Source organism: Vigna unguiculata, chromosome 4 (assembly GCF_037176805.1).
Source record: "Vigna unguiculata cultivar grain cowpea cultivar isolate G323 ecotype 2 chromosome 4, ASM3717680v1, whole genome shotgun sequence".
NCBI lineage: Eukaryota > Viridiplantae > Streptophyta > Magnoliopsida > Fabales > Fabaceae > Vigna > Vigna unguiculata.
The window spans coordinates 15,333,283-15,405,371 of NC_140795.1; the positions used below are offsets into that span (position 1 = coordinate 15,333,283).

General features: G+C 34.6%; 5 protein-coding genes and 1 pseudogene across 10 annotated transcripts; 3 read left to right on the forward strand and 3 right to left on the reverse strand.

Annotated features, from left to right (window-relative positions):
- Positions 1-22,774: 22,774 nt before the first annotated feature.
- On the reverse strand, positions 22,775-25,484 carry LOC146886848 (uncharacterized; annotated as a pseudogene).
- A 2,713-nt stretch (positions 25,485-28,197) lies between these two features.
- Positions 28,198-29,509, forward strand: LOC114182456 (myb-related protein 315-like). Its single transcript, XM_028069326.2, has 3 exons — positions 28,198-28,379; positions 28,496-28,625; positions 28,747-29,509. Exons 1-3 carry the CDS (start codon positions 28,247-28,249, stop codon positions 29,321-29,323), a joined length of 840 nt encoding a protein of 279 aa, XP_027925127.1. The 5' UTR covers positions 28,198-28,246; the 3' UTR covers positions 29,324-29,509.
- A 3,022-nt stretch (positions 29,510-32,531) lies between these two features.
- On the reverse strand, positions 32,532-36,076 carry EMB2217 (Pentatricopeptide repeat (PPR) superfamily protein). The gene is made up of 2 exons (XM_028069103.2): positions 33,430-36,076; positions 32,532-32,916 (listed from the first exon to the last, which is right to left on the reverse strand). The coding sequence occupies exon 1, from the start codon at positions 35,902-35,904 to the stop codon at positions 33,448-33,450; it is 2,457 nt and encodes an 818-aa protein (XP_027924904.1). The 5' UTR covers positions 35,905-36,076; the 3' UTR covers positions 32,532-32,916; positions 33,430-33,447.
- On the forward strand, positions 36,048-48,563 carry LOC114181811 (peptidyl serine alpha-galactosyltransferase). 4 transcript variants are annotated; one of them, XM_085672154.1, is made up of 9 exons: positions 36,048-36,062; positions 39,125-39,515; positions 40,634-40,804; positions 42,074-42,317; positions 42,479-42,679; positions 42,959-43,434; positions 43,692-43,856; positions 44,038-44,281; positions 47,423-48,563. In XM_085672154.1, the coding sequence occupies exons 2-9, from the start codon at positions 39,223-39,225 to the stop codon at positions 48,065-48,067; spliced, it is 2,439 nt and encodes an 812-aa protein (XP_085528280.1). In that variant the 5' UTR covers positions 36,048-36,062; positions 39,125-39,222; the 3' UTR covers positions 48,068-48,563. The 4 variants fall into 4 exon arrangements, with proteins under 4 accessions (XP_085528280.1, XP_027924181.2, XP_027924182.2 ...); XM_028068380.2 differs by lacking the exon at positions 36,048-36,062 and adding an exon at positions 38,767-38,930; XM_028068381.2 differs by lacking the exon at positions 36,048-36,062 and adding an exon at positions 38,774-38,911.
- Positions 48,564-55,722: 7,159 nt separating this feature from the next.
- On the forward strand, positions 55,723-59,621 carry LOC114181236 (TPX2 (targeting protein for Xklp2) protein family). 3 transcript variants are annotated; one of them, XM_028067631.2, is made up of 9 exons: positions 55,723-55,878; positions 56,253-56,807; positions 56,889-57,440; positions 57,569-57,621; positions 57,735-57,812; positions 57,951-58,026; positions 58,119-58,181; positions 58,285-58,398; positions 59,127-59,621. In XM_028067631.2, the coding sequence occupies exons 1-9, from the start codon at positions 55,807-55,809 to the stop codon at positions 59,373-59,375; spliced, it is 1,812 nt and encodes a 603-aa protein (XP_027923432.1). In that variant the 5' UTR covers positions 55,723-55,806; the 3' UTR covers positions 59,376-59,621. The 3 variants fall into 3 exon arrangements, with proteins under 3 accessions (XP_027923432.1, XP_027923433.1, XP_027923434.1); XM_028067632.2 differs by having other exon boundaries at positions 56,892-57,440; XM_028067633.2 differs by having other exon boundaries at positions 55,731-55,878; positions 56,215-56,807.
- Positions 59,622-60,017: 396 nt separating this feature from the next.
- Positions 60,018-65,496, reverse strand: LOC114182287 (protein FAR1-RELATED SEQUENCE 5-like). Its single transcript, XM_028069127.2, has 2 exons — positions 65,431-65,496; positions 60,018-62,712 (listed from the first exon to the last, which is right to left on the reverse strand). Exon 2 carries the CDS (start codon positions 62,706-62,708, stop codon positions 60,282-60,284), a length of 2,427 nt encoding a protein of 808 aa, XP_027924928.2. The 5' UTR covers positions 62,709-62,712; positions 65,431-65,496; the 3' UTR covers positions 60,018-60,281.
- Positions 65,497-72,089: the final 6,593 nt, after the last annotated feature.

A 72,089-nucleotide genomic window follows, 5' to 3' on the forward strand; every position in this document is an offset into this window, starting at 1 on the left:
ACGAGTGTGGCTGCTGGTGGTGGCTGACGGAGCTGCGCAGGTCGCGCAGGCGGTGTTGCGCGCGGCTGCCATGGCTGGAACAATGGCTGCTGCAGTTTCGTGAAGGTTGCGGGAAAGACAGAGGCGGCACGGTGGCGCGGTGGTGTTACGAACAGGTGCAAGTGCGTTCTGCGCGAGAAGATGGACGCGATGGTGGGGCGTCGCGGTGGCTGCGGAACGCGGGTGCTGTGACTGGTACGTCGCCGGTGACGCGAAAGAGGAAGATGGTGGTGGAAGCGCGAGGTTGCTGCTGTGCGCGAAGGTTGTTGCTGCCGCTGGTTTTGCTCCTGCATTTTCCGGCGTGGAGGTGGTGGCCGGCGAGGTTGGCGGCGGCGGCTGCCGTGGAGGGTGGAAGGAGAGGAGAAAATTAGGGTTAGGGTTTTGGGAGATGAAGATGATGACGTGGCATAATCTGATTGGTTAATTTGGTGAGTGGAGGATTATGACACGTGGCAGCTTATGGTTGGCTAATTTTAAAAGGTGAGGATTGCCACATGGCATGATCTGGTTGAGTGGAGTTTAAGTGGTAGGAGGGGTGCAACTTAGTGAAAACTGGGGGTGCAGAACAGGTTTTTGTGGTCCACTTGAGGGAGGAGTGTGCAAATAAAATCTGGGGGTGCATTTAGCTCCTGATTTATTCTTTTTCAGAATTTCTTGATTTTGGACTTATTTTGTAACTTTGAATATTTTAAAATCACACTATTAATTGACCAAAAATAAATTCCAGCTGCATCAACAAACGTTAGAATATCCAATAATATTTTATGCAACTAAAATCAATTTTTACGCCACTTTTACCAAACTTACTCAATAAATCCAATAATCACAAATCCTAATTAAATAAATCTTTAAGCACAGAAAATTCAATTAAATCCCCAAATTTAAATATTAAATGAGGGCAAAAATTTGAACTCATCACACACCCACACTTATCCTTTTGCACTCCTGGGCAAAATTTAACAATTTCAAAACTTTTTTCTGAGGTCTTTTATTCCATATTTTCAGTGGATTAAAGAAATGAATACCAATGGAAACAGATCAACCTTCTAGAAATCATGTTGTCACGCACAAACAAATGGATAATATTTTGTTTTTCACACATGAGTTAATCTTTTGAGTTTACAAGATAATCAAATATGAAAGAGAAACACTCAAGTCAATTGTATATTTTCTCACCAAGATTCGCTCAAGTGTTTTAGCTTGTGTTTTCACTCAAAATACCCATGCAAGTAAACACTCTCAATGCTTAGCAAGACTCTAATATTCACAGCTTTCAGAAAACATGCATTCAAAAATCATGAGGACTTTTCAAGGCTATAATGAGGCCAAGGCAAAGGTAGGAAAAACTTTAGGATTTGTGTGTTTTTGAAATAGTAAGGAAGAAAGAGTTATGGAGCATAGTTTCAAAAACAATCTTTACTTCTTCTTTTTTTTCTCTTTTATCCTTTGTTTCTCTTTTTCAGACAGCAATCATTTTTCATTTCAACACTCTGTCATCAACAATTATTTTCCTTTTTGCCATTTTTACAACTTTGTGGGGGAAATACTCACCCCCACACTTTATTCCTCAACCAATCTCAACATAATCCACTAGCTCCTTCTTTCTCCCTAAGGTAAGGAAAAACATGGTCTTTTTCTTTTTAAGGTTTAGCAATATGCTCAAAACAAGAAAAAAAAGTTTAAGCTCAAGGGGCTACCAATGGATCAATGTCATGGTTAGCTTATTTGGCCAAGTAGCTAAAAACAAGAAATGCCTCAGTCATATCAAATCATGCATGTTCACCTAAGATGCAAAACAACAGAATCAAGCTAAACATTTAAGTACCAACAAGACATGAGCAAATCACACAAGAAAAATAGGAATGGCACATGGTAGTTCATCCTTACAATAAAGCTCAAAACTCACAAGGTCAAAAACTCTTTCACAAAAGATTTATTCCAGAAACTCTCAAATCAACTCAATCAGTAAATCACAGAAACAATCCATTCATAGCACATGACTCTTATTTTCCCAGAATTATGATCGTTCCAATTAGTAAATCAAATCCAAAACTCCAATGTCAATATGTTTTATTGAAAACAAAAACCCTTTTTTTTTAAATAAAAACAAACAGAAAACAAAATTAGAAAAGGAAAAACAAAACAAATAGAAAACAAAAACAGAAAAGGGGGAAAATCTCCCCACACCCCCACACTTTATCCATGCATTGTCCTCAATGTATTCAATATGTATAAAATGCAAAGAAAAAGTATGAAGTGTACTGACCTCCTCAAGGTGGAAGGTATAAGGGAGAAGTCAAGTTCATCCCATCCATCGTCTTGTTCAGCATATCTTGATTTTCATTGAATATCCGAAGACGATGCCCATTAACTTTAAAAGTTCTTGCTGAAGATTCTTCCTTGATCTCCACTGCTCCATAAGGGAAGACTTCTGTAACAATGTATGGTCCTTCCCAAGTAGACCGCAACTTACCACTCATGTGACCAAGCTTGGATTTGTATAGTAACACCTTCTGGCCTACCTTGAAATCCTTTCTAGCCACAAGCTTTTGGTCATGGAACTTCTTGGTTTTCTCTTTGTAGAACTTTGAATTTTCATAGGCTGTAAGCCTAATCTCCTCTAGTTCTTGCAACTGAAGTTTTCGCTCATTTCCTGCTTCTTCCAAATCCAAGTTGCATGCTTTCACGGCCCAATAGGCCCGATGTTCAATCTCCACAGGTAGATGACAAGCCTTTCCAAAAACCACCCTGAAAGGTGACATACCTATAGGTGTTTTGTAGGCTGTCCTGTGTGCCCAAAGTGCTTCATCCAATCTTGTGGCCCAATCCTTTCGACTAGGCTTCACTACTTTCTCTAGTATCTTTTTAATCTCTCTGTTAGAGATCTCTGCTTGTCCATTGGTTTGGGGGTGATATGGTGTAGCAATGCGATGTGTCACCCCATACTTCTTCAACATGTTCTCAAGTAGCCTATTACAGAAATGAGTCCCCTGATCACTGATGATGGCTCGTGGTATCCCAAATCTGCAGAAAATGTTAGACCTGACAAAACTCATAACAACTCGAGAATCATTAGTCCTTGTAGCTATGGCTTCCACCCATTTGGAGACATAGTCTACAGCAAGCAAAATATAAGAAAACCCAAAAGAAGGAGGAAAAGGACCCATAAAATCAATACCCCAAATATCAAATACCTCACAATATAGCATGGGTTGTTGAGGCATTTCATCCCTTCTTGTAATGGATCTGGCTACCCTTTGGCACTGCTCACAATTTTCATATACCCTCTGTGCATCTTTAAAAATAGTAGGCCAATATAATCCACAATCCAACACCTTCCTACCTGTTCTTTGTGTGCCATAATGTCCACCAAAAGGAGACGAATGGCAGAACTCAAGCACATGAGGTATCTCGATATCTGGAACACACCTCCTTATGACTTGGTCACTACCAATGCGCCATAAGATTGGATCTTCCCAGATATAGTACTTTGCCTCACTTTTTAGCTTGATTCTTTCATATTTAGAGAAGGAAGGAGGAATAGCAGAAACAACCAAATAATTAACAATGTCAGCAAACCAAGGTTCAGGAAACATACCTTTCACAGCAGTCAATGCTAGGAGGACTTCATCAGGAAAGTCATCCTTAATAGGAATGTTATCTTCTCCATTTTCAATCCTGCTAAGATGATCAGCTACTAAGTTATGTGCTCCACTTCTGTCTAGAATCTCAATGTCAAACTCTTGGAGCAGTAGCATCCATCTGATCAACCTTGGTTTCGAATCTGCTTTCTTCAGAAGGAATTTTAATGTTGCATGATCAGTATAAACAATTACCTTGGAACCAAGTATATACGGTATGAATTTGTCCAAGGCAAACACAACAGCCAATAATTCCTTCTCAGTCGTGGTGTAGTTAGCCTGCACTGTGTCCAACGTTCTGGAAGCATAATATATCACATGTGATAGCTTCCCATCTTTTTGTGCAAGCACCGCTCCTACTGCAAAGTTTGATGCATCACACATCAACTCGAACGGTAATGTCCAGTCAGGTGGCTGGATGATAGGAGTGGTGGTAAGCGCCTTTTTCAATGTATCAAACGCATCTTTGCACCTCTCTCCAAAGTCAAATACTACATCCTTTTGCAACAAGTTGGAGAGAGGGTTGGCTATCTTGCTGAAGTCCTTGATAAACCTCCTGTAAAATCCTGCATGTCCAAGAAAAGATCGAACCTCTTTCACAGAAGAGGGGTAAGGCAATTGTGAAATAATATCAACTTTAGCAGGATCTACAGATATACCATTCTTGGAAACAACGTGACCTAAAACTATACCTTGTTCCACCATAAAATGACATTTTTCAAAATTTAGAACAAGGTTAGTTTCTTCACATCTCTCCAAGACTCTAGCAAGATTAGACAAGCAATGATCAAAAGGTGAACCATATACACTAAAATCATCCATAAAAACCTCAATACAATGCTCCAACAAATCTGTAAAAATACTCATCATACATCGCTGAAATGTTCCAGGAGCATTGCAAAGGCCAAATGGCATTTTCCTATAAGCATATGTACCGAATGGACAAGTAAAAGTAGTCTTATGTTGATCCTCTGGGGCAATACAAATCTGAAAATACCCAGAGAATCCATCAAGAAAACAGTAATGAGACTTACCTGCCAATCGATCTAACATCTGGTCCATGAATGGTAAAGGAAAGTGGTCCTTCCTGGTGGCCTGGTTTAGTCTTCTATAATCAATACAGACCCTCCAACTATTCTGAATACGAGTAGGAATCAACTCGTTCTTCTCATTCTTGACCACGGTGATCCCAGATTTCTTGGGGACCACATGTACAGGACTCACCCAAGTGCTGTCAGAAATGGGATATATAATACCTGCTTGTAGCAACTTGGTGACTTCTTTCTTCACAACCTCCATCAGCTGAGGATTCAGTCTCCTCTGAGGTTGCCTCACTGGCTTAGCATCCTCCTCCAAGAGTATTCTGTGCATGCAGAAAGAAGGACTAATACCAGGAATATCTGCCAAAGTCCAGCCTATTGCTCGCTTGTGATCTTTGATAACCTGCAATAGCTTTTGTTCCTGCTCGTCAGTAAGCAAGGCAGATATAATAACAGGGAGTTTCCCATCCCTCTCAAGATAAACATATTTCAAATGAGATGGTAAAGGTTTCAACTCCAAAGTGGGTGGCTGTTCCACAGATGGCAACATTTTATTGCCTAAGGTAATTTCAGCCACCTCAGCATCACACTTGGACGCCACAGAGGTATCAAATAGTGACACCGCGTCCTCAACATCACCTGTTTTATAATTTTCTCTTTCGTCTAAAATTGAGCCCGAAATATTCGAAAGAGAAAAATCCAAAGAAGAAGAAAAACCAGATAAACGTCCAAAAGTCCAAAAGCATAATTGTTCACTACATTACTCAATAAATCAATGCAAAACAAAGAATGGTCTTCAATTGGGTGCTTCATGGCTTCTAGCACATTGAACTGCACCTTCTCATCTCCTATCTCCATAGTCAAGGATCCTGCATGCACGTCTATCTTGGTACGTGTTGTCATCATGAATGGTCTTCCCAAGATGATTGTGGTTGAACTCATTCCTTCATCATCCTTCATGTCCAAGATATAGAAATCTGCAGGAAAAATTAATTTGTCCACACGGACAAGCAAATCTTCTAGCACACCTGCAGGGTTAACTGTGCTACGGTTGGCCAACTCAATGACCACACCAGTAGACTTAAGAGGTCCAAGATGAAGTGAAGTAAAAACAGATAAAGGCATTACATTAATGGAAGCTCCTAAATCTAACATAGCATTGTCAAACTTAGTACTTCCTATAATGCAGGGAACAGAAAACATACCTGGATCCTTACACTTTTGCGGCATTCTGACTGCAGGCTTCTTGATTAAGCTAGAGACGTTTCTTCCCATGTTCACTACCTCTTTGTCCATAATACGCCTTTTATGTGTACATAATTCTTTGAGAAACTTGGCGTATTTAGGAATTTGTCTCACAGCATCCAACAAAGGAATGTTTATCTCCACTTTCTTGAAAGTATTCAGGATTTCTTTGTCTAACTCCTCCATCTTTTTAGTTTTTGGTTTCAAACGGTTTGGATAGGGAGGAGGAGGAGAATAAGGAGAAGGATTTTCAGAGGAAGTATTAGGGGATACCAACCTGGAGTTATCACTGGGTGTAGGCATCCCAGATGTTGCTTGTGTTGCTTCATCTGATCTTCCTCTTTCATCATTAGGTACAACTTCATTGTCCTTATCTTCATCTTCTTGGGCATCCCCAAGGCCTTGTATTTGCTTACCCGATCTTAAAGTAATAGCACTTACATTTCTCGGGTTGATTACAGTTTGTGCAGGCAAATTGCTTGAGCCTTGTTGAGACTTCATCTGATTTAACTCATTTTCCATTTGTCCAATCTGATTTTGCAAATTCTGATTGGTTGCTTCCATTGTCTGTTTCAACTCATTGATTTGTCCCTTCATCATATCAGCCATCATTTTCATCATTGCTTCCATGTTTGAATCACCAGAGGTTGCAGTTGGTTGTGGTTGTTGTCTCTGTTGAGGTGGAACATAGACTTGTTGGTGTTGAGGCTGTTGATTTCCCCATTTCTGGCTGGGATATTCCTTCCAATCTGGGTTGTACTTGTTGGAGGACAAATCATGGTTGTATTGCTGCCGAGGTGGTCTATTATTGCCATAGATGTTTGCAGCATATGCCTGAGGTTGTTCATTGTCTAACGTCCCTGTCTCTTTCAACATAGAACAAGCCTCTGTAGGATGATTAGTAGAAGCACAAATTCCACATAAAGTAGAAGGGATAGGCTTTTTCTGTAAGTCTGTCAAGGTCCTTACCATGGCTGCCAAGTCATCCAACTTCCCTTCTAATTTCTTGTGATCTGCAACATATGAAGCTTCTACTCCATGGGTTCCCTTCAATAGAGTTATAGAATTACTCCTTGTGGAAAATTGTTGATGGTTTGACGCCATAGTTTCAATCAATTGTCTTGCATTTGTTGGCGTTTTGTCCACCAATGACCCTCCACTTGCAGCATCTATCATTTGTCTATCCATGATACTCAATCCCTCATAAAAGTATTGAATGAGGAGATGCTCGTTTATTTGGTGATGAGGACATGAAGCACATAACTTTTTGAATCTTTCCCAATACTCGTGAAGACTTTCTCTTTCTTGTTGCCTTATCCCATAAATATCTTTGCGAATAGCAGCAACTCTAGATGCTGGAAAAAACTTTTCCAGAAATAATCTTTTCAGAGTCTCCCAAGTATTGATGGATCCTGGCGGAAGGCAGTATAACCAATTCTTAGCGGCATCTTGCAATGAGAATGGAAAAGCCTTAAGCTTGATATGTTCCTCTGTCACTATTGTAGGTCTCATGGATGAACAAACAACATGAAATTCCTTCAAGTGATGGTATGGGTCTTCTTCTGCTAATCCATGGAATTTGGGTAAAAGATGGATTAACCCAGACTTAAGCTCACATTCTCCATCTGGATATTGGATGCACATGTTTTGTGTAATTGCTGCATCCGGTGAAGCCAATTCTCTTATTGTTCTTTCTTCCATTCTATCTTCTTGAATTTCTGGTTCAGGTGATGGATCAGAAGATATGTTAATCACCGGAGGTGATTCTAGTGGTACACTTTCAGTGGTAGGTTTAGATGATGATGGTGCTCCTTCAGTAGAACACCTGAGTTCAAGTCTCCTACGTGATTTACGCAAGTTCCTTTCAAGTTCTGAATCAAGTTGATAAAATTGACCCGGATTGGCCCGAGTCATGCACTATGCAAGTCCACCTGAAAGTGTTTCCCTGTGTGTTGTTTTTTTCTTCCTATTCTTGTTTTGGAGAAAGATTTCAAGAAAGAAATGAGTTAAGATGTCGTTGGGTCTACTCCCAGGAAAGAGAGGTGCGTCACACTGGACAACTTAAATACCAAGTCTTTCCTAGACAGAGTTTTCCAAACTAGTCTCAAAAAATTTCTTAAAAGAAATTCTCAATCAAAACAAAAATAGAACTTTGCTTGGAATATATTAACAAAAAACTAGATACTACAAAATAACAAACTATATCAAACGTATATGCGTAAAATAAATAAAAATAAATAAAAATAAAAAATAAAAATAAAATAAAATAAAATAAAATAAATAAATAAAAACAGAATCAAAATAAAAGAAATACTAACCGTACTCCCCGGCAACGGCGCCAAATTTGATATCGCTGTCGTTGACGCGATCAAATTACCACTACTTTAGCAACTTCAGTATTGCCAGTTTGTAGTGAAGAAAATAGTTAGGGTTAAGATAACCCTGAGTCGTCTCACAACGAATACGGAATTGATCTCAAATATTTAATTCTTAAAAATGCAATTAAAACTAGCAATTATAAAAAATAGGGGGTTTTGATATGCAAATAAGATGACACGGAAGATTGTAAACACAATAATAGTAAATAGGTCAATTCCACTGCTTTTTCTAAGTAAGATTCTTCATTGGTTATCTAGAGATTATTGTTAAATTAATTATTGTTGTTGATTTACAAATCAATCAATGTAAAGACTCAATTAATTTGTTGGCGTTCTCACTTTTAACCAAAGTACAGTCTCAATTAAAAGTTAGAACTTTTAGATTATCCATAGTAAATTCAATCAAAGTACAGTCTCAATTAATTTTACTATGCCTAATCATGTCTATTCCTTTGTTTCTTTACCAAATAGAAAACTTAATTAATCAAAGTAAAGTCTTGACTAATTTTAGTTAAAGTAATTACCTCTAATCAAATTAAAGTCTCAATTATTGGCAAAAACTTATTTAATCAAATGAAAGTTTCTAAACAAAATCAAAGTAAAGTCTCAATTTAATTTAAAAACCTTTTAACTCATGATTAGCATGCATGTAGATTCAAAATCATTATTTTCTATTCGATTAAGAAGCAAAGGACATAGATAAACAAAAACCACAACAATAATCAAAATAACAAACACATAAATTCATCTAACTTCAGAATCCATTTAAGAAATTACAGTGGAATCAACCCTTAAAGCTTAGCCCTCCATGGCTTTGATGAAATACATGATGATATGAAGGAAAGAAAATAAAAGAAAGAATGAGAGATGTGGTGGAGACGGTATCTGCCAAAACCAGAGAGTTCTAAGTGTCTAAGCTGTCAGCTGTAAATTGTCAGTCCCCCTGCTTCTGCTCCCTTAAGTCTCTTTATATAGGCTTCAACTGGACTTTGGGCTTTATCTGTTAGTTGCTAAATTCTTTCATTTTTATTTAATTAATTAGCAACTCAATTTCTGTCCAATTTCCAATTCTGCCCCTCTTATTTAAGCATTTTTACAAAATTGACCAGAATTTGACAAGAGTTTGACCAGTTTGACCAGAGTTTGACCAGAGTTTGACCAGTTGACTGCCTATCAGATGCTGACACGTGGCAGTGCAAATTCTCTCTCCATAATTAGGGTTTCACTCTCACACTCTTCTCCTTGGCTGCGCGGCTGACGGCGGCTGCTCCGGCTTCTTCTCCGGCGAGCGTGGCGCGACGCGGTGGTGACGGAACAGTGGCGGCACTGCTGCGTTTTTTTTTCTTCCTTCACGATCTGCAACAGTGCAGAGACGAGTGTGGCTGCTGGTGGTGGCTGACGGAGCTGCGCAGGTCGCGCTGGCGGTGTTGCGCGCGGCTGCCATGGCTGGAACAATGGCTGCTGCAGTTGCGTGAAGGTTGCGGGAAAGACAGAGGCGGCACGGTGGCGCGGTGGTGTTACGAACAGGTGCAAGTGCGTTCTGCGCGAGAAGATGGACGCGATGGTGGGGCGTCGCGGTGGCTGCGGAACGCGGGTGCTGTGACTGGTACGTCGCCGGTGACGCGAAAGAGGAAGATGGTGGTGGAAGCGCGAGGTTGCTGCTGTGCGCGAAGGTTGTTGCTGCCACTGGTTTTGCTTCTGCGTTTTCCGGCGTGGAGGTGGTGGCCGGCGAGGTTGGCGGCGGCGGCTGCCGTGGAGGGTGGAAGGAGAGGAGAAAATTAGGGTTAGGGTTTTGGGAGATGAAGATGATGACGTGGCAGAATCTGATTGGTTAATTTGGTGAGTGGAGGATTATGACACGTGGCAGCTTATGGTTGGCTAATTTTAAAAGGTGAGGATTGCCACATGGCATGATCTGGTTGAGTGGAGTTTAAGTGGTAGGAGGGGTGCAACTTAGTGAAAACTGGGGGTGCAGAACAGGTTTTTGTGGTCCACTTGAGGGAGGAGTGTGCAAATAAAATCTGGGGGTGCATTTAGCTCCTGATTTATTCTTTTTCAGAATTTCTTGATTTTGGACTTATTTTGTAACTTTGAATATTTTAAAATCACACTATTAATTGACCAAAAATAAATTCCAGCTGCATCAACAAACGTTAGAATATCCAATAATATTTTATTCAACTAAAATCAATTTTTACGCCACTTTTACCAAACTTACTCAATAAATCCAATAATCACAAATCTTAATTAAATCAATCTTTAAGCACAGAAAATTCAATTAAATCCCCAAATTTAAATATTAAATGAGGGCAAAAATTTGAACTCATCAAGGGCCCTGGCCTAGTGTTGAGCAGAAACTAGAGGAGTGTCGCAGAGGCGCGGCAAATGAAGAAGTCATATAGTCGGCCACAGACATATGGGGGTCACACTTGCTATCATTGTGGCGGACCTCATTTGAAGAGAAACTGCCCACAGTTGACTAGTGGAGTAGGGGGATCCGGTGATCGTCGCAAGTGCTTCATCTACGATAAACCGGGCCATTTTGCTAACAACTGCCCTGAGAAAAAGAGTCCTGGTGCGAAGAAACCAGCAGTAGCCTCGCCAGCAGAACGAGCACGAGCAGCTGGGCGAGGTTTTGCCATGACATCTACCGAGGCGACTCAGTCAGGTAATCTTATACTTGAGTCTTGTTTACTTATGGGGCATGAGGTATTAGTTTTATTTGATTCTGGCACAACCCATTCCTTTATTTCTAATGTATGTGTGGGATGATTGAGTCTGATGACACGTGACTTAGGGTGTGAGTTGCTTGTTTCAACTCCTTCCTCGGGACAGGTAGCTACCAGTTCAGTCTGTGTTGGGTGTTCAATGGTTGTGGCAGGTCACAGATACAAGGTGAACTTGGTGTGCTTGCCCTTGGAGGGACTGGACGTGATATTGGGAATGGACTGGTTGTCTATCAATCACATCCTAATTGATTGTGGACGGCGCAGTTTGGTATTCCCAGAGCATGAAGGGTTGGAATTAATATCATCTCGGGAAGCGGAGAAAGCATTACAAGATGGGGCTGTGTGTTTTATGGTGGTGGCCAAGTCAGAGAAGAAGAGTGCAGTGGAAGTGATTCAAGCTATACCGGTGGCTAATGAATATGCAGATGTGTTCCCAGACGAAGTGCATGGGTTGTCGCTGAGTCGAGACATTGACTTCACCATTGACCTCATTCCTGGTGCAGGTCCAGTGTCTATGGCTCCGTACAAAATGGCACCGGCTGAATTGGCGGAACTCAAAAAGCAAATTGAGGAGCTATTGGAGAAGCAATTCATTCGGCCGAGCGCTTCACCTTGGGGAGCTCCAGTTTTGTTGGTAAAGAAGAAGGATGCGAGCTCGCGGCTATGTGTGGATTATAGGGAGCTGAACAAGCTGACTATTAAAAAAAAATATTCGTTGCCAAGGATCGATGATTTGCTATATCAGTTGAAAGGAGCAGGAGTGTTCTCTAAAATCGACTTGAGGTCGGGATACCACCAGATTCTAGTGCGACCGGAGGATGTGAAAAAGACAGCATTCAGGTCACGATACGGTCATTATGAATATGTGGTAATGCCATTTGGAGTGACGAATGCGCTAGCTGTATTCATGGATTACATGAATAGAATTTTCCGACCTTGGTTGGATAAGTTTGTTGTTGTCTTTATCGATGACATTCTTATCTACTCGAGGACACGGGAGGAACATGCCGACCACTTGAGGGTAGTGTTGAAGATACTCCAAGATCACCAGCTGTCTGGGAAGCTGTCCAAGTGTGAATTTTGGCTAGAGGAGGTGCAGTTTCTTGGACATGTCATCTCAGCTAAGGGTATTGCAGTAGACCCGGCTAAGATTGAAACAGTGCTTAACTAGGAAAGGCCTAAGACAGTGACAGAGGTGCGAAGTTTCTTGGGCTTGGCAGGTTACTACCGACGGTTTATGAAGGGGTTCTCAAAGAAGGTGAACCCATTGACACAACTGACAAGAAAAGATCAGTCGTTCTCTTGGACCGAGCAGTGTGAAGAGTGCTTTGAGAAAATGAAGAAATGTTTGACTACTGCTTTAGTGCTAGTGATTCCAGATACTGAGAAGGTGTTTGAGGTGTACTGTGATGCATCATATCAAGGTTTGGGGTGTGTACTGATGCAAGAAAAGAGAGTAGTGGAATATGCTTCTCGTCAACTGAAGGTGCATGAGAAGAATTACCCGACTCATGACTTGGAGCTAGCTGCCATAGTGTTTGCTCTTAAGTCTTGGAGACATTATTTATACGGCTCTCAATTCCGAGTGTTCAGTGACCACAAAAGCTTGAAGTACTTATTTGACCAAAAGGAACTAAATATGAGGCAACACAGGTGGATGGAGTATTTGAAAGACTATGACTTTGAATTGCTCTACCATCCAGGCAAGGCAAATGTTGTAGCCGATGCGTTGAGTCGGAAGAAGATACATGTATCTTGTATGATGATAAAGGAGTTGGAGTTGATTGAGAAACTCCGAGACATGAATCCGGGAATGCAGTTTGGGTCAGGCTCGATACAGTGTAACTTGCTAAGAGTTACCAATGAATTTTTGAAAGAAATTCGTGTGGCTCAGGGACATGACATGGAATTGCAACAGTTTGTGGGGTGGTTAGGTACTGAAAAAGGGAAGGACTACCAGATGGGAGAGGACGGCATTCTACGGTTTAAAGGTAGAGTGTGTGTACTAGGAGGGCCTCATTTCATGAGGCAGATACTGAAGGAGGGGCACCAAAGTCGTCTTAGCATACATCCCGGTATGACTAAGATGTATAAGGATTTGAAGGAGTCCTTTTGATGGAATGGTATGAAGGCAAACGTAGCAAACTTTGTTGCTCAGTGTTTAGTATGTCAAAAGGCCAAAATTGAACACCAAAGGTCGGGAGGTACACTGCAACCACTGGACGTGCCTCAGTGGAAGTGGGATAGTATCTCTATGGATTTTGTGACACATCTTCCGAGGTCGACGAAGGGTCATGATTCAGTTTGGGTGATAGTAGACCGATTGACAAAGTGTGCACACTTCCTGCCTATGAATCAAAAGTGGTCGATGGACAAGTTAGCAGAGTTGTATGTGCGAGAGGTGGTGAGATTGCATAGGGTACCCGAAAGTATAGTGTTAGATCAGGACCCTAGATTCACATCACGATTTTGGCAATCATTGCAGGCGGCCTTAGGTACACAACTGAGGATGAGTTCAGCGTATCATCCTCATACGGATGGACAGTCTGAGCGGACCATCCAATCTCTAGAGGACTTATTGAGGTCTTGTGTGTTGGATCACATGGGAAACTGGAATGATGTGCTGTCTTTTGTGGAGTTCACATACAATAATAGTTACCATTCCAGTATTGGTATGGCGCCCTATGAAGCATTATATAGAAGGAGGTGTAGAACTCCATTGTGCTGGTATCAGGACAGTGAAGCCTTTGTGCTTGGTCCTGAGTTTCTACAACAAACGACCAGTAAGGTCAAGTTGATCCAAGACCGGATGAGAGCAACTCAGAGTAGGCAAAAGTCCTATGCAGATAAGAGGAGACAACCACTTGAGTTTGATGAAGGAGACCATGTGTTTCTCCGGGTGACGCCAACCACAGGTATCGGAAGGGTTCTTAAATCGAGGAAGTTGACTCCGAGATTTATAGGGCCCTATCAGATTACAAGGAGAATAGGAGCAGCGGCGTATGAAATCGCTTTACCACCTCACCTATCCAACTTGCATAATGTGTTTCACGTCTCCTAGTTGAGGAAATACATTGCAAGTCCAGATCATGTTTTAGAGTCAGATGAGGTGCAAGTACGCGAGGATCTGACTATGCCAGTTGGACCGGTGCGTATATTGGATACTCAGGTCAAGCAACTGAGAGGTAAGGAGTTGAAAACGATGAAGGTTCTCAGGGACGAGGCGACTCAAGAGATGACTTGGGAGATGGAGGACCTCATGAGGAAGTCTTATCCTCACCTCTTTGCTGGTAAGTTCTATTTTCGAGGACGAAAACTTTTAAAGGTGGGGGAATTGTAAGATCCGGGAAAAATTAATTAATTAAATAATTAATTAATTAATAAATGCAGGTAGAAGGCGCCTTTATGGCATTAATTGCTGTTTGATGTGACGTGGAAAAGTACTAGCTCAAGTGGTTGAGAGTACTTGGTTTGTGTAAGAGGACTTTGGTTCAAGTCCTATGTATGCCAATTATGTGTTGTTGTTTTATGATTTATTTTAATAATATGTAAGAGTGTGGAATTTGAAATGTAAACAATGTTGATTGTGTATATCACCAAATGTGAATTGGCATGGTGGTGGTGCTTTGGCATTGTAGGTGGAAGCTCACGGGTTCAAACCTTGATGAGAGAAAATTAATCTCTTTATTTTTGCTATAATGCTTGTGGTCTGAATGTGAAAGGGTGGGAAAGCCCTAAAGAAAGTGGGCAGCCAAGGGAGTTGGAAAAACAATCCATAATAGCTTATGAAAGGTAATAATAGGTTAAAAGGTCAATTTTCGTTTTATTCTTTTTACCATAATTAGGAGTCATATAAAAAGGGAGAATTAGGCCATTAGAAGGGTTTTGGAAGTCTGAAAATTGGAGTGAGAAAGGATTACGAGTTTTGAGTGCGAAAGCTAAGCGGGATTGAGAGAAAAGCGGTGGTGGTTGAGAGAGCAAGAAAGGGAGGGTTCTATCAATCACAAAGTCAAGGATTAGGCGACCTTTGGAAGCAAAGATTCACAGGTTAGGGGTGTTGTAATTAATTGTATATGAATTTTGTGTGTGTTCCCGAATTGCTGTGGTCAAATGAATACTTTGTGGTATGAATTGATCTTATACGTGTGTTGAGATTGAGAATTGGATACTTGATGTTGTTGTCGAGTCCTTATTGTTTAGCAAGTGTTGGATGAGGGTTTTGGAGTATGGTGTGGTTCGTTTGGGTAATTTTCGAGTTGAGGTATCTCTAATGGGTACAATGCATGTTATATGGGTTTAGTGTTGCATTAGAGTGAAGGGGAATGTTATACATTGTTTTGGAATGCTTGTACTGTGTTTTGGTATGGTTGTGCAATATTAGAGTGAATTGTGCGCGTAATCAGACTTGAAACCCTGCAAGTCTCGCCCAAGCGGGTCCATCTCGCCTAAGCGAGAGTTACAGAGTCGCACATTGAGTTCTGGTTCGTGATTTCTCGTCTAGGCGACCAAGAAGGGGTTTGAGCGACATGGTCTCTCGCTTAGGCGAGAGGCACTCGCCTAAGCGAGTTCGCGAGGAGAACCTAGAAGTTTGAGCGCGATTTCTCACCTAGGCGAGAGTGGCTCGCCTAAATGAGTTCTCGAGGTGTGTTCTTGTGTGTTTTGTTGAATACTCGTCTAGGCGAGGTTTTGTTGTGGTTTTGGGCGAACGGGTGGCTCGCCCAGGCGAGCGCATCTCGCCTAAGCGAGACAACTTGATGTTGTTGTTGTTTAAAACCCGTTCAAGCGAGGTGAGCTAGCTTAAGCGAGGCAGAGGGCTTAGCCTGGGCGAGGGGTCCCTAACTTAAGCGAGTTTAAGTGGATTGCTATGTTTTTCATGCCTTTGAGAGTGCGTTGGCTGTTTTATGCTAAGGATAGGATGTGTTTGCATGTGGTTGGTGTTTGGGCTTGAAGGACTAAGTCCAATAGGGGTCTGGGATGTGCTCAGTGGTTGGACACATGATGGGCATGGAACTGGTTAAGTTCCCATCGGCTACTAATGGGCGAGGAGTCCTTAGTATAGTGATTGCATGTGTCGGGCGCACGATGGGCAAGGAACTGGATGTTCCCGTCAGCTACTATTGGGCGAGGAGTCCATAGTATGGTGATTGCGTGTGTGCCAGGGTCCAAGTGTGAGACTTGGATGTTTATACTACAGGCGAGGAGTCTATAGGGTAGGACTATGAGCGGGATAGGCTCATAGGGTTGGACCACGAATGAGTCAATTTCGTGGGAGCACAGGGAAGTCCCAAGACCTAGTTCATACAACTCATGAAGGACTATGAGGTCATGGTTGGGTGATTTGGAAATTATGGGTTTTGTACTTATAAGATTTGGGTGGGGAAGTATATTTATTTCAGATATATCTGTTTATGTTTTATTGTGCATAGCTCACCCTATTTGTGTGTGTGTGTGGCGATGATCGGATATCTTGTTATCCGGGAGCAAATGATTTGACAGGTGAGCCAAGAGACGCTTAGACTCGGAGCGTGGGCTAGCTTGGGGATTTTTGTACTTGTATTATTATTTTGGTTTTTGAGATAATTATGTAATCATTTCTGGAGCCATTGGATTTTATTTCAGTTTTATACATATGGACTCCTGGTTTATGATAGTTATTTTTAAGTTTTCAATTTCCCTCGTTTTTGGGAAATAGTTTATATTAAATGTGATATTTATTTTATTTCAAATTTTATTTATAAAAAAAAATTAGTAATATTCCTTACGGATGTTACAGGTGGTATGGTGGGTCACGCCTTCATCATTTCCACAACTTGTTCGGCGCTTAGTTCATCTTCCTCCATCAGGCGACCATCGATGAATCCTTGTTAACGTTGTATTTAGGATCCACAGCATCCACCTCCTTACAAAAAAAGGCTGCCTATGTTAGACCTTTGTTGAAGTTGTTAATATGCTCTTGGATTTCATGGTTCTTTAAATCCTCCAGTTCGCTCTCAATGCCAGCATATGTCTCGCTTAGTTCCTCATTATCTTCCTCCAGGTCTTTAATTTTTTCTTTCATCTTTTTCTCATAATCTAGACATCTAACTTTCCATGAACCAAGGTGCTTTCTCTCAGCCGCCCACTCCTCCCTCTCTTTATCCCAAGACGCCCTCTCTTCTTCATGCTTGGCTGCTTGAGTCTTCAATTCTTCTTGGACTTCCTCCACCTTCGCTCTTCCTCTTTCTTTTAACTCCCTCTATAGAAGGCTGCCCACCCTACAACCCAGAATCAAGGCCTTGTTGTTAAATTCCAACATGGCCTTTATCATTGCATTGGGCTCCATGTTATCTATTGGAGATATCACAACTTCTGGTAGATTGATGTCAATATCACAATGAACCAATGTCTTCGGTAACTCTATCAAGCACGCCTCAGGCTTTTTTATCCCTGATATTGACCTTATACCAGGCAGTTTAGCTTTGACCCTCTTCATATCTTTTCCAATACCATTATAGACAGGAATTATCGCTTTCCTTTTCGAGCAGTCATGAACAACATGCATAATAAAATATAGTTATATGTGAAGTAGTACATGGCAATGGCGGACCTAGGTTAGGACAAAGGGGAGCCATGGCTCCCCCAAACTTTTAATTATATATATATATATATATATATATATATATATATATATATATATATATATATATAATTTTTATTATTTTTATTAAGTTATATATATATATATATTATATATTTTTATTGTTTAAAAAGTAAAATAAAAATTAATTTGATGGATTAGTAACTGGATTAAAGAGATTAAGGTTTTATATCTGGTTATAAGGTTTATCCACAACAAGTTATAAAAAAGTATAAAATAAAAGAAAGACAGATTAGGAAAAAGAAATTAAAGAACAAAGATAACAAATATGCATACTCACACGATCTCATGAATAAGTATCCTAATATGATATATGCATGTTAGATTTATGATTCTTCCATTACAATATTTCTCCCAAATTAAGTTTCCTCAAATTAGTATGAACCCTAACTATGATTTTAAGAATTTTTTGTATGAAATTGGCATAAACCTTAATTATATTTTCTCAAATTAGTATAATCCAACATTATAAAATGTTGATATTTTGTATTTTCAACTACATACAATAAATTAGTTGAATACTCTTGAATTGAAATAAAAATTAGAATACTCATTTATGTGAATTCAACAAATTAAAAAAATTAAAAATTGAAAAGTTTGAATTACATGATTTAAATAAAGAAAATAATTTTTTTAATTAAAAAAATTATATATAAAACATCTAATTTGGCACCCCTACATATTTTCTTCAAGTTCCGCCACTGGTACATGGTTACAATTTTTATGCTAATTTATTAAATTAAATTAATAATTATGTTACTTATGTTTTTTTTATGTATGAACTCAACTTTTTTTAATTCGCTTACAAGTGACATCTTACATAAATTAATAAAATTTTGAGCACTTCTAGTGCTATAGGAATGGACCGTGTGAGTGACCTTTTATCAAATTTTGGCTTTTTCTTTTATAATTTCTTTTATCTCTTTCTTTCTCTTTAACTTTAATTAGGTCTGATAATTGCATTTTATTTTTCTTTCTTTCCTTACTAATTTCTTGTCCTTTAAATTGGGTCTACTGTATATGTGTAATTGTTCATGTTCTCTCTTCCCAATGCCTCATGACTACATTATACATGATTTATAAGAAACTTATTCTTTCTGTGATGAACTTTGTCACATACCAATTGTTATTATTAAAAAGTAAAGGATATTTCTAACAGCTGTCTTAAGACATTGGTTAAGTAATTAAAAGAATTTGTTTAGGAAATTATATAAATTAAATAAAAAAGTTATCAAAAATGTATTATAGGCTTTATTATATAAAATAGAGAATATTTACGTGCATGAACCAAACACGTCATCACCGAACATTTTCTTAAATAAAATTGTTTCCGTAATTGTGCGATATTATGGGTGGATGCATGTACGTAAGTTTAAGAGAAAGGAAGATGATATTCTAAAATCTTTTGTTTTCCAATTATTATATATAAGCCAGAACAGCATAGGGGATGCATATGAACATAGATATGAATGAACGAAACCTTAGAAGAATGAACATGAAATATTCTCCAATCTTATGTATTATCATTATTATTATTATCTTATTATTTTTAATATTATTACTATGTATAAGAGGACCATTTTGTTGTCTTCCCATGTTTCATAATACGACGTAGGCACCATTTCAACCATTCAAACTGTCGGAAGATGATGAATTTTGAACATACATAGAAAAGTCAAAGAATAAAAATGACATAAAACATGCTATGATCTCATAATTATTTTTGATGATCATTGATGACCCTTTTGAGGCCATATAGATTCAAATGGGTTTTGAAAAACTGAGATACACAATCAACGGCAGAGCTTCTTACGGGCGGGTTGCTATGGCCTCCCATAATTTTTAATTTTTTTTATTATATATATTTACTTTTAATTTTTTTTAATTTATATATTAAAATTAATAGAAATAAATTAAGTATGTTTTTATTTTATTCATAAAGCATAATATTTAATATTATTAAATAAATGAACAAAAAATTAAATGTGATGAAGAATAAAAATATTTATTAAGATTTTTTTTATTGTGTTTTTGAATTTTCACACATTATATACATCTTTTTTTGTTTTGGAAAACAAAAACTTAGATATCAACTCATTATTTTTGCTTTTATTTCTTATTAGTTGTCTTTCATTCATAAAGAAAAAAAAAACTCTCTTGTCCACTTGATACAGAAGTATTTGTTAGTATTTTTATTTATCTCATAAGTCTTATATTCATTTTTTATGAATATAGGAGAAAAAGTATTGTATCATAATCATCTTTTAATTGAGACTTGATTATCATAAATTTTTCTTTTAGTAACTCTTAATTTGTTATTTTTTTATTAAATTATGATGAATTATTTTTTGTTAAAATTAAAAACATAATATTAATAAATAATATATTCATTTTTTAAAAGTGATATAAAGGAACGATGAAGCATGATAAAAATTATCATAAGGTATCATATTGTTAAATTAGAGGAATCCTTTCTTAAGGTTCAACAAATTACAGATAAGGAGTTCCATATTAAATTTTAGTTATGATTCAACTATTGATAAGTTAAAAAATATGAAGGAAGAAAAGACAATCCTTTATATGTGTGATTTTTTTTGTAATTACAATTATACTAAATTATTTATTCATTATTTTATCTCTTCCAAAATTATCGGTCAAGATCCACACCACTGTACACAATATACTACTATTGATGATCTGTGAACTAGTTTCTAGTTTCTAACTGATAATGCAAAACCAAGATTAACCGTGTATATGAGTTGAACTTTAATGTTGTTCTGAGTGTAAGCCATTATGTAGTGCTTTTGGTATTAATTTCTTCTATGATTTATGCCGACCAAATAAAAATATTCAAATACTGTGATCTATCTAGATTAAATATTTTGGGAATTATTTTGTAAAATATCCTTAAAGTAGTACGTAGGTTTAAAATAAGTGTATAGACTTTTATTATTATTATTATTATTATTATTATTATTATTATTATTATTATTATTATACACTGAGAAAAAAAAAAGTATAAATAATTCCTAGTCATAGTTGGAGATGATATCTAATAAACATAAGGATTTTATTTTTAACTAATAACATTAAATAAAATTGAAAAGGATGTTTTCTTTGACAATGCATATATTCATCTGGTTATAGACGCATTTGTGTGATTGGCTTGCAAAAGAGAATGCCTCTCTTCATTGAATCAATTTCGGTCATTTCCAAATTGTCTTACTCAAGTTCAGCATATTTTAATGGTTGATGCAATAAGTGTTGCTAGTTTGCGTTTGTAATGAGTTTGTTATTTTTTTTTCATTTCCAATTGATAAATAAAATAAAAGATAATTTATATTTATATTTAAGTCTAGAGAGTGAGTTTTAGTGAAATGGTTGTCCATCTCAAAAGATACATGTTGGAAGAGAAAGGTACCGCTAAAAGAAAGGCTGCTCTATTTGAGAAGATTTTATTTAGACAAAATGAAAGTGTCTAATCACAAGTATGGTGAGCAAGGTATACAACTGAATGAAAGAAAGGACTGATATATAAGTCAGTACCGAACAAACTAAAACAGATTTTTTAATTACAACCGAACACCCTTCTATGATTAAAAAACTTCTACAAATGAAAATCAAGAACATTCAGGGATGTTCTCATCTCATTGAACCTCTCGTACTTCAAAGCTTTAGTCATGATATCAGCTAATTGAAGTTTAGTCCTGCAATGCTTCAATTTGATGCTTCTCCTGCTGACTTGATCTCGCAAAAAATGGTATTTAGTGTCGATATGCTTTCTTCTTCCGTGAGACACTGGGTTTTTGGCTAGATCAATAGTTGATTTGCTATCCACTAGTAATTCTACAGTGTCATCATTAAACATCTTCAATTCTTTGAGTAAAGTCTTGAGCCAAAGTTCCTGGCATGTTACAGAACATGCAGCAATGTATTATGCTTCACAAATGGAAAGGGTGATCACTGTTTACTTCTTTGAACTCGAAGATATTGGAGATCCGAACAGCAGGAAAACCTGTCCTGAGGTACTTTTTCTATCAGTTGTGTCACCAGTCCCATCAGAGTCTGAATAAGCTAGCAGTTTAGGTGATCACCTTCTTTGCTTTGATGAAGAAAAATAAGACCATATCCCAGGGTGCCTTTAAGATATCTTAGAATGTGTTTCACTGCAACCAGGTGTGATTGTTTAGGGTCACTTAGAAATCTACTTACAATTCTAACGCTGTAGGTAATCTCGGGTCTGCTATGGCATATGTATCGTAGGCTTCCAATCATCTGCCTATATAAAGTTTCATCCATCGAGGCTTCAGTTTCATCTTGTATGAGTTTCAAGCTAAGCTCTGTAGGTGTTGTTGCTGGATTACAATCCAACATGTTGAACTTCTTTAACACTTCTAGGATGTACTTTCTCTGATGCATGATAATTCCTCTCCTATCATAAGCAAACTCTAGTCCTAGAAAATATGATAGGGCACCCAAATCAGTCATTTCAAATTCTCTTTTCAGATCTTCTTTCAATTGATTTATGCAAATTGAGCTACTTCTAGTAACTAAAAGATCATCCACGTACAAACAGATTAGCATTATCCTTGTAACATTTAAAGACTTGACATACACTTCGTACTCCGTGGTGCACTTCACGAAACTAACTCTATGAAGGAAATTGTCAATCATTTTGTTCCATGCTCTTTGTGCTTGTCTTAGGCCATACAAAGCCTTTCTTAATCTTAACACCTTATGTTCATTGCCCTTACTCACAAATCCAGGAGGTTGAGTAATGAACACTTTTTCATCCAACGTTCCATTTAAGAAGGCGGACTTGACACCCATCTGCCACAGACTCCAATTCTTCCAACTAGTTAGAGCCACAATCAGTCGAATGGTCTCCGGTCTGGCTATTAGAGCAAACACTTTTGAAAAATCAATTCCTTTTCTTTGCATAAAGCCCTTTGCCACTAATCTTGCTTTGTACTTTGCAACCGATCCATCTAGCTTGAGTTTAGTCTTGAACACCCACTTTACCTCAATGGGTACCTTGTCTCTTGGCAGATTTACCATCTCCCAGGTCTGATTTTTTTTCAATGCTCTTTATTTCATCCTCCATGGCAATTCTTCACACTTCACTTGAAATAGCTTCATCAAGACTTACTGGTTCAAAATTGGCCATCAATGTCAGGTGCTGGACCAGATTGTCATCGTCAATTATGGAATTGTCAGGATACACCTGATAATCTTGAAGGCTTGAGGGAAACCTTATTTGTCTTGTTGGTTTGTCATTTGATTTTCCTTCTATGCACTGAGTGTTGGTTTTGGTATGACTTTCTTCTTCTCAGTTAAATTCCATTTCTGCAGACGTCGTGGAAACCACTTCATACTAAGATCTGGACTCCTCAAAATGAACATCTCGGCTAAAGCATACTTTTCTTTCTTTGGGATTGTACAGTTTATAGGAACCAATAGAATTATACCATACAAATATCATTGGCTCTTCTTTATCATCTAGTTTTCTTCTCCTTTGATCTGGTATATGTTTGTAACACAATGAGCCAAAGATCTTCAGATTTTTTATAGATGGTTTGACATCAGTCCAAGCCTCTTCCGGAACCATTGAATTAAGCCTTTTGGTGGGGCAACGATTCAACATGTACACTACAGTCATGGCAGCCTCTCCCCAAAAGCTGTGTGGTAAATTCTTTTGCTTAATCATGTTTCTTACCATGTTTAGAATAATGTGGTTCCTTCTTTCTGCCACTCCATTATGTTGTGGGGTGTATGGGGCTACTACTTCATGTACAATTCCCTGTTCTTTACAGAAGCTTTCCATTTCACCTGAAACAAACTCCCCACCACCATCAATTCATAACACCTTCACAACTTTACCAGACTGCTTCTCAACTAAAACTTTAAATTCTTTGAAGATTTTATACACCTCACTCTTAGCTTTCAATAGGTATATCCACATTTTTTTGCTTAAGTCATCAACCAACAGCAAAAAATATTATTTCCTCCCAATGAGGAGACTTCAAATGGTCCACATACATCACTATACACAACCTATAGTATTTCACTACTTCTTGATGTAATGAAATTACTAAATGAGGTTCTGGACTGCTTATTAATCCAACAATTTTCATAAACCTTTATAGGAGTCTTGATCAATGGAAGACCACTCACCAATTTTTCAGAACTCATTCGACTCAAGTCTCTGAAATTTAAGTGCCCCATTCTTAGGTGCCACAACCAGGATTCATCAGTATATATCACAGCGGAAAAGCATTGAGTATCAAGGTTGTTCAGGCTAACCTTAAATGTTATGTTCCTGACTAATGACACTCTAATCACAGTCTTCTTTGTTGTGTCACAGACCTCAAGAAAGTTGTCAACTATTCTCACCGAATATCTTTTCTCGAACAACTGACCCATGATGATCAAATTGCTTTTCATCCCAGGCACGTATAAGACATCAGAATTGATGGCTTGTTTACCATCTTGCTTTGTCACAACTACATTTCCTACACCTTCGGCTTGTATGAACCTGTTATATGAAAACCTCACAGTACTTTTCTTCCTTTCATCAAGATCGACTAGCCACTCACGATGACCAGTCATGTGATTCGAACAGCCCGAATCAATATACCAGATTTCATCACTTGATCTCTTTGGTTGGGTGACCATCATCAAGATCACAGGTTCCTCTGATATCTCACTACTTTCCTCCTTCGCCATATGCGCTTGATAGTCTGTCTTTGACTAATTATCCCTATAATCGGAATTGTTTGGTGCTGCTTTACATTCCGTTGAGAAGTGACCAATTCGATTACAATTGAAACACTTTATTCTCTTTTTATCACTCTTTCTCTTTCCTCTTCGCCAACCATTGGAATTTCGCTGCATGTTATCAGAATGATCCTCGCTACCTTTTTCTTGATCTTGATTCTGACCACCTCTTCCATATCCACCTCTGGAGTTTCTCCTACGACCTCGACCTCGGAAACCACCTCTGGAATTGTTTCCGCTTTTCTTTGATGTTTGAGCCAGCAAAGCTTGATTGTAATTGGGCTTCTCTGACTCTCTCCAATAATTTTTGTTCATGTGCCTCTAAGTAGCCTTGAAGTTCTTTGACTTTCATCTCTTCAATTTTCTTTGTCTCTTCAATCGTGACCATAATATGGTCGAATCTTGGATTAAGAGGCCTCAAGATTTTCTCAACAATAGACTTATCCTTCACTTTTTTCCCGCAGCCCTTCATTGCATTCGTATGAGTGATAACCCGATTAAAGTACTCTGTCATTTTCTCATTGCTCTCCATTTGCATCAATTCGAATTGACGGCGCAAAGTTTGTAACCTGACCTTCTTTAATTTCTTGACCTTTTCATTACATTGCTCCAAAATCTTCCAAGCTTCTTCTGAAGTTGCAGCCCCTGCAATCTTCTCGAAGTGTGGTTCGTCAACACACTGATGAATCAAGACGGTTGCTCTACAATCTTTCTTCTTGTTTTCTTTGTAAGCAGCCTTCTGTTCATTTGTTGGAGCTTTACCCAGGGCTGAAAATCCCTCTTCAACTATCTCAGCCACATCTTGAGAACCAAAAATGGCCTTCATTTGCACACACCATCTGGTCCAGTTCTTTCCATTAAGAATAGGAAGATTTGTTGAAAACGCACCAGGTTCCATCCTCAAACCTTTGCTCCAGATCACAATTGTTGGAACAGAAAGGCATCGCTAAAAGAAAAGCTGCTCTATCTGAGAAGATTTTATATAGACAAAGTGAAAGTGTTGAATCACAAGTATGGTGAGCAATGTATACAACTGAATGAAAGAAAAGACTTATATACAAGTCACACCGAACAAACTAAAACTAAAATAGATTTTTTAATCACAACCTAACAATACATTTGGTATATATTTACTTTAGTGTCACATTTCTTCAAATATATACTCACTAATTTGTGTTAGATATGTAATTGAAAAAAAAAATTGTGAAAAAAAAGCAATAAATAATTGCTTTTTTACTTTAATAAATATCTTTTAAGATTAGCCAATAACCAACAATAATCATTTGTTTTCATTGTAATATAAGAAAAAGGAAAATGCTGTAAGTTTCACTCACTATTAAAATAAATAAGAATTAGGAAATTGTAATGAGGTTAATTTTTTTAAAATAAAAAAAAAAACATGGATAATCAAAAGTTTGGTGTACAAATCTATAACGCATCATAATACAACTTCAAGTAAAATTTTTAATCTATACAAGAATATTTCGTTCTCAACAAAGTGAACTGAGAATTCACGCGACAAAAAACTCTTAAAACTCGTATACAAATAAAATTAACTAATTTTACATTAGAAATGATGGTTAGATTTAATATGTTTTTCTACTTCATAAGTACATGAATATATTTTCCAAAGTACATACATATGTATTGGAGATGATTCCAAAAATTAAATACATGATTTTTTTTTTAAATAATAACATTAAATAAAACTTTTGAAATTGAAAGTGGCTTATATTTAATAACAATGAACATAATTCATTTTTTTTCGCATAGTGTTTAATCCTAGCATAAAACCCATTAGGTAACCATGACCAAATGTTGCTATCTTAATTTTGTGCAAAACTCTCTTTAATTTTGAAATTATTATGCAAATTTTCCAAATGTTTTGTGGACTAATGTCTCCTAATTAGGAGAATGGTGGGTTCTAAATTAACTAATTTTTTGCAACTTATGATTAAAGCTTAAGGGCCACTAGCTTTGCCTTTCTTTCTTTTTCTTTTTCTTCCTCATTTTAGGGTCTTTGGTAGTCTTAATCATTAGTCAAAAGATTTCCTAGGGCAATGCACATTAACAAAAATGATTAGCACTTAGGTTAAACCAATGTTGTGGTTTTGACATTTAACATGTGTGCATATATAAGCATATATAACCGTACCCTTGTACTTTATTTCAGTCTCACTCGCAATAATTGATTACTTGTTTTAAGTTGTAAAAAAAAACATAGGTGAAACACATGGTACATAGTGAAGGTACCAAGTAGATAGATAGATCCCCTTTTTTACTAACCTTTACTCTTTTTAATGATTAAAATCAACACCCCTCTTGGTTAAATTTATGAAAATCAATGCTCTTTTCGGAAAGATTTAAACTTTTTAATAAAATATTGGACTTGCAAAAACAGAAATTACTCCTACATTTCTTAAACTTACTATGAATGTTAAAACATTTCGTCATCACTGTTTTATGAAAAAGGGCATTGGACAAAGAGCTGGTAACTGTTTTGTAACTGAGCTAAAAATTCTTGGATTGAAATTTACTATAGAAAGGAGAAAAGGAAGATAGTAAAAATTTCAAAACATAATTTAGAGACCATATCATTAATGTAAAACATTCATCAATCTTAATTAATTTCTATTAAAAAAATTGCAACACTACAAGAAAATCATTGATTAATAACTAATTTTAGTGACAAAATAATTAGTCATTGTAATGATCAATTTAGATGCAAATTTATAAATTAAAAATTATTGGTAATTAAAATAGTGTCAAAAAATTATAATTAGTCTCTAAATTGATAATTAAAATAGTTTTAATTATAAATTAGTCACTAATATTAACTACCTAGGTTTTGACTATAAAAAAATTGGTCTATAAATTAATCATTAATTAAGAAATTGATTTCTAAATCGGTCTCTAAATATATTTTTTTTATCATAAAATTGGTCATTATTTGATAATTTTCTTATTGTGTAATTCTATATTTTTAATACACAAATTTTGAATATAACAATTTCCTTTAGAAACTTAATCTCAATGTCACTAACTATAAGTGGTAAAAACTTGCTAAATTATCCAAAAGATAGTATGAAGTTGAGATAGAACAACTAAAGAAGGCACAAAAGTTTGATATAACATATTAAAAATATATGTTCTGACTGCTTACATATGCTTTTGTTGTACCTTATTCATTGTCAATTTACCAATGTTCCAATCCCCAAATCAATGGAAGAATTTGATGATATCAGTACATAATATTGGTGAAGGTAAATGATACATTTATAGTGAAAGATGAAAAGAGTGAAGTGCTTATTACAAGGACAAAGCTTGCCAGCCATTTGGGACCAGGGAATCCCATCAAACTCAATATTTTGATGGTGCTTGCAAGGGATAGTATCAAAAAGAGGAGATTTTGGGTCCAAATAATGAAAAATTGTCAAAAGGGTGGACTCACATATGGTTATTTTTTCTTGAATTGAAAAATTTTGTTGTTGAACAGAAACTCTTGATCTTGTCTGAAGAAGGGTGGTGTTGTTGAGCATGATTTTATAATGACAACCCTTGCATGCCTTTCACAGCTTTCAACTAAAGTAACTTCCATCCAATCATTTGTCACCCCTCTGAAAGGACACCCTGCCCTTATTTAAATGGGTGAATGAACTGGCAGCATCTTTGCTTCAACCTCAATTAAGCTGCTTTTTAAGTGCCCTCCTTTTCATTTTTAAGATATATCTTGTTTTTTGGCAAAAGGGTAGGTTCCAAAATGGGAAGACAACCTTGTTGTGATAAGGTTGGTTTGAAGAGAGGTCCATGGACTATTGAGGAAGATCACAAGCTTATCAATTTCATTCTCAACAATGGTATTCACTGTTGGAGAGTAGTTCCCAAGCTAGCAGGTATTTCTTTTGTGAAAAAAAATTAAATTGTTCACTTGTGATTTTGCCTTAAAAGTTGTGTTATTTGAATTCTGCATTTTTTTTTTCTTTTCTTTCTGTTTGGCTTTGTGGTGAAGGATTGTTGAGATGTGGAAAGAGCTGCAGATTGAGATGGATTAATTATCTGAGACCAGACCTCAAGAGAGGTGGTTTTACTGAAATGGAAGAGGATCAAATTATACAACTACATTCATGTCTTGGTAACAGGTATATCTATATGTATATATGCCATCAAAATCACCATCCTATGCAATCTTTTTGAACTTTTAACTCACCTCCGAACAAAAGAAATATCGATGTCTTCTAACACAAATGAGACATTTTTCAGGTGGTCTAAGATTGCCTCACATTTTCCAGGGAGGACAGACAATGAAATCAAGAACCATTGGAACACAAAAATAAGAAAGAGGTTGAAGGTCCTTGGTTTGGACCCTTTGACCCTGAAGCCAAATGAGCAAAAGCAGCAACAGTGTGGTGAGGATGACAAACTCAACACAGAGAAACAGCAAAAAAGCACTTCAAAAGGGTGTGACCAAGGTGTGGAGAAGAAGCCCTTGGACATGCATGGCACCACAGGAAAAGAGCCAAAAACAGAAGACAAAGTTGAAGAAAACAAGGTTACATCATGGGATGACACCACTGGTTTTTTGAACAATTATGAAGTGTTGTGGTCAGAGTTGGAGTTGGGATCATGGATGAGCCAAGAAACCAAAGCCAGCACTAGCTCTTATTGTAGTTCTTGTTTCTCAGTGGATGATTCTAGCAACCTTTCTTCTGTGGGTGAATCCTCTTACCTTCAGCAAAATTCCTTTCAACAATGGGTTCAGGGTTTGGATTCTTTTTTCTCATGGGATAGCTTCAATCCAATTCACAGAGATTTTCCCTTCTTGGAAAATAGGCAATAAGCATAATTCCATCATAACACCACCCTATTTTTACAATCTCTCCACCAATAAAATGCTACAAAATATCAAGAATGCCACTTTAATTCTACAAATCAACGTGTGATTCCATATTGTTGAATGTGAATTGGATACATTGCCATTGTTTCCGTACAAACTCACCTAATGAAATTTGTTATTTGCATTTGAGAGATGATTTGAAGAAAAATTAATAGATAGATTTTATTGGATATTGAAAAAAAAAAAGTAGAGCTATTTATTTCAAGGAACAGATATGGAAAAATACAAGTAATTGTAAAAATTTTGAATATTTCACGACAAGAAAATATTTAATAGATTAAAATTATAAGATTATAATTTTATTTTTATGATTAAAGTTAATATAAATAAAATTTAATTAGTTAAAATAAAGTCTGAATTATTATCTTTTAAATAAAAAATTTAATAGTTTTAATTAATTTAAAAATAAAATTAAAATAGGATACATGCTTTATGATTTGAAATTAAAATTAAAATTGACACAAACCTTATGTACACATCACATTTATCCGCTTACACAGTAAATAAGCAGAAATAAATTTTATAAAACTGAGTTCTCCATTTGTATTCCAGAAAAATTAAAACTTTTTTTAAGAATTATATATATTTTTTATAAATATGAAGTAGACGAAATTTAGTTTAGAAATGAAGTAATTTGAGCGTATCTTTGTTAGATGGGTGGGATGAGAAATGGGGGGAGTTGATAAGATCACCACTTTTTCTTGTCTCCAATGTATCTGACGGTTTTATTAAAGTTGTCACACACATCATCATCAAGTGTCCAAGGTTTTCCTTCTTTCGTCACTTTCTACTGCGTGTTCCCATCAATCCTTTTTCTTCTTCTCCTTTCGTCACCAAGCTTTATTATGCTTTTAAATTTCCTTACTTAAAATGTTTGGATAAGTTCATGACTTCTGCAATTTTTATTTCTTTTTGTGATGGATAATTTTATAATATATTCATACCTCCACTTAACATTTGAATATGTGTCATCTTTAAAGTTTATTCCTATTTTAATAATTAATAATTCACATTTGATTTGAATGTGAAAATTATTATCATTTTTAAATAATAAAAATTATTACACTATTTAAAAAGGTATTTTTTTAATAGAATAATCATTTATTATAATTTTTAATATATTTATATAAATTCATTTAAAAGATAGAAGAAAAAAAACGAGATGTTTTTGATAATAAAAAAAAAAGTTATAGGCGGTAGAAGAGAGGAATAATTTTAAAAAACATAAACACAAATCTCCATTAACTATGAGAATGGTAGATGGAACATTATTGAGTGAAAGAAACCTACGTGCTCTTTATTTATATACGTGTGGCAATTTGTATTAGATCATCTTCGTTAGAAAGATAACTATATCAGATTTTAATTTACTTCTTATGAATACCTCTATGTAATGTTATTTTTAAGGTTTTAAGGTTACATTTTCTCAAAAATAAATAAAAGTTTTATGAAATTTTAATTTTTTTAAATTTATTAAAAAAGGAGCTATTTTTCAGATAAAAAGTTGTTTTTACTTTAATAACTTAAAGTTTTAAACTTTGTAGAAGTCATGATTGAAGTTAAATTACTTATTGCATTAGTAAAAATTTTGGTTAGAAATAAACTCTAATCAAGACCTTTTTTTTTCTAATTTGAAGATTGTATCTTCAGACATTAGAAACAAATCAAAATGTTGTCTAATCAAATTGCAAAATCAACACATTTATATATAAAAAATAAATATGTTAAAATTTTAATTAATGGAATTGACTCTCAGGCCTAAATTCACCTAACATCTTTCTTAGTTTTTCTAGTATTACATGAGCTTTTGCTTAATCCCTCCACAATATCTTTATTTTTCTTATTTTATATATTATATATCCATCCCTTAAAACTACTCAAAGATGAAATTCATAAAATAAATAAATAAATTATTACATCAGATATAAACAAATGGTCAATTGGTTTTCCTTCGGAATAAATAGTCATGAATAAAGTTAGGTATACGAACAGAGCTATCCGTTTAAGCTCACATCTCCATGAGTTTACACACAAAAAAAAAAAAGGAGAAAAAACTCATTCATATGGTTTTCATTTCAAACGTCTTTACTTTCAGTTTTCAAGCCACACCCACCTTGCAAAACCCAAGTTTAAAGAATAACAATATTTTTACCTAATACATTAAATAAAAAAATAGATTTTAATTAAATTAAATATGTTTTTTTTTCTTTAACTTTCATACAAAATTAAATTTCATTTTTATTTTAAATTTTGAATTGTTTACATTCTTAAACTTTAATAATGAATGAATTTAATTCTTATGATAAGTTTGTTAATGTAGAAAATACATAGACACATACGTGATGATATTATTTGATCCCTAACAAATATTTAATATTGTATGAGGATTACATCCGTTCATTGATAGAGTTTGAGGATAAAAATTATTCAAACCTTAAATTAGAGACAAAATTTAATTTCACATGAAAACTATGAGACTAAAATCATATTTAACCCATTTTAATTTAATTGAACTTGGTTACAAGAGTTGTGGATACCCAAACCCTAAACCTTATTTAATTCCTGAGTTGAGTCAAATATAAAAAAAAAAAACTCATTAAGAATTTACTACATAATACAAATTGCACCTTTAATTTAAGTATAACTTAATTTTACAAAATTAATTTAATAAAATGAAATTTGTCTCCATTTATATATTATAGATTAGTTTTGTTTGTAACTGATGTAAAATCTTCAATATCCTCTTACACCGAGAACATTGTCCATTCACACCAAAATATTGAGCTTGAGGATCAAGAGAATCAATGAATATCAAGATATATTTCTAAGATTAGATGGCATGGTAGACCCAAATCTCAACTGATATAAACTCTTATAATGACTTTGAAAGCATAACAAGTTAGTGAAATTTTATCCATCTTGGCTCAATGCCATAATTTAGCATTTGTTTTCTTCAAGACATATATTTTGTACGGTGCATTATATCAGCAGGTATCACTTTATCAGCAAAACATATAACCAAGAAAGCCCAACTTTAAAAAACATTACATGAAAATTCAATGTTAACACTAAAGAATCCCACTAAACTCTTTAGGGTTCAAGAATTGACAATGGAAGAACCAAAAACCATTTTGAAAAATTCAGGCCATCAACAAATCCCACAATATGTATTTAAGATCACAGAAGCACCAAAATAGACTTGTCTTGGAGGTTCCGCTAAAATCATTATTTTAGATGTGATTTATGGTTTAGGCACAATCATGGTCTAGAATTGGTTTAAAATGGCATGCATCAGTTGTATTTTTTAGTTCTAACAGGTGGCCGAACATATGAACTCAAGAAAAAATGTACACTTGGTGAAAACATGAAGCATGAGCTAAAAAACTCTCACTGATGGATTATGGGACGTAAAATCTTTGAAAAGTCTTTAATATGAGGAATCATACCAACCAAGAAATCCGCTTTAGATTAGTTCAGAATAAGGAGGCACATTGAAGTAATCCACAGCTAGAGTGTACGTTCAGCAGCTATTACTCCTGTTGAACAAAGGATCCCAAAAGCTAAAAGAACACATAAATGTTATTCAGAAGCATAGAGAATTTATCAACAATCAGCATTGTTTCTTTTTGATGATCATTGCAAACTCTAGGGAAATATATCAAAGAAATAAATTCAGAACAACTCATTATAACTTTAGGGGCAATAATGTGCTGCTCTATTTACTGCAGAGATCATTTTGTGATGTTTCATTTCATTACAGCAGCTTGATAACAAGACCAACATTCTGGCTAGCAAATCTATATGAAAATGTGTAATATTATTTAAAATATCAAATGCAATTTTAACATACGAGTTAATTCTAAACAGATTTATAAACTAATCTTCAGATAGTATCTGCATTTACTTCAAAGGTGAAAAGTGTGAATCATCAGAGTTATATTATATTCCAAATCCTTAAATAGTACACGTCTTTTTAAGCATCACTTTCACACTGTGCAGCACTCTACGACAATGGACTAACCATAAAAGTTTAAATGCCAGTAACTAACCATAGATATCAAAACTGTTTACATTTCCCTGACTGCAATGAGAGGCTTAGGAGGAGATAGAGATCTAACTTCAGGTGCAGAACTAGGGAAAAGTATGTTGAGTCTGTGCATTAGAATATCAGACCTAGATGGAATTTCGTTAAGAAGAAACTGCTGAACAATTGGCTTCTTAAACCACTCCATGACTGAATCTCCTGATGCCCTAAGAACCACTTTACTCACCTCAAAAGGAGATTCTACTGAGCTAAACATCTGTGCAATCACAATCTTCAAAGTTGCTCCGGTAACCAATTTTATCCGTCTTGGCACAATGCCATAATATAGCATGCGCTTTCTGAATCTATGAAGAGTATGCACTACTGCAATAAGAGCAGCTCCAACTGACAAGTTTCTAACATCAAGGGACCAAGCAATGTGCTGATCAAACACTATAGCCTTTGGGAAAAGTTTATTCTCATAAGCAACCTTCCAAACACACCGAGCTCGATTTATCTGCCCCATAAGAACTAGGTAATTGAGAAGAACATTGACAAAGTACTTAGCAGCACCCTCCTCCAATTCATAATCAATACCTTGAAAGAATTCCCGGACAAAAGATAACACCGGCTGTCCCCTGTGTTCTGGGCCTGTGAAAAGTCCACACATAAAAGTGTGTGCCTTATGCTTTGTAGCACTGAGGATAGACATCAAATGCCTCTCATTTTTCTCATCCTGACACCTAACAAGATGAGCTAAAATGGAGGTGTAGAGTATCAAATCAACTTTAGCAGCAGAGTTAACATATGTTTCCAGAAGAGGCTTGGCTGATTCATACAACCCACTCTTCATGCATGACTCAAACAACTGCCTGATGATAAAATTATTGGTTCTGATCCCAGATGAACCCATGAAACGCAACCACCTCAAAGCAAGATCAACCGAACCTTCCTTAATATACACCATCAAAACATCACTAGCTGTCACATCTACAGAATACCCCATGGCCTTCATTTCAAGTAGAATTTTGGCAGCCACATCCACCAGCTTCTTTTTAGCCAGTAGAGTTAAAAGCACGGTATAAGTGCTTAGGCCAGGCCTTAAACCTGCATTAGTCATTGAATTGTACAGTTTCATGGCAGGATCAATTTGTCCTGCAGCAGCATGCATTTCCAAAAGACAAGAATATGTAGATGGGGTGGGTAGAAACCCTGCTTTTTCCATATCTAAAAACGTAGACATAGCAATGTCAAGCTTCCCTGATTTTGCATGGGATTCAATGACCAAAGTATACAAACCAAAGTTAGGCCTGAACCCTGCCAACCTCATCTCATCCCAAAGCCTTAGAGCAGTTTCTAACTTCCCAGACTTCACATAAGACTCAATCAGAGAAACAAATATGGTAGGAGGTGGCTTGTAGCCATAACCTCTCATCTCCATGTAAACCTTCATTGCACTGTCCAACCTACCCGCCTTCCCCATAGAATCAACAAGAGACACAAAGAGATTCAAACCAGGCCGAAAATCTCTCCCTTTCATCTCTTGGAAGAGTTTAAAAGCAGCATCAAGACGCCCTGATTTTGCCAAGTTGGGGATCATCAATTCATATGTCGAACCATCCAACAAACACCCAACTTTCTCCATGGTCTCATACATTTCAAATGCCTTGTAAGGCAAACCCTTGTTCAGAAACAAAGTAATGAGCGAATTATACGTCTCGATATCAACTTTGCAACCAGCATCCACTATTTTCTTGAAGCAGCAAAACGACACCTCCAACTTCTCTGCCTTAGCCAAGTACCTAATCACCCTATTACACGCAGCAGACAAGGAAACCCCATCAGCCGAATCACCAACCATCTCATCAAACAACAACTGAATCCCCTCAAAATCCCTCTTTTGATTCAGCCCATCAAACAACATGACATAACAGTCATCACTTGTAGCATACCAAGCCTGCCTCTTAGCCCACCTAAACAAACTCAAACAAGCATCAGAATCACCAATAACTTTCAATGCTTGAGCAATGTGAGTCATGTTGGGTACAAACTGTAGTTTGTCCAACTGGGTCTCCAATTCCGGCCCCCACTTCCACCTCTTCACAACCTCAACAATTTTTGCTACAGCCAGAGCATTCACAAAGGGCTTCTTCACCTCACCCACCATCACATGATCGTCAAGACCAGGCTCCACAGACCTCACACCCTTACCCTTGTAAATAACACCACCCGCTTCATCTAAATACTCAATTTCCTCAGTCCACTCCCTAGACCCACCACTGTCGTGGCAGTAACATCTCATGCCTCTCATCCCCACGAGGTTTGAGCCATTGCAGAAACGTGGGGTGGAGGAAAATCTTGATGAAGAGGCCAAAAACGTTAACTTTCGGATAAAGGGTTGTGCAGAAATGGAGGAGTGAGCGCGGGAGAGAAGAGAGAATTCATGGGTGAGTTTGAAGAGATTGGTAGCAGAAGAAAGCAATTGGCGATTATAAATCATCGATCAATGTGAAGAAGCGAGAAATAACGAACGAAATGAAATGCTTACAGCGTTTATGTTCCTGTTCAAGCAATAGTTTGGAGTTTCCGAGGTTCCATTCCACACGGCTTAAACCCTGAAATGCGTTTCCTAGAGTGTCAGCGACACCTTAATCCAAGGTGGTCTCTCTCTCCATTCTGAGTTTTAACTTTGATGTTTAGATTGGAAATTTTGTCACCTTAAATTTTTCATGGGTGATTTTTTTTAGTTTAATCCTGAAAATCCTGAATTTTAGTTTAATTTTTTATTTTATATTTATTATCTTGCATTGAATCTTAAATTTAACATATTTATTTAAGATACTAGCAAGAAATAATTTAACTAAAATAAAGAATTAAGTTTTATAAGATTATACACTCGTTGAAAACGTGCAGCAAAATTATTAGTGTTTAGACATAAAAAATAAAAAATAGGTGAATTGGGTTTTTAATAAAAATTGTGTTTTTAAAATTTTTTCTTTTTAATATCAAAGTTCAATTAAGATTGTTTTCTTTATTTTAATGAATAAAAATAAGAGAGTAGGGAAGATAAAATTGCACAACATATTTATACTAATTTGGATCAAAAGATCCTATGTCCAAATGTTAATCTGATAAAAAACGAGATGAACTTAATCACTAGAATAAACCAAACCAAACTTACAATCAATGATAAGAAAGATTAGGATTTAAAGAATACCTCTCTTGAATCACACAAGAGACGAAGACACCTTCCTTGAAATTCATAAGGATGAAAATACCTTCCTTGAATCACACAAGGAATGAACCCCTCCTTTAAATCACACAAAGGATGATCGGCTTCTCACAGAGAGTTTTCAAGTACTCAGACTTCTCTAACTTATGTATCTTTGTAAAATGAACTCTCACCTCCATTTATAGAAGCCTATTTAGAAATTAGATTAAGAATATAAAATGTTGAATCCTAACTGCCATATATAATCGATTATCATAAGTGATAATCGATTATCACATAAACCTTTTTTAAAACATTTTTCTCCATGTGATAATCTATTATTAGTCACGATAATCTATTATCAACATGTGATAATCGATTATTAACAATGATAATCGATTATCACATATATTTTTCTCAAAAATCAATTTTAATTGAGATAATTGATTATCACTAAGAATAATTGATTATTCCAGTGAATTTTACAAATAAATAAAATTCTTTTGGTGCTTTATTGCTTGGTTTTGCCTTTTTGACTATTGACATACTAATTTAATTATTTTAAATAATATACACAAATTACTATACCTAAACAACTAAATCACTAAGTCTTCAATGCATCTTTTGAATCGATGCATTTTTTAAAGTCTTCAACATTTTTTCATGCATCATCGTTAAGTCTTTCATGCTTTTTCATAAGTCATCATCATCATCATCATCAAAACTCCTTATTACACGAAGATGTTCATCTTCTTCTTTTTATCGATATTGATAAAAAAAATACATAAAATATTAATTTAAAAATCACATGTTAAAAATTAAAAAAATATTATTATTATACATACATAGATAGATATGTAAAAAATAGATAGATTAAATTTGTTAGAATGAGCATCTAAGTTGTATTTTGTCCATGAAAACTATTGAATTTATTGACTAAAAGGTAGATGATAATGATTCAAAATGAAAACCTGAATGTAATGTTTAAAGACTATAAAACAAAGGTAGGATCTGGGTTGCTCGTGATGGCTGTGGAGCGCATCCAATAACGAATAAAAGGACAAGTTCCATCTATATTTATTTTGAAATACAATATAGAAAACAAACATTTAGATAAATAATTATTAATATTTAATAATGAAACTTCTTATGATTTCATTGAGATAAAATATCAATGGATAATTATGAGATAATTATTAATATTATAGTTATTGGTGTTAAGCTTTCAAGTTTCCACAAAGTAAGAAACAAAATAACCTAGGTTGTTTATGGAAAGATTTAGAGATTTGATTCCCATACGACTTTGTCAAAACTACGTTCGAAATTTGAAAAATCAAGTGATCATATTTTTTCAAGAATGTTTTGATCATGATAGTATACTAAGATTTGAGTTTTTCACGAGTTATAAAGTCTCCTTTTATCTTAATTTGATCATTTGTTAAATGAAAAGTTCTTTGAAAATATTTTTGGGTCCTTTATGAATTTTAGGTGCATTATAATAAATTAAAGTACGTTTTAATATATTAAAATATTTTAAAATTTGCTAGAAAAACAATGAAAAACATTCTAAAAATTTAAAATGCATTGGGTTGAAATGATGCTATTTTTCTTTCTGTTACAACAAATTAATTTGATGTTACTAACACAACAAAGGATGTTTAAATAAACACTTGTTGTCACGTTAACTAAAGACTACCCATATGTGATAAACATTCCTTCAAGTAGTAAAGTTTTGTAAGAAAGTTTCAATGGTCTAATTATATAATGATATATTATCATATTCCTTTATAATTTTCCTTTTCATCTCACATTATATATATAATGTTTATCTTATTTTATGTATATTTTATATTTATTAAATTTCAATTAATAAAAAATGTATGGTAAACAAAATATAGGCATCAAAAACTCCTATAAATTTTCCTTCCTCAACATTTCCCTAACATTGAAAAAAAAAAGGAGCGAACCTTATCTCACTTTTATTGCAAAAAGGGGTAATTTTTCCTCTTTTGAATTAGGAAAAAGCAAGGTGCAATTGATTTTTAAAGTACAATAATGATTTAATGAAGAGACAGGCTAACGAACAGCAAACGACGACGCTTCATTGATTAGGTTAAGAGAATAATATATCTTCCTCTTCCCAACGAATCAGTCAGGCACAGAACAGAAGCTAGTCTCCACCAACATGCACGAAGAAAATCAAAATCAAAAACCCTTTCTTTTCTCGCACAACAAAACAAAAAATAAATAGAAAAACCTCAAAGCGTTGAAGATTCAACGATCATATACGTGTACAGTATGCACTACTTTCTTAAGTAATAACAACTACACTCGCACTTTCAAGATTCGTTCCCACATTAATAATTGCTTAATTTAATTATCGAGCTGTATAATATCATTCTTTAATGGGTTTATTTAACACAAATTGGAAAATTGCACAATATCTCCTCTTTCTCCCATCTCCTCGTATCATAATATTAGTATATTGTTTACACAATTTTGACTTCAGCATTTCAAGCTGAGAGCTTGGGAGATCAGAGTCGTGAGATGAAATTCGGATCTTTGAGGCGGTACCCATTTGATTTCTGACCTTGAAATCGAGCTGGGATGGGGAAAGTTTGGATTTTGATGGTGGTGGTGTTGGTGGGTGTGGTGGGCATTGAAGGTGCGAGGAAGTCTCCATCAGGGAGGATCCACACCCTCTTCTCTGTGGAATGTCAGAATTACTTCGACTGGCAGACTGTGGGGCTGATGAACAGTTACAGGAAGGCCAAGCAGCCTGGACCCATCACAAGACTCCTCAGTTGCACTGATGAGGAGAAGAAGAACTACAAGGGAATGCATTTGGCACCAACCTTTGAGGTGCCCTCCATGAGTAGACACCCCAGAACTGGTGACTGGTAAGCAAATGATAAATAATCAGTGTTGCAAATGTTTCTGTTTTTGGGTGGGGTGGGGTAAGTCTTGGAAGGACAACTGTTAGATGCAGTTTCAGAGATGTTTTTGGAGTTTCCCTTTGGTAATTCGTGCAACAGAATTTTTTTTAAGGTCAACATAGATTATTAAGGCGAAACTTCAATTTTGGCTGGAAATCAGCACAATAAACACCTATGCAACTGTATTTAAGTTTAGTCGTTTTTGGAATTTGGAGTGTGGAATGTGGATTCATTTTGCGTGGCTTTGTTGTGCAGTGAGATTAATGACATGGTTTTGGTTCTGGTTGTCCAACCTTAGTTGGTTACTTACTAGGGTAGTTTTTAACTCTGATTTGTTGTTCTGTGTAGTTGTGAATCCTGCTGTTGATCTTTTTCTTAGGCATGTCTACGGACAGGATCTGCGAGTTCTTGAAACAGTGTGTATAAATTGTGGGTTGGTGTGGTGGTTAAATTCTTCATGGGAAATGAGCTGTGGATTTGTGTGGTGTACAAAAATTATGATTGGCACAGTTATGACATGTGATGTTGACAAGAAATTTTCTAATGTCAGCACTATCCCGTTTTCTATGAGCATAAGACCCCCGAGTGAGCTTGCATTTGTCACCAATTAGCACAGGGCATTGGATGACTAATCTTAATACTCTTACTTCATAATGAATTTATTCTGCTAGTACTTTGGTATTGATTAAGTGACCATTTGATTTAGGAAAATGTTTCTTTATTTTCATTTGTCTGTTTTCACTTTGATTTTTTGATTTTTTATTCAAAACTTTATACAGAAAAAAGTGAAAACCAAAAATGAAAACAGTAGAAAGTTATTTTCAGTGTTTCCTGTAGAAGCATTTGAAAATTGGAAGCAAAGTAAAAACAAAAACTGTTTTCTCAAACCAAATGCTCGTAAGTGTCCGTTCGTTCTTATATGATTAGAGTATGTGAGTGTGTTTTTTTCTTTTAATTTTTTAATTTTATTTTATTTTAACACGCCCCCTTGGCATATATGACATGTGCCTATGTTATTACAAAAGCAGAACCATTTGCTGAAGATAGCAGGATGAGAAATAAATCTCCTATCCACTATGCAGGTATCCTGCAATAAACAAACCTGCTGGGGTTGTACATTGGCTTAAACACAGTAAGGATGCAAAAAAGGTTGACTGGGTTGTCATTCTGGATGCAGACATGATAATCCGAGGTCCAATTGTACCTTGGGAGCTTGGTGCTGAGAGAGGAAGACCTGTTGCAGCTTATTATGGGTATTTACCATTTTCTTGCTTCTTATTCTTTTTAATTCACTCCTTTTCTTTTTGTGATACATGGTATTTGAATCGTGAGAGAGCTTAGATTTTGAATCGTGAATCTAACGATTCATAAACATTTTATAAACATTAAAAGAATGCAGTTAAACTTAAATATATAAGATAGATAAATATGTAAAGAGAAAATTAATAACAAAACAATCTCATATTTAGATAGAGTGGTTGTATTTATGTGTATCTACCACAGAGTTTCACAATTTCAGCAACATGGCCTTCAAAAAACAATGTGGATGCTGCATAAGATTCCTTCAACTATAGTTATATGCTACTAAACAAATTATGCATTATAGCCATCCAAAAAATAAGTGTTTGCTCCTTGTATCCTAAACAACCTAAAAAAATATTCTATTCTAATCATTCATAGTTCATCCTCATCCTCTCTAAGATTTACCACCATGTCACCACTGTACTACAAACGCAGAAGCTCAAACCCACTGAACAAACGAACAAAGGCATGCACGAGATGACACGGAACCACCACTGCAACACCGCGCAACCAACACTGCACCATTGTGCAACCACCGCAACAAACAGAGATGACGTGATCACGAGAGGCAAGGAGGAGAACATGCTTTCGAGCACACTAACCTTAATAAGTAACGTTAATCAGTTTCAATGTGCGAAAAATAAAGGAGGAAAAATTAGGGTTTCAATTTGGGGGTAAATTTGTAGAGGGAAAAACTAGGTTTTAAATTGGGATAAATTCGTATCGTGAATCGAATCATGATTCACACGATGCGGACTCGTATCGTACGATACAAGTACGATACGGGAGTAAAAACGATACAACTCACGATTCATATCGTTAGGAACCTGAATCGTTTCGTATCGTACGATTCATATCGTTAGGGACCTAAATCGTTTCGTATCATACGATTCGTATGGTGAATCGTACGATACTTACTACACTGTTGTGATGTAGTGTAAACCACTTGATCACCACTTCCATTTCAGATACTCTTGGAAGGATGCTAATGCACTAGTGCATCTTACATTGGCTATTATCAGTTTTAACAATATGGAAGTTCTGGAAGCCTAGGCCTTTTATATTTACATTGGCCGTAATGCATAAGCTAGAGAGCTTTGCTTTATGTTATAAACTTGATTAAATCTCTTAAAGTAGTATTTAAATATTGTATTTTGTATTATTGCTTCTTTCTTTGGCTCACCATTAGAACTTGAGACATATCTAAATTCTGTCTCCAGGTACTTAAAAGGTTGTGACAATATTTTGGCTCAACTGCACACAAAACATCCAGAACTGTGTGACAAAGTTGGTGGGCTTTTGGCCTTTCATATAGATGACCTGCGAGTTTTTGCTCCCTTGTGGCTTTCAAAAACCGAAGAAGTTCGGGAAGATAGGGCTCACTGGGCAACAAACATAACTGGTGACATCTACGGGAAAGGATGGATCAGTGAGATGTATGGATACTCTTTTGGTGCTGCAGAGGTGAGTTCAATGCCTTAAAATGATTTTTTATTTCAGGCATTATAAACTATATACTTGATCTAGCAATTGACTGTAGTGTTTAACGATTCAATTTCCACTGATTATTTTGTATTTATCCTTCTTTATGTCTACCCGTCTGGGTTCCCTCCTCTTCTTCACAGGTTGGACTTCGGCACAAGATCAATGATAACTTAATGATTTACCCAGGTTATAATCCTCGAGAGGGAATAGAGCCGATTCTTCTTCACTATGGGCTGCCATTTAGTGTTGGGAATTGGTCATTTAATAAACTGGCTCACCACGATGACGGAATTGTATACGAATGTAATAAACTCTTTCCAGAACCTCCATATCCCAAAGAGGTACATAAACCATTATACTTGTATAGGGAAACTTATGGTTATGGTGTGCTTCTTTTTGGGAGAAGAAATTCCTGTGTCATAGAAAAGGATGTGTTTTTGTGATGCACTAATGATGCTTCATCATTTTTTAATAAGAAAGCACATATTCCTTTTACATGAATTTATAATACTCAGCATTTTAATCCTTAGTTTTTGTTCAACTATGCTGAATTTATGAAAATAAATATGGCATCAGGTTTTTTCAATTTTACTGAAATTGGAAAGCATCTTATATTGCAGGTAAAACAGTTGGAACTTGATCATAATCGAAGGCGAGGCCTATTTATAAGCATAGAGTGCATAAACATTATAAATGAAGGCCTTTTATTACAACATGCAGAAAATGGTTGCCCTAAACCAGTATGGTCTAAATACTTGAGCTTTTTGAAAAGCAAAGCATATGCGGAACTAACTCAGCCAAAATATGTGACTCCTGCTACTTTACAAATGATGGAGGATATCAAAGAAGAACATGTTGATGATGGTGCCGCAAAGCCACATCCTAAAATTCATACCATTTTTTCAACGGAATGCACCACATACTTTGATTGGCAGACTGTAGGACTTATGCACAGTTTCCATAAAAGTGGACAACCTGGAAATATTACTAGACTTCTCAGCTGCTCTGATGAGGAATTACAGAAGTATAAAGGCCATGATTTGGCTCCAACACATTATGTCCCTTCTATGAGTAGACATCCACTAACAGGAGATTGGTAATTACGTTTTTGTATTTCTTTCAAATTTCAGTGGCAGTATGTTAACATTTTTTGTTAGTTTCATTTTATTTCTGCACTGACATTTACTGTATGATTGGGACAAAGTGGTTAACATTAAATTCCGGGTTTTGTCTATCAGTGTTTGGTGGAACTTAAATTTACTGTATGATTGAGAGCCTAACTCTTTTCAATGTTTCATATGGCTGATTTATACTATAAGCTAGAAAAGCATGACAAAGTGTGTTTTATTTCAGGTATCCAGCAATTAATAAACCAGCTGCAGTCCTTCATTGGCTTAATCATGTAAATATTGATGCTGAATTCATAGTGATTCTTGATGCTGACATGATCTTAAGAGGCCCAATAACACCATGGGAATTCAAAGCAGCTCGTGGTCATCCTGTTTCAACTCCTTATGAGTAAGTATATTAATTTAAATTTATGTTTATGAGACTGGTTAATGTTGGTATTAATGCAATGCTGTTGATTGAGGTTGGTTAGTGGTGCAGTATATAGATGATATATTTTTCTGCTGATATCTGCTTATCTTGTGTCTTGTCTTTGGTGACTCATTTGTTTGTTTTATTTTTTCTATGCTAGCTACCTTATTGGCTGTGACAATGAGCTTGCAAAATTACATACTAGCCATCCTGAGGCTTGTGACAAGGTTGGTGGTGTAATCATTATGCATATAGATGATCTCCGGAAATTTGCAATGTTGTGGCTGCATAAGACTGAGGAGGTCCGAGCTGATAGAGCTCATTATGCAAGAAATATAACTGGAGACATATATGAATCCGGTTGGATTAGTGAGATGTATGGTTACTCATTTGGTGCTGCAGAGGTATTTTGCTTTTACATTCTTATAATTATAATCAGTTTATATGTTGATATGATTATGGGTGTCATAGTGTTAGAGATATATCCTGTTTCGGGTACAGATCTATTGTCTTTTGGGTTGCTACTTGCTTTGCAGCTTGTGCTGTCCTTCAAAGAGCTAGGCAAATATGAGCTTGGACCTTTTGGCTCTTATTTGAGTGGCTATCACATCTATTCTAGAAGCTAACCAATCAAATCTCAAATTTCAATTTTAGCTATTTATTTCACTTTTATGATTATGAATTTTTTCCACACACAATTCAAGCGGACTCATGCAAATTGAATATAAGTTAGGTCTTTTTGATGGTAAAAAATCTAGTCATCATACATTCAAACAGATAAAAGATTACTTTGAATGTATTGGAAGAATACAAATAACGCTTAAATTAAGCATAAGCTGTTATGGGTAAATGAGCCTTTGTTATCTTGTAGGAAGAGCTATAAGCTCCTCCATCTCAAGGAGGAGGGAACTCTTGATAAGAAATTACAACTGTGTTCTAAGATTTGGTGCACAGCTGCAGCCATGATCACTAGGTTGATAGGAGACAGGTGCTCCCAAAGAGATACCCTTAGTATTAATGTTTTGAATTCTTTACACAATTTGATTAAGTCTTTCAGTGATTAGATCTATCACCCTTTGCTAAATAAAGAAAGAAGCATACTATTTATTGGTGTAGGGTACATAGAGTGGGGAAAATACACAATGGCTTTTCATGGGTATTACAACATGGCTTAATCTTAATTCTTAATCATTTTATCAAGAAAAATTGGAGACAATGATAGAAAACATACAACGTAGAGTCTCCATAAATAAACAGTGCCCTTTACATTCTTTCTTCATTGATGGAGACCTTGCCACTTTATAGCTTGAGACTGAATCGAACAAAAATCCATGAGATCTGCAATTACATACATACGTACTTTATCTTGATGTTACATGTCATATCTATTCATGATCGAACTCACTTTGGCCAACACCAATTATTAGAAACTAGCATAAGCAATTGAAGTGTAAAACCTTTGCCTCTATTGCTTAACTAAAAGGGCCAGACACGTCTCCCTACTTTATGGGAGCAGGCCAAATTATTTTTTTGTTGTGTCATACAGACAATATTGATTCTTCGTGTTTATATAGGTGGACTCTTAATGTTAGATGTGTCTGAATTCGTCTCTCTCTATATCAGCGATCCTCAAGTAATCAAAGTTCCTTTGAACAATTTAGATATTTCATCTTTACTTTAGTTTCTTATAGATTACCAAGTGTATCTAAATTTTGTCTTGCCTTTTCAGTGTGTTTTTTCTTTTTTTTTTTGTTTAGCTCTCTATGTTAATTTGCCCTGGATGAGTTGAATTATTTTCTTTGGTTCTCATCTATGCCTTTACTGTTTGGTCCTTAAAAGAGTCTCATTGAGTTAACTGATGAGGGTATTTATAAATTATGCTTTACTTCAATTCTCATCTTAACCAGTACATTTTTGGTGTATTACAACAAGTACCTATAGCTATTCACTAGTTAGTTCATTAGCTAGGTATCCATAGCCTTAATCTTCAATAAAATTCGTATTTCTTTTTACTTTCTGATCCAATTTCTATTATTAATATAAATGCAAATGAATTTTATTGAACTTTCATGGTATTTGAGAGACCTTGTTCTCTTCCTCCTCTCTAACAGAACAATCCTTTCTCACAATGACTGATAAATCTCTTTCAACCTCTCCTTTTATTTGTTGATCAGATGTCTTATTCAAATTATTTCATCCCTGCAACATAATTAAGTAACTAATTAATGTGACTAACTAACTAATCACTATCAGTACCTAACATCATATAGCTGGGAACCACTTCTTCTTAGGCTTCCTTAATGATGCTTTTGGACATTATAACTTCTAGAACAATATAACACATTCTTTCAGGACACTACTTCGAGAATAATAATTATATTGTTTTGTGGCTGTCCAAATGAGAAGCTTTTCCAAATATCAGTTTCTTCATTTGTTAAAATAAATAAATAAATAAATAAATAATAAATGCAATTGTATACGGTTTGACTGATTGCCAATTTAAAGGCTCTTATCTAAGTAAATTAATGAAGCAAAGAAAATGTCATCTTTTCATGGCTTTTTCCCATTGAAGTTCTACCCTTGTAATTTATTTTATTTCCATTCTAACATTTGTAATTTGCAAAACTTATTTTACCTTGAGAAAATTCCTTCACTCTACCATTTTAAGCACGAATACCATTTTGGTGCCTTGTTTGTTTTAGTGTTGATTGCATATCTAATGTTTCTTCATACCGAGTCCAATTTATTTATGCTTTTGTTTCCAATTTCCAACATAGCAGGTTGGCACAACACAGAAATGGCTAGGACGCCATTTAAAAGAGAAAGAAGAAAGATAGATGTTTGAAACAACTACGAAAATTTTCAATAATAAAAGAGAATAAGGCAGGATTCCTTTGAGCACAATGTCTAAAGGGATCAGCCCATCATGAATTAAAATTTTAAGATGAATTACAATAATATCCAAATCTCACAAAGTTATGTTGGAAATGTTTTATCATCTTTATTGTCTACTGATTGTACCAGTAGGCACTTTGTGATGAGTACGACAATTCCTTGTTCAGTGGCATATATATTGAGTAGATTGTTCACTATTTCAGTGGCATCTCGGAAAGCAAGGAGATAATAACAGAATCCCTTGCTGGCAATTCTTACTAACAAACTTAGGAATGTGCCACAATTTACTTTGCTCCTATATGAAATATATCAAGATACCATAAATCTTGAAGCATATACACACACTTACTGTACCTTGTGTTGCATGTCAACAATGTTTGTGCTTCATAGGCTTGATGCTTTACTTCAGTTGCTATTGGCTTTTATTATTGAGGGGTGAGTGACAATACTAAATCTTATGGTGTTCACTTTTGGGTTGAGTTGTTCAGAACCTAATTGTGGACAAGAATGAGCATAAATTTTCATTCCCTAATCCCTATATGTTACTCTATGTATTTCTCTTTCATGGTGTATTGCATCACGTTATTTTTACTTCCTCTTTAAAGTACGAAAAGTATTTCACTGCTGTAACCAGTTCTTTATTGATGCAGTTGAAATTAAAGCATACTATAAGTGATGAGATACTGATATACCCGGGATATGTTCCTGCAACTGGTGTCAAATATAGAGTCTTTCATTATGGATTGCGATTCAGTGTTGGGAATTGGAGCTTTGACAAAGCAGATTGGCGCAACGTTGACGTGGTCAACAAATGCTGGGCCAAGTTCCCAGACCCGCCGGATTCCTCAACACTTGGTGAAGATAACAAGGAGGATTTACAGCGAGATCTGCTCAGCATAGAATGTGCTAAGACGTTGAATGAAGCACTGAATCTTCACCACCAGAGAAAGTGTTCAAGTGATAATTCCTTGACATCAGAAGGGGAGGAAAAAAAAGAAGAAATTGTAGTGTCAAGGGTCAGTAACCAGGATGCAAATGATGATTCCACAAACAATAATATCACGACAGAGGAATCAGAAAGTGTGCAGAAAGATGAGATGCCTAGTTCTTTCAGGTTTTGGATGATATTCTTGTGGGCATTTTCAGGAGTAGGTTTCTTGGTTGTCATTTTTATGGTGTATTCAGGTCATAGAAGAAGAGGAGCTAGATCAAAACAAGGTAGGAGGAGAAGAAACTTGCATTCAGGTTTCATGGAAATGAACGGACGTGATCGCCGCAGCGATGTTTCTCTGTAGACATTCTGTTCCTTTTCCTTTTCATGGTGTAAAGCTGGTTGGTCAGAATTTCAAGTCTTTCATGCTAGGGTCACAAATTGAAGGTTAAAAGACTTATTTCTTGAGTGAGCCTTTGTGACATCATTTATGCAAAGCAAGCTATTCTTCTGAGCCTCTAGAAAGCCTCCCATTTTTTGATATTGTTAATGAATATTAATGATTGAGAAATTTGCAAAGGGAAAATAATCTTCTGTTCTTTAATTTGAGATTGCTTGTACTTTTTTGTACCCAGAGAACATAAGATCTTAGCAAATGTAAAACAAGAGATTGGATTATCCTGCAGCATGGGTGAGGGATATACTGTATAATTCTCATTTTCATTTTTCCCTTCTGATAGATAACAAAGGGATTTTCTGAGTATGTAGTCTTCATGTAACATTTTTATGGATCTTATCCCTATCAACATTTGCTGTAAAAACTCACTTATATAATAAAAAGTTATGTAACTTGTGTTGAATTTAGGCATTGCCAACCAACTGTTGTAGATTAACTGTTGTATGCACATGCTAGCTTGGGTTTCTTGGCCACCAAATGAACTAGGTAACCCTTATGCTATGACTTTGATCATGGAGATATACCACTAACGATTACGTTTATTTATTAATGAGAAATACTAGTTATGCTTTCTCTTGCTTTCTCTGGCACTCTCTTTCTAAGACTATCTCTATTTTTAGTTGAAATTCATTCAAAATTTTCAGTTTTGGTAGATTTCACTTCTAAATCAGCAGACAGACATTAAATGAGGAAGTAAAACTCATAAAAAATTATGGTTTCCATATTTCAACCAATCACGAAATGAGTCTTGGAAAGAGAATGACATGTAGAGGATTTTAGCATTCCTCTTTTTTAGCATTGACCAAACAAGTTTTACCAAAAGTAATATCCACTTGGAGTTGTTTTTGCTGTCACCCAAAGCTCACCATTGGTAATATTTTGTTTCACATGACTTTTATCTTTCTCTTTTTACACAGACTTGTGTTCACATGACAGTATTGTTTTGAAAAGTGTACACATGTCATGTGTAAATTCTAGATGGTGTGGTGATTTATACAAGAAAATTCCAGTGAAAAGGGCTTAAATATTATAGAAGAAAACTTGAAAATTTTGAAGACAAGACAGGCTAGTCCCTTTTAGTTGGCATAAGTAAATTAATTGAGTTATGAGGACATTTTGTGATAGTCATGTGAGTGAGTCATTTTGAGGTGGATTAGGTAGAGAAAACTTGTTATGCTTCATTAGCAAGTAATTTTTCTAGCTTAAATAAGATATAATAGTCGTGTTATGTGTAACATGGATTTAAGGGAAATAATGCTATAACACATGTTTATGAATTTTAGTGAAATAATGCTATAAGTTGAGTTTAAATGTACTTAAAAGTGACTCAATCATGTTAAGCTCTTACTAGGACTTCATTAGGATCAAGGATCTATAAATACTTTAGTTTCTCTAGGTTGTAACAACTTTTGCATAATTGAAATTAAGTTTGCTTGAATGAAAGATACTAGTTTATGAGACACATTAAAAATAGTGTCGGAGTAACAACTTCACCATTATCTACCAAAAGGCTTAATTATCATTTTGGTCCCCTAATTTGTTGGTTTGGTTCATTTTGGTCTCCTTATTGTTTTTTGGTTCAATTTGGTCCTCTAATTTTTTAAAAAAGTTCAATTTGGTCACTGCCGTTAAGTTAACGTTAACACCGTCTCCGCACATGCCACGTGTTTGTGGAATTTTATAATTTTTATTAAAAAAAATACAACCACGTGGCAGGTCACGATTGTGCCATATGTCAAGCTAACATGGGTTGTTTTCAATTTAGTCCCACTATTTGAATTTTTTATTCAATTTAGTTCCCCAATTTTTTAAAATGATTCAAATTTGTCCTTTCTAATTTGAGACCAAATTAATAATTAAGCTTAATTACAATTTATATATTCATGTTAAAATAATTTTTTTATCATTTATACATTAAATCACTCCCTAAATACTCATGCTATTTTATTTCTTACATTTTTCACTTATATTTCTTTACACTTGAAATTTTGTACACATACAAAAAATAATAATAATCTGAATAGGTAGATGGAGTAATTTGATCTATAAATATAATAAAAATTATTTTAATATGTATATATAAGTTGTAATTAAGCTTAATTACTAATTTGGTCTCAAATTAGAGAGGACACAACTGAATCATTTTAAAAAATTTGGGGACTAAATTGAATCAAAATTATAAATAGAGGGACTAAATTGAAAACAACCAATGTTAGTTTGACACGTGACACAATCGTGACATACCACGTGGTACTTTTTTTTAATTAAAGTAATTAAAATTAAATTTTTTTATCAAGTTGATACATGGCACAACCATGACGTGACACATGACAGTTTAATTATTTTAAAAAATAAAAAAAAATTTAAAAAAAATTTAGAAAAGATTTTAAAAAAATTTAAAATTTTACAAAATGACACGTGGCATGTACGGAGACAATGTTAACATTAACTTAACGACAAAGACCAAATTGAATATTTTTAAAGAATTAGAAGACCAAATTGAACCAAAAAATAATAAAAAGACCAAAATGAACCAAAAAATAATAAAGAGACCAAAATGAATCAAACCAACAAATTAGGGGACCAAAATGGTAACTAAGCATTTACCAAAATAAGTACAATAAACTTAAGTAGGGGTTACCTTGTCATTAAAGACTAGAACACCAATAAACTTAAATAAAAGTTTATCACCGATAAAAATCCAATAAAATTAGTATAAATAGATGGTGATCCTAAGATACACACTATGTATTAATTGCTCGTTTGTTACTTTGCTCTAAAAAATCAATTTCAATATCCTATTAACACTATATTAGCACTAAAGGAAGAGATTATAATGAATCCTAATCAACACAAAACAATCTAAGAATGCATCTAAAATTTTATGAGCAAGTTCAATCTTCAAATTCTTCAGAAAGATGTTTTTATGTCGATGTTTTGATGAAATTAAATTATTATTTGTTTATTAATAAAAATATTTCCTTTATATATATAATTACTTTAAAAAATTAATTTTATAATTTATCCTTGTAAATGTTTGTTTTATGATATTTAATAACTATAATATATATATAAATTTAATTTCTTACAAAATAAAATTATAAACAAAACTACAATCACTTTTCATAGATTACTCATGCACTTATATATATATATATATATATATATATATATATATATATTGTATATATTTAATTTTGTATTTTGAAAATTATATATTATATACAAATCCTGTCAGGTTTAGTTCCGTGAAGATGTTACATTCTAAAAATTGATTTATACAAACTAATTCTTTGTCGTGAAATGTGTCCAAACGTATCTTAATAAAGTAAAATAAAAATATTTTACACTAATCATAAATGACTTTTTTTAAAAAATAAATATATTTATTGATAAATCTAGGCTCATAATTCTCTTCCTTTCATTAAGTCCCACTTACGCTCACATGGGACTCACCTCATGTGATTCCTGCATAATCTCTAACGATGAGAAAACGGGCATGTGCCCTTTGATCATTCTATTACAGTCACTGCCATTATTACATCATGTGATTCTTCCTTTTCTTTTTTCAGCTTTACGAAACATCCTTTTATTTATTTATTTGCTCCTAAATTATCGGTGTCTATTAAGTTTTTCTTAGGTAACTCAAATTATGTTCGGATTTTAGTTAATTCAATCTTCAAAAATGAAAATTTTTAAAAGTTTATTTTCAGATAATGTTAAAAAATTTCATATCAATTTAAAATATAATAAAAAATTATTATATATAAGTGAGTTTAAATCTAGTCTTAATGATAAATCTTAATAATATATTTTTGACAGGTAAAAACTTTGAAGAAAATTCTTAAAAAAGGCTCAACAGTGAACCAACATCACTGTATCAACTACACAACAACGTTTCCATCCTGATGACTACTAGAGATTTTCACATTTGTTCACACCAAATAATTGGTGATTACTGCAAAAAGGAAAAACCACACAAGAAGATAGACACAGACAAAAAGGTAAACTAGAGTAAAAAGAGATTTTTAACATGGCATTTAGCAAGCAATATTAAACAGTTCTCCAATAGGCAACAAGTAGGCATTCAACACATGTTAACAAACAATGCAAGACTCTATGACTCAATTATCCGGATACATATAATAAGATTGGATTCATTGGATGCTTGCACTTGTGGTGGCCTCTACTGCTCTGCAGAGCCATTGTCAATGGGTTTCACCCTACCACACACAAGGTTAGTCTTCAATCATCTAGGCATCTAGGACCATTATCCTGCCAAAGACTAGGTACATGAGACTAATTGATTCTTTAGAGTTGTAGGATGCAATCCTTACTTGAATCCTTATCTAATTATATACACTACAACACCACCATGAAATCTCACCAAGACATTCATGGAATTACGTCTATCTCATACCACATTCATGTTTCTCACACCAAAACCATATGTTATCTCAAAACATCCCAATCTCATGCCAATACTCAACCAACCAGCCAATTCATGATTTATCTCACACCAAGCACACCAATTTCAGTTCATAAAATTCCATAATACATGCATACTCCCATACTTCATGCTTTAAAAAGGGTAAACCAATCAATCATGGAAGCATACAAACATTTGAACAACTTTGTTGTCAATCTCGCTCAAGCTAAGGAGCTCTCGCTTAGGCGATAGGAGACCCTCGCTTAAGCTAAAAGCTCTCGCCTAAGCGAGATTGCAAACAGAGAGTACTGAAGCATCCATGAGTTCTCGCTTAAGCTAAACCATCACGCTTAGGCGAGATCACTCTCGCTCAAGCGGACAACCTTCGCTCAGGCAATAACTCGTGATAAAGAGCAGGGACGAGCTTCTGCTGTTCTCGCTTAGGCGAAAGCTCCTCGCTTAGGCAAGAGCATCTCGTTTGGGCGACAAACCACTAACTTAGGCGAGCCTAGCAGATCCCTCTTACTTTCACGCATGCAAGCCAGAAATCAAGCAGATACACAAGGTACAAGTATTTTCACACAATCACCAACATTATTCATGCATTTATAACTCGAAATAGGCCCAAAACAAGCAAAGTAACTTAAAACATGCAAGACCCTAGCTTTTCTTACCTGGAAAAATGCTAGCAAATCTGCACAAACACCCTAAGAAGAGCACCACTACACATGATAGCTTACAAACCTGGAAAAACAAGCAAGGAGAACGAAACTAAGACCCTAGCTGAGGTTAAAGCGGAAATAAAGCTTCCAAACAGAAGAGAAACGAAAAAGGGAACAAGACTCTAGAGTTTTACTTACTCAGAAGTAGAGTCCGATTAACCCAACAAAGAAACTAGTTGTGCCCTAGCAGAGCTTCTGCTCAGAAGACAAAGGAGGGAGAGTAGTTGTTTTTAGAAATGAGACACAAGTGAGAATTAAGGGCTGAACAAGGATGTTGGGAGTCCCAAATGGACTGACTCTATGCCCTCTAGGAAGACCAGATCCAAAAAATAGGGCTTACAAAAAATATATATACTTTGTTATAAATTAATGTTCATATATAAAACAAAATTAGGATTAAGGCTTCTTATAAACTTTTAAAGTTCTACAAACTTTTAAAGTTTTACCATTATTCGTTTTATTAGTCGATTTTTTCGATTTTGTTAGGTTAAATTATATTTTAAAATTTACTTTTTAAAATAATATAAAAAAAATTCAAAATCTATTTTAATAAAATTTATTGTTTGTTAAATATATCATACAATATGTCATCGAAGATCACCCAGAAATACTTAATATAATCTCATACTCATTATATATATAATGTGTTATTATAAGAAATATATTGAAGATCTTACAACGAGACTAGAGATAAAAATGTATTACAACATACATAATTACAAACTTCATTTTACTGTTAGATTTTATAAAATTAAATTAAATTTAAAAAAAAAATCATTTTTACCTACACATCCAATTATATAACACACTTTAATTTTGAAATTACCAACGTTGGGTAATGTTGCAACCACGAGTAGTTGAACCTGTTATGTCTACACCTTCCCTCACTCATTCTTGTTTCTTGCCATTGCTACCAACATGTTAATGAAACAGCCTCTTGGGTTCAACAAAACAAATATCAATTCGAATTGAAATTTCACCAAATTCAAACAATTACATACTAACAAATTTCTCATCATTTTGTATTATGTCCAAAAGTTTCACATAATTTAAAAGCAATTTAAAATGCACAATACTTCCAATGTTAAATTATATGGAGACCTGGTTCGATATTAAAAAGGAAAACAATTAAAAAATACAAGAGAAGATTTCTTCCACACTTAATGAAAGGATATAAAAAATTTTGATATACAAATTTTGTGTCAAAAAAATTCATGTTTAGTTTCAAAATTTTCCAAAGTTCCATATTTAATTCCATAGTCAAACACCAATAGCAAAAAAAGAAATTGGTTTTTGTTACTTTTTTTTTAAACGTGGTATAGTTTCAGACGTTGAAAACATTTTTTTTTTTAGTTTTGAATGGTTAAATTAAATTTTTAATTTAGAGATCTTTAGCAGATTTATCTTAAATTTTATATGTTTGGATGACCATTTACCAAATTAATTTTGAATGAAATTTATTTTGCGACGTTGATTTTAATCAAATTTATTTTTTAAGTAAAATGAACGATGTTTCAAAGATTCTTACTCTCAAAGCAAAAAAAAAAAAAACGTAAAAGTTACTTACAATTGTTTGAACGATAAATCAATTCTAAAATTCACCAGAAAAAGAAAAACTATAAATCAATTCTTAAGTTACCGTTGATTTGCATTCAAGTTTTGAATGTCACTATCTTTCACTTTCATGTCAAATTCATATAAAAATGTAAAAGTTATAAATCCTTGCTTCGATTTGAACAGATTAACAACTCTAAACCGTATTCAGACTCAATGAATTCTCAAATATAACAAATCCCATTGACTATTTTTTAGTTCAACTTGATTTTGAAGAATTCAGCTTAAACCAAATGCACACAGTTTTTCATAAATTTGAACTAATAGTAAAAAATAGTTTAATATTATGTATTGAAATAAACTTTACACTATAATATAATTATATATAATTAGTAATAGAAATATAACTTTTAAAATAATAAAGAATTTGATTTTTCTTTTAACACTGTCCGAATTTAATTCTTGACTATAACAATCTTGGACCAGATTGTACCTATTTTTTCACTGTGTTAGATTAGTAAAAAAAAGACATAAAACATTATCATTTGTAAATTTTAACTTAACTTATACAACGATTATAACAAAAATAATAAAATTTAATGTAATCTCATTTTAGACATTATTAATATTATTAAAAGTGTGAGGCTCCTTGCAAACACCTTTGAGTGGGCCCCACAATCTGGAAACTAAGAAAGATTGAAGATTGCAGCACACTACACTTTTTATAATCTGTTAAAGTTGTCTGCTTTTCCAACACAACCAACCATGCTTTCTGATTTGAATTTCAAATTTGAATGTGGATGTACGTACCCACAAACAAACGGTCACATACATAAAAAATATATAACACTAATACTAATAATGCTAATACTAACAAAGGGAATCATAATAATAATGTGGTAAAGTTTGGATCTTTTGAGGTTTCGACGTTGCAGGGAAACATGGGTGACTCAACTTGTCTCATGCAGCAACCATTCTGTTATGCTTCAGGCATTTCCAATGAAGCCAACGAGGTCCGTTCATTCATCACTCGCTTCTGTTTTCCAGAATATATGTATTGATGAATTCTTAATCTCTTCAAATAACTTCCATATTTTTAAAATCTTTTTCATACTCTTTTACTTGGGCATGCATGTAGTGTGTGATTCAGTAGAATGAAAGGAAAAAGATTGCATTTTCAAAAGGGTGTTTGTTCCTGCTTTCGCTAGTGAGATTCATACAAGTTTTTGATGTTTGATGGGGTTGTGAGTTGGGTTACAGTAACATAATCGATTGAAGCTTTGTGTTTTGGTCTGTTGTTGGGTGCAATTAATGAAGAGGAGATTTTTCTTTTTCTATGTTGAATGAAGGTTGATCTTGAAAAAACTGTGAAACTTGTGCGTTTCAGAACAACCCAATTCATGCACTGGGGCAGTCAATTTCGTTTGGGAGGTTCATGTCAGAGTCACTGGCATGGGAGAAGTGGTCTACTTTCTCCCACAACCGGTATGTGGAGGAAGCAGAGAGGTACTCAAGACCTGGTTCTGTTGCACAGAAGAAGGCTTTCTTTGAAGCTCACTACAAGAAACTTGCTGCTCAGAAGGCTGCTGCATTGCTTGAACAAGCAAACAATGGAGCACAAAACAATGCCACTGTTACTCATCAAAAGGACAATGACACTGTCACTCATCAAAATGACAGTGTCACTGTCAATCATAATTCACAAACAAGTCCAAATTCTGAAATGGTTGTTGAGGTAGAGCAAGATGCAAATGTTTTGACTGTTACACCTGAAAGTGTCAAGGTAGAGGGAACTGAGGCAGAGATGGAAGAAGTTGCTGTTGTAGGAAATTCAATGGAGGTTGAATTGCAAAACCAGGTTGAAGATCTTGATGATGCACAAAGGGAGCAAAATGAAAAGCTTAGTGTAAATGTAACACCAGTTTTGACACCACTAGCAAAGGTTATTATGTGAATTAATTTCCCGGAATCTTTTTCTTTTGAAATTTTGAGGTCATATCATAACACTTACTTGCTATTGCAGCAGGTATCTATATCTGATCAGGAAGTTCTGGCTGATGTGGGAAACAAGAAACCTCCAGTTTCTTCCTTCAAGTTGTCATCAAAGGCTAATAATGGAACCTCCAAGTTCACCTCTACACCTGTCAAGTCCACAGCTGCTATTTCTTACAAAAAAGAAAACATTGCTTCACCAATTAGCATAAAACCTGCAAATGGAACCTCCAAGTTCACCACTACACCTGTTAAACCCACAGCAGCTACTTCTTTCAAAAGAGACAACATTGCTTCACCAATGAGCAATAGACCTTCCAAGTTCACCGCTACACCTATTAAGTCCGCTGCTGCTATTTCTTTCAGAAGAGATAATATTGTTACACCAGTGAACAATATGCCTGTTGGATTAAACACTGCAGATAAAAAGAGATCTACTCCAAGATCAGTTAACTTTACACCCATTAGGGAACTTAATCGGTTGACTGCATCAGTCATGAGAAAGTTTGAAAGCACAAGAGTTGGTGCTGGTCCTTCCAAGGCTTCAAAGGATAATTTGACTCCTATGAGAACTCCAACTATGGTATCTCAGCCATTTTGCTTCTTTTGAAATTTTCACCCAATTCCAAGCCTCCTACTTTCATCTTGTCATGCTCATTCATGTTGCAATGTCTGTCAAGGATGCTAAAGTGAGTCATTTTCCAATTGCAGGCTTCCAAGGAGATTCAAAAGCATACATTGACCCCATTAACTGAAAAGAAAGGGTACATGATTTCTAACATGTTTAATTATAATTCTAATGTGAAACTGTTTGCTTTCAGTTTTTTTCTAGCTGCTTCGCATCCTGTATTGAGTATGCAAATTTGTAAAATTTCAGGAACAAAACACCTCTTGATTTATCATCAGCACCACGCAGCCATACGGGTGGTCCTAAATGGAACTTTCTTTCTGGAGAGTAAGTTATCTCCACTTGGGGGCTTTTGTTTCCTTAGTTACTGATTGGGAAGGTCTAACACATATGCAAGTACTTTTACCAGTATATTCTGTTGATCCTTAAGGGGCTTTTGTTTAACAATGTATTATTTGCATGCAGAAATAGAATGAAGTCTCCACTTATATCATCCCCTTTCAGCTTGAGGACAGAAGAAAGGGCTGCGAGAAGAAAGAAGGCAAACTAATAACCTCATTTTTCTCTTATATTCAGCTGATTTTGTGACTTTGAATATTAAAGTACTTATCTGTTGATCTTCATCAATTTTAGAAACTTGAAGAAAAGTTCAATGCTAATGAAGCACAAAAAGTGCAGTTGCAGACCAAACACAAGGTGGGTGACAAGTAAAAACTAATACTAAGTGAGACATTGTTGTGAGAATTATGTTACTTTGTTCCTTAAGTCAATTAATTACACCCAATCCTCTTGTTTGCAGGAAAAAACAGAGACTGAGATTATTAGAAAACTACGCCAAAGCTTTTGCTTCAAAGCAAGGCCACTGCCTGATTTTTATAAGGAAAGGAAAACATCGAAGGGTGAGACAAAAAAGGTATTTTTCTCAAATTGTTAACAATTACAATGACCATTTGCATTTCAGGATTGGACAAAACAGAGAATTCTAGGGTTAGGGGTGATTTTTTATTTGCGACAAGATTTTGTTTTCACTTTAGTTTCTGTTTTTAAAAGTCTTCATGGATAACAGTGAAAACAAAGTTATGTTCTCTGTTTCCAACACACTTTTGTTTTTTTCAAAAATAAAATACACACTTTTGTTTTAACGGCTATGCAAACTTTCGAAATTAAGACAAAGTGTTTATGTGTCGTTTTCATAATTAGAATTAAAAAAACAAGATAAAAACAACGAAGATTTTTCAGACCAGATAAGTCCAAATCCATGGTGAGCAAATACCTTATAATCCTATAAAATAAATAAGTTTTAATTTCTGTGTATTTTAAAATCACTACTTTTGGTTCTAGTATGATACTAGTATTATATGACTATTCCCAATAGTAAATACTAATATTATAATATAATTTCAGCATAAGATATTTAAAAAAATTCTGAATATCTTAAAAGAATTGTTATTTATTTATCAAGAATTATAAGTAGTGATTTAAAAAAGTTCAGAAAGATGAAGATAAAAAAATATTTTATGAATGATCTTCAATTTTTTAACAATGAAAACAACAAATTTTACAGAAGTTTCTGTAAAATATTTCCATCAGAACTTTCTGATTACTCTACTAATAGCTAGAAGTTCAATTGCTGCCTTTCAGGACCTACTGACACATTCTGAAACACCTAAAGATGGAAGGAAATCCACTCCCACAATGGCAGAGAACAAAACTTATTTTCCTCCCAACAGACCCGTATTGAAAACCAGTGGCACTAAACATTTCCAGGGAAAGAGTGGTCGCACCTTGACTCATCCTCTGACTTCAACTTCCCACGTAATTCCAACTCATGAGAATGCATCACCAAATATTCAGCACGGATACCTGCATTCTAGAGACTACAAATATTAACCATGTTGATTCCAAATTAACCATGGGAGGAAACATTAGTGCAGACTTGTAAATGTAGCTTGATGGGGTTGTATTGTATCACATTAGTTAGACCCAATGATCATAAGTATGACCCTTGTTGCACTCCTGGTATATAGCAACATTGGTCATTACTGTTCTTCTGACATGTATTCCTTTTTCTGTTTCCACCCTCTCACCATTGTTGAGCAATTCATTATTTTAAAATGTATTACAAGTTTTGTAGAAGTCACACTCAAGCTGTAGCTAAATCAGAATCATATAACTAGAATGGCAAATTGGTTTATAATCACCGAAGGAAGGATATGCCAACAGTCGCCAATTCTCAGCAACAAAATGAACAAACGAAGTTTCTATTAAATTCCTTAAAAAAATCCTTTTTTTTTTATAACATTGTGGAGCAAAATTTGTTGCAACGATTATCAAGAAATATGCATGATCGTGTATAGTGTGCAGTATAGTTTCAAACATAAATAAGACAAAAAATATTTATGACAATTAAAAAAGTTTTTTATTTCCCCTAAACTTCATTGAAATTTGATATACATAAAAATGTCATTCAAAATGAAGCCTAAATTAAATGAAGGATATTGTGCAGATAATAATATCCTTAAATACAGTGAATTATTTGAGACCAATCATTTATGGAAATTTATTTGCTTATTTCAAAGTCAGAGGGTGTGTTTCTGAACCTAGGTCTTCGGCTTACAAACTAACCTTTCAGGAAGATGCTGCACATCTGTCATAAGACTAATACATTACAATTACATAGGCTATCTGTTTGGTAACAAAACGCTACTTTGTATCTGCCATGGTTACAAAACGGCGCCCTTGGCAAATTTAAACCCTTCAATTTACAAGTTCAAATTTGCCTATAAAGTTCAGAGGTCAAACTCTAGCATCTTTTGTCCATCTCTTTAATATGTACCGAGATGGAACAATCCTTATGTTCACATAGTCAAGAACTTTTAATGCATGGCAACATAACATCCCCACATACTCAAATTTCATACAGCTACAACTGATTGTCTCATCAGAAGAATCAAATGTAACTGAATATTCCCGTGCCTGTTCATATACGCTAACTTTATAATTATACAACGATCCATTTTCAGTGCAATGCTTTATCACTAGATTCAAAGATGCTTCATATTCTTTCTGAAATAACTCAAATATCTTTGGTGTGTATGGAGCTCTTGCATGCTTTAACGTAACGATATCCCCCAGCAGCGGTGGCATACGCTGGTTCATGTCATAATTGGCTTCTAATTCCTTGTAGTGCCAATCAGTAACCACTTTAACAAGATACTTGAAAAGTGGAAGAATGTCGGAGTCATGCTTTAGGTACCTTTTCAGGTTGCCAGTAAGATTTTCTCTCAGTAGCATGCTTTCTATGTCAGCACAAAAATATTGTCTTCCATATGCTATAGCCCATCGATTTCTGCTTCCAAATATTTGTTGCAACCATTTATTTTCCCACAGATTGTACTTGTCCAGGAGAGCATTCCATTCATTAACAAAATAATCCTCCTCCTCGTGATGAAAAAGGCAGCTTCTTAAATCATTTACGAAAGAATCAGATCCAGCAGAAACATGACTCAGATGCTTGAGGGCATCTTGATAGACATGCCATACACAAACTCGATGATTTGTTTGGGGTAGTATGACATTGATTGCTTCAGCTGTTACAACATCTAGATCTGTAAGTATCGTCTTTGGCTTTCTTCCAGACATTGCCTCAAGGAAAACTGTAAACAGCCACTTCAAAGATTCTACAGATTCATTCTGAAGAAGTGCAGCCCCAAAGATAGTCATTTGCTGGTGATTATTTATACCAAGGAATGGAACAAATGGCCGGGAGTCCTTATAGTATTTATAACTGCTATCAAAACAAACAACATCACCAAAATCAGTGTAATCAACAATCATCTTTGTATCAACCCAAAATATATTAGTTATTTGATCATCAGCATCAACCTGGAATGCGTAAAAGAAAGAAGGATTCTTTGTTTGCTTGATTTGGAAGTGAAGCTTAATCTTTTCAATATCTCCCTCCTTCATGTTGCTACTACATTTGAAAGGTAGTTTATACTCTCGGTTGACGGGATCATAATCAAGACGAGCCTTGCAATTGGTTTCAGAGGTTGATGTAGGCAATCCATCCATTATGTTCTTTTCAATTTGAGTAGCAGTTAACCCCTTTTGTTGTGATCTTAACATGTGCACTCTACATGCATCAACAAGTTCATGATTATGCTTTTCCTCAAAGTGGGTAACATGATACCTACCATCAGGTTGGCGAGAAATAACCATTTGGGCCAAACATCCAATTCTAGTATCCTTCCGAGGTTTCTTTGCGTTCATATCTCTTTTGTCTTTCTGCCGAAAACCTTCTCTGAAGCAAGTAAATCGTCGAGATGCCACAGCACCATCAATTTTACTCCTATTTACATAATCTTTTCTTACACTGAAACCTACTCGTCCAGCATATGCATTATAAAATTCATATGCGTCCTCATCTGAGTCAAATCCCATTCCCAGTTTTGGTGTCTCATCCAACCCGGATATAGTTAAGTTTGCTTCAATAGCTTGAGCAACACTCAATTTTTTCTGTGATGGTAACATATGAGCAGTACAGGGTGTTACAAACTCATGATTGTGCTCAGTTTCAAAATGAGTGACCTGAAATTTACCATTCGGCTGACGAGCAATAGTCATGTGTGCCAAGCAACCAGTTCTTGTTTCCTGCTGAAATTTCCTCAAGTATGTACCATTTTTGTTTGGCCGATAACCCTGTCTATGGCAGGTATATCTTCTGGATACCACTGCACCATTGATCCTACTTTTGTTGACAAAATCCTTTCTAATGCTAAAACCTTTCAGGACACCATACATGCTATAACATTTGTAAGCATTGTCTTCTGATTCAAACTCCATACCAATCTTTGGAGCCACATATATTTCGTCCTCATTTTTCACATCAGTACTAGTCATTGATATATTAACAGAGGTAGCACAGGGGTTCTCACACAACTCTCCACTACTGACATTATCATTATGAAATTTGTCATCATGGAAAATATTTGATGTCTGGCATTCATCATTAATTTTAATGTGACTATGGTCAACAGGACAAACATTTGGACCTGTACACTCATTCTCAGTGTCAATGATCTTAATAGCGTCTTCAACAGAAGAATCACAGGGGTTCCCAGTCTGATTCTCTTGCCCCAAAACCACCTCGGCGGATATTGGACATTCATTTTCTGCATCTTCCAGGGGATGCCTTTGTACATCAGGTTCAGTACCCTCCATCACCCTGTGTTCAAGATATACACATGGAAAACAAGTAAGGGAGAATAATGCAGCAGCAACAAAAGACAGACTGCGGGTTACATACATTAATAGTGTGTTTAGGGTTGTGATGAGGTGAGAAAAAAACCAATTTTAATTTAATGGCAAGCAACTGGTTGTTGCTTTGGAAAAATAATGTTTTTTACATGGTTTCAGGGTATCCACTGTGACTTTGAAGGTATCCAAATACAGGATTTCAAATTAGATCAGAACAAAACATTGACATACGATCTCTAGGTTACAGTTATGAAGGAAAAAACAAAAACTTGAAAAGTTTTAAATCATAGTTATGAGTTCTGGATAGCAGTGAGTAGCCCCCAAACCCAAAACCCAAGGGTGGAACAGATGTTATACATATTATAATTGTTCAAAATAGTATATTATAGATGAAATAGGTATAAAATATAAAATAGTATATTATACAAGTATTAATACACAAAATGCCCGAAATTTTAAAACATCCAAAATTAAAGACAATTTTAGACTACCAAACATGGAAGACATACAAAAGAGAACACAGCAATGAACATAAAGATGAAAGACATCTAAAAAGGCTAAAAGAATCTCAGTCTCAGATAAAGAACAGAGCACTGTCAAAGGGAGAGAACTAAATGTTGCTGCAGAAGGCATGGGTTGTCTCAAAACCAGAGAGCCCAAAGAATGTTAGAGATGGCACCAAAGAGCTGATGTGATTCAATGAAAACCAGGGTTTCATTTCAGACCATTTGATTCAATCAAACATCATATGGTCGCACATATGTTCATTTACATCACTTTACATTTTTCTTCTCTAGAGGGAAAAAGGGTGAGAAAAAAAAAGGAAAGGATAACTAATTTTAAACTTTAACAAGAAAAAAATGGAACAACGTAATTTTAACATGGGTTTTGACATTTGTTATGCATAAACAGATTGGACAGTGTTGATATGACTTGAATTAGGATGTGCTAAGAAGTCAGTGAGTTACATACTCAGATGATGTATGTTTCACATATATGAAAAAGAGAATAGTACATTAAAAGGAAAAGTTATATGTGATAACACAATACCCTTATGCAAGGTACATACACCCAAAAAACAGCTTTATAAAAGTTGTACAATGCAATAAACAATTATAATTTTAACACATTCCCTCAGTTGGAGCATATAAATCATAAGCACTAAGCATGAAACATATAAACTGAATTCTAGGCCCTCTAAAAGACTCAATGAGAATGACTACAAGTTGGTCTTAGAACTGATAACGATGTTCTGTACCAATTTAAGTAGGAATAGAGACCTGATTGTTGCATTATACTGAATACCAAAATCCAAATGCTTCATTTGGAAATCTAATAATAGGTGGAAAGAAAAGCAATTGAATTGGGATATTTAATGATGAAATGAAATAAAATAAAATTACCACAAATGTTAGACAGAAGCAAGTACAGCATGTTGTTAAACAATAGGACACGATTGCAGTCTTATTACAGGAGAAGGTTTAAAAACAATAACTTTTTACATCTTAGCGTTTGCTAACAGTTAGGATAGGACCCCTTTTTATAGGAAGTTTAGGAGGAAATGGGGGGAGTTTGACAGCGAATTGAGTTTTGTAACTAGAATAATCCAATAGGAAGGAGAGTGCTCCTTTGTATCTGTTGTTGTATGATTGGTGAAATTAGAGAAGTTCAGATTTACTTTACTTTGTTTTCTCAGAAAATAGTGTTGATTTATAACATCTATTGGGTTATTTAATGATGAAGTGAAGGGAAGTTTTTATTTCATTGTTTGGGAAGTAAATGACATCATAAGAAGATTAGTAAACAATAAGTTCATTCAATCTCATATTCCTCCCACCCTCACATTACGAAGCAGGACAATATTGAATGGGATGAGATGAGGTAGATTCCGTTTTATTCTAAGCAATTTGAACTTCCAAACAATAGCAACTACTGTTATTCCATCATCGCTTTCCATAATGTAAACACAGTCATAAAGTTTAATTTGCATCATAGTAAAACCATTTTGCACCATTATCCATGATGTTTTGACAATATTTCACTTTGCAAGACTAGAAATTCAAGAAATATACACAAATAGAAGTTCAAAATGATACAAACAGACACTTTAATTCATGAAAGAACCAACCCAGCAGAGGCTAATAATTCAGGAAATTAATCACAAACAATTGGGGAAACAAGATATTACTCAACCGGCAGTGCTGAAAACTTGCACTACCCACTCTCTCAACACTCGGTTTAAGTTCATTCCATATCACAAATCATCTGCCACATCATCACAAACACATAAAAAACAAAATGTGGAAGACTTCAATCAACCGCTTAAAGATACACACACCAAATATGAGCACTAGTGAGAGAGCAACGTTTTAGGGTACCAAAAGCAATGAAAGAAATCATCAATCAAACAAACTTGACTAGGGATGAGATTAGCATGAAAAAAAAAAAAAGAAACAGAACAAAGAGGAGAAAATTAGATTCAACTAATGGCACTGAAAATGAGCTTAAATCAAATTGCATTGATTTCTGAGTTAATAATTGCATTAATGATACAAAAACTAAAAAATAAGAGCAATAAAATTGAAAGCACAGAGAGTGTGAAAGAGATTGGAACCTAACCTAAAGAATTGAAAGAACAGTAGGAATTAATAGGCTTAAAATAATTCAGAGCAGTTCGTGCGGTTACCTGTCACAAAACGAAACGGAGAAAGCGAGTAATTGTTGTCTCTGCAGTTTCTTGTTTACAAGCTCAGTACAGTCTTGCTTGAATATTCAATATTATTAGTAATTTTTATCTGTAGTATTTTACATGGGTGGATTAATTAGTTTGTAAAAATTCAAAAATAATTAATTTAATTAATCATACTAAATTTATCAATAATACTATTATAGGATCAGTTTTTCTAGTATGTGACTGGTACATTTTAATAATTATTAAAAACTAACTTTTATATATTTATCTAGTGAGAAAACAGTTTATATTTACAACTTTTATACTATTTATTTTTCAATTTTAACCTTCTTTTCTTACCATTTCTAATTTATCACAATTTTTATAATTTTTAATTAATTGACTGTTTAAAAAAATGTAAAGATGTATGAAATTTAAGCTTTTGAAAAATAAATTAAACTTTTGATATAGATATTTATATTTAAAAATTATTTTAGTTTTACATTCAAAGAAATATTTGAAAAATATATTAAACTTTTGATATAGATATTTTATATTTAAAATTATTTTAGTTTTACATTGAAAGAAATATTATATATGATTATCACATTATTGATCAGCAGTGATATACAAAAGTTCATTTTTTATTACAGATAAAATTGATATTTTCTATTTTATATATATATATATATATAAAGTTATACAAATAATAATAGAAATTATATGAACTAATCTAAATAAAGGTGTTGTAGCACCCGTTCATGCACTTTTAAATATTACGTTACTGTAATTTCTCACATTCAGTTAACTTGACTAATAAAGAATAACATGTTAAAAATGTTTAAAAATAAACAATTAATGAAATTATTAGAAGAAAAATACAAATTTTGATAGTTACAAAAATGTAAGTTAAAAGTTTTTGTAACGTCCCATTTAATAAACAAAATTACTTAAATGACACGTTACACAATACAATAATAAGAGCAAGCAAAGATACGGAGTATAAACTCACTTCTTAAAGATATCCAAAAGTTTATAAAAGGAAGTCCTGAGGCATACCACGATGCCAATACAAGACAAGGTACAAGGTCTAATGTAACCAGAAATACAGTACTAATAATATAATACATGGGCCAAAGCCCTAGCAAAAGACATGAAGAGTAGAGCCCAAGTCCAGTCAACTAAGTAGCGGAACCTCCATCACCCTGATGACCACAAGTAGTTCTCGCATTTACTCACTAAACAAGTTGATGATCATCACAAAAAGAGAAAACCACACATACAGAACACACAATAATAAACAGAAGGGTAAGCTAGAGTAGAAAACAGTCTATCATGCAGTCACATGCTATTTCACAGTCCAAGCAGTATATGTCATCCAAACATGTTATGACTTCTCAAACAATACACTAAGACTCAGACTCGACTCATCCGGATACATATAATTTAGTCGGATTCAGCGAATGCTTGCACTTGTGGTGGATTTCCCTGCTCACCCCCGAGCTAAGTGTTACAATGTTTCAATCCCTACACACAAGGTTAGTCCTTAATGGATTTCAGGCCTCTTGCTACTCTCACCACAAGAGTCAGTCCGCTCTAAGTGAGACTAACTGACTCCTTAGAGTGTCAGGATGCAACCTTACCTTGAATCCTTACCAAATTATATAGATGGGGCACCATCATGAACTCCCACTAATAGTGGTCATGGAATTACGTCCCGACCACTGAAGCACCACCATGAGGTCTCACCTAGAGGCTCATGGAATTACGTACTGACCACATACCAATCATACTCAATCAATCAAGTAATATTTATCATGCATATAAATCTCATGCCAACCTTTATAATCAATCCTCATTCATATGCCATGTTGAATCCATTCCAACTCATCCTTCCCAATCCATGAATATAGAAGTGTATTTCATACCGACATCATGCCAATTCAATAACCAACCATCCCATTTAAAATCACATGCCAAGATCATACCAAACCTATCATTTCCAACCCATGCACCATATCATTCATGCATAATCATTCTCCTCATGCTTTTAATATAACAATTCAAATCGAGTAATTGCCAACCATCCAAGAACAGAGAAACAATAAAATATCACAGTACCCTCGCCTAGCTCCACGCTCAGGCTGAAGGGTCTCGCTCAAGCGAGAGGGACTCCCGCTCAGGCGAGCTCCCTTCGCCTAGGCGAGAGCTCGACAATCTAGAACAATGGCTATTCGCACTAGCTCGCTTAGGCAAAATCTCCTCACCTTAGCGAGGCATCCTGTCGCTCAAAACAAAGATGGTCCGCTTGAGCGACAGCTTACGCAGAAGGCCTGGGCGAGCCCTGCCAGTCTCACTTAGGCGAGACTAGCTCACTTGGGCGAGATTATCAGTTCTCGCCCCTGTTCTCACCTATAGCAGTCGCATTTTAACATCCAAATAACAACACAAAGCATCCCACATGTTCATAACAACGTATAATCCATACAGACACCAAACAGACTCAAAAACAGGCTAAAAATGATTTAAAACTCGAAACCCTAGCTTCCTTTACCTGGAAACGGGTTAATATCAGACTTCGACTCTTAAGCCAACGAAACCAGTAGCTCCAAGAGCAGATATATGAACTGAAACAACGACACAATAAATAAGATTGGATTCACTACGGTGAGCCCCAACATAAACCACGAAAACAACCTAGAAAGGGGGTTAGGTTCAAGAACTAACTTATTCGAATGGAAGAAGAAGGTTGAGCTTGAACTTCGATGGATCTCCAAACCCTAGCAGAGGTTTTGTGGAGAGAAGATGGGAGAGTTAGGACACTGATTTTTCAGAATAAATTGCAAATAAGGGACCTTGGCACCCTATGGGCCAGCCTAAAGGCTGGCCCAACAGTGTGGCAGCCCTTAAACATTAAGGCACTAAATAAAAGTGGACCTTACAATTTTGGTTAAAATTTTTAAATAAGTAAAAGTAACTAAATTATAAAGGTGAAAAAAATGTGAGTTATGGAAGTATTATTAAGGTTAAAATTTATATTTGTTCTCTATTTTTTTAGTTGTGTCAATTAAGTTCTTTGATATATTTTTTTGTTAAATTAGATTCTATTTTTGGTCAATTTTGTTCAATTTGGTTCATTTTTGCTAACATCGTTTAAATAATTAACAATAATGAACAATGACTGCTACATGAAACTTGATGATTTTTTTTAGTTTTTTTAATTTTTTTTTTAATTTAATTTTTTTAATTTTTAAAAAAATGTTCACATGTCAACCCAGTAGTGTGTCGAGTGTCGGAGTCAATAGTCAATATTCCATGTTCAATTTGATTCTATATTCGTTAATTTTGTTCAATTTAATCTCAATATTTTAAAAAATGAAACAATTTTGTCCCTATCCAAATTGAGACAAAATTTAATTTTTATATAAATGTTATAATGAGGTTTTTATTAAAATTCACATTTTTATTAAATGTTTTTTGTTTACAATTAGAATATAAAATTTTAAGAATTAACACTAACACTATTGATATAAAAAATTATGAGATTAAAAATCAAATGTGATATTTAAAATTTTGAGAGGTTAAAAAGTGGGGAGTAATAATATTATTTTACTTTATGTGATTATATATTTTTTAAACTCTTAAATTTTTTAACCTCTTAAAATTTTAAGAATGAAGACTAACACTATTGATATAAAATGTTATGAGGTTAAAAATCACATGTGATTTTTAAAGTTTTGAGAGGTTAAAAAGTGGGGAGTAACACTATTATTTTATGTGATTATGTATTTTTTAACCTCTTACAATTTTAGATAAATGATATTAGCCCTCATCCTTACTTTATGTGATTATATATTTTTTAACCTCTTACAATTTTACAACTTTAGATAAATGATATTAGCTCTCATCCTTAAAATATTTGTTTTAATTTTAAACTAATTGTAACCTTAAACCAAAAAGATTTAATAAAAATGTGAGCTTTAATAAAAACATCATTATAAAATTTATATAAAAATTAAATTTGGTCTCAATTTGGAGAAGGACAATATTACTCCATCTTAAAAATAAATTGGGACTAAATTGAACAAAAGTAACGAATATAGAAATCAAATTGAATATAAAATACCGATTAGATGAGTATACCAACAACATACACTCAGTAGAGGAGTTTGTCCAAATACTGATTAGATGAGTATACCAACAACATACACTAATAAGATGACCTTATCAATATACATTAGACAAATTTGTCTATACAAAAGTTGACAAGTCTATTACTGCACATTAAACGAGATTGTCCATTCAGTAATTAGACGAGTCTTTCAATACACTTTAAACAAGTTTGAACAAACACTGATTACACAACTTTGTCCATACCATAATTAAACGAGTTTAGAAAAAATCACTAGATGAGTCATTCCGTACATTGATTATGAGTCTAAGAATACTCATTTGATAAGTTTGTCCATACTAGGGGTGGCAATTAGGGCCTGGCCTGTCGGGCCAGCCCGCAGGCCCGCAGGCCCGCAAAAAAAACGCGGGGTGGGCCAGGGTAGTGAACCCGCAAGCCTGCAGTGGCCCAGTTCGCATAAGCCCGTAGCCCGTGCAGGCCGGCCCGCAAGCCTGCAAGCCCGCATAAAGTTAAAAAAAAAACTTGCACTTGTGTATATTAATTACTTTTTTATGGACTCTTGCATCAACATTTCAAATTCTTGTACAACTGAAAAAGATAAGTATTATGTATTTTTTTAATGTGCTAAAATTTAAAGAATACATTGTGTATGTCATAGTATGAATATGATGAAAATGATGAATTATCAATTTATCATCCAATTCCCCAAAGTCTTTACTTAATTTTGTGAACTTCTTAAAGTTTCCCAATTTTTAGACATTGAAAGTTTTATCATAAAAATTATAAAAAAAAAGCGGGCCCGCGAGCCAAGGAATATGCCCAGGTTGGGCCGACTCACATTGCCACCCCTAGTCCATACATTGTTTAGACGAGTCTATAAAAAAATACTAGACCAGTTTGTATATACACTGATAAGATGAGTTTAGCAAAATACATTAGACAAGTCTTTTCATACACATATTAACCAAGTCTATTAATACATATTAGATACCATAATTAAACGGGTTAGGAAAAAATCACTAGATGAGTCATTCCACACATTGATTGTATGAGTCTAAGAATACTCATTGGCCAAATTTGTCCATACACTGTTTAGACAAGTCTATCAACAAACACTAGACCAATTTGTCCATACACCGATAAAATGAGTTTAGCGAAATGCATTAGACAAGTCTTTTCATACACAGATTATACAAGTCTATTAATACACATTAGATGAGTTTGTTTACTCATTGATTGGACGAATTTTGCAATACACATTAGACAGTTCTAAACATACACTAATTAGACAAGTCTAGTTGTACATATTATACGGGTGTGTCTATATACTGATGAGGCAAGTCTAGCAATACATATTAGAAGAGTGTGTCGATGCATTGATTAAACGAGTCTATGAATACACATTAGACAAGTCATTTCATACACTTATTAGACAATTGTAGCAAAAAATATTACACGAGTCTAACAATACACATTAGATGAGATTATATACACACTAAATAGACAAATATAACAAAAAGATATTAGATGAGTTATTCCATACGTTAATTAGATGAGTTGTCGATGAATTAATAAGACCAATCTAACAATACACATTAGACAAGTCATTCATATAATGATTAGAAGAGTCTAACAATATACATTAGACAAGCTTTTTCAAACATATTAGACGAGTCTATTAAAACATATTAGATGAGTCTGTCCATTCGCTGATACATGAATCTTACAATATACATTAGAAGAGTTTGTTCATACACTAATTAGACGAGCTTAACAATACACATTAGACAAGTATAGCAAAAAATTTAAACAAGTCATTCCAAACATTGATTAGAAAAGTTTAAGAATACGCATTAGGTGAGTTTTTTCGTACACTGATTGAAAGAGTCTTGCAACATACATTAGATGAGTTTGTCCATACATTGATTAGGTGAGTCTAGCAATATACATTAGACAAGTCTGTTTATACAATTTTTACATACATATTGACTTTCTAAACCTATAAATAATTTTTCACGTTGATTCTATTAAAAATTTAATTATAAACTTAAAAGTATTATTAGTTTTTGCCTTAATCTCAAAATATCTTTTAATATATATATATATATATATATATATATATATATATATATATATATATATATATTCAAATATCATTTAATATAACATCTATTTAAATGCTCCTAGTGGTCGAAATTGAATTCCTATTTTCTCCAAAGGGGGAAATCCACCTGCAAAAGACTCATCGACGCTCAAGTTAGTTAGAGAGTGATGATCTTTTTAGAGAGAAAGAATTTGAGTGATCTGTTGACATGAGAAGCCAAGGTGGTTTGCTTCTTGAAGATTTGATGAAGATTGAATGAAGCTCTTTTGAACTATCTTGAAGCCATTACCATTGATATGAAGCCTACATTGATGAAGGAAAGGAGATTTGATGATATCCTTGGTGATCAAGGCTGGAACGTGTGCTCTCCACGTAGTTACATCATTTAGAAAGTGTATTTTAAGTTTGTAATTCATGTTGTAGACCTTATAGCATTAA

Excerpts from the sequence above, each read along its gene's own strand:
- LOC114181811 (XM_085672154.1), top strand. The coding sequence starts at position 39,223 with ATGGGGAAAGTTTGGATTTTGATGGTGGTGGTGTTGGTGGGTGTGGTG. Across the intron at positions 42,318-42,478 it reads ACTCTTTTGGTGCTGCAGAG|GTTGGACTTCGGCACAAGAT; the intron begins GTGAGTTCAATG and ends TCTTCTTCACAG. Across the intron at positions 43,857-44,037 it reads CCTGTTTCAACTCCTTATGA|CTACCTTATTGGCTGTGACA; the intron begins GTAAGTATATTA and ends TTTCTATGCTAG.
- EMB2217 (XM_028069103.2), bottom strand. The coding sequence starts at position 35,904 with ATGATTTATAATCGCCAATTGCTTTCTTCTGCTACCAATCTCTTCAAA.
- LOC114182287 (XM_028069127.2), bottom strand. The coding sequence starts at position 62,708 with ATGGAGGGTACTGAACCTGATGTACAAAGGCATCCCCTGGAAGATGCA.
- LOC114181236 (XM_028067631.2), top strand. The coding sequence starts at position 55,807 with ATGGGTGACTCAACTTGTCTCATGCAGCAACCATTCTGTTATGCTTCA. Across the intron at positions 57,813-57,950 it reads TGGAACTTTCTTTCTGGAGA|AAATAGAATGAAGTCTCCAC; the intron begins GTAAGTTATCTC and ends ATTTGCATGCAG. Across the intron at positions 58,399-59,126 it reads CGAAGGGTGAGACAAAAAAG|GACCTACTGACACATTCTGA; the intron begins GTATTTTTCTCA and ends GCTGCCTTTCAG.
- LOC114182456 (XM_028069326.2), top strand. The coding sequence starts at position 28,247 with ATGGGAAGACAACCTTGTTGTGATAAGGTTGGTTTGAAGAGAGGTCCA. Across the intron at positions 28,380-28,495 it reads AGTAGTTCCCAAGCTAGCAG|GATTGTTGAGATGTGGAAAG; the intron begins GTATTTCTTTTG and ends TTTGTGGTGAAG. Across the intron at positions 28,626-28,746 it reads CATTCATGTCTTGGTAACAG|GTGGTCTAAGATTGCCTCAC; the intron begins GTATATCTATAT and ends GACATTTTTCAG.